Source organism: Bufo gargarizans, chromosome 4 (genome assembly GCF_014858855.1).
Source record: "Bufo gargarizans isolate SCDJY-AF-19 chromosome 4, ASM1485885v1, whole genome shotgun sequence".
NCBI lineage: Eukaryota > Metazoa > Chordata > Amphibia > Anura > Bufonidae > Bufo > Bufo gargarizans.
In genome coordinates this window covers 124904680-124976768 of record NC_058083.1, presented here as the reverse complement: position 1 = coordinate 124976768, position 72089 = coordinate 124904680, and the positions used below count along the sequence as shown (strand labels likewise).

The window sequence follows — 72089 nt, the reverse complement described above, 5'->3', positions numbered from 1 at the left end:
ATACCACAGTATGTAAAGGGATCTGAAACTTCTATGCGTTCTTCGGGGAGCTCTGACATACGCTGCTCCTCTGTGGGACGCCGGAGCTTTCGACACTGTACACATTTATATATTAACTTGGCAACTGACTTGCTTCCACCAAGCACCCAAAATCCATTTGCTCTGAGTTCTGTTAGAGTTTGGCTGCGGCCCTGGTGATGAATGGCTGCATGATAGTGGGACAGGATTAATTGGGTAATGTGCCCTTCTTTTGGGAGGATGACTGGGTGCTTTGTTTCTTGACTAAGAGTTGATCTTGACAGCCTTCCACCAACACGAAGAAGTCCTTGAACCAGAATGGGGTCAAGGCAGCTAAGAGGGCTTGAACTTGGGAGACTATCTCCTCTTTGAAGGAGTTTTAGCTCTTGGGGGAAAACTTGCTGTTGAACTAGACCTATCACTACCTCCCCGGCCTCCTTACGTTCCTCCACAGACACAAGATTGCTGCAGTGATACGTCTTCGTTTTTATTCTCCTGATTCTTGCAATCACCTTAATGAGCATTGACCAACTGGAGAACCTGCTCAGACGATTTAGAGTATCAGTTTGTTCATTGGCTTGTGATGCAAGGGTTGTAACAGGTTTGACTTCAGGGTCGCCTACAATTAGTTCTGCTGAAGAGCTTGAAGATGCGTGCACTTCAGATCTCCAAAGGAAACTAGGCCCAGATAACCAACTTGAGGTGGAGATATCCGCTACATGTAGACCCCTGGATGCATGGTCGGCTGGGTTTTGTGTCGTATCCACATAATGCCACTGGGTTGGATCTGTAATCTCTCTTATGAGTTGAACACGATTGGCTACAAACACGTGAAACCTTCTTGCTTCGTTATTGATATAGGCTAAGACTACTTGGGAGTCTGTCCAGAAGAACTCTTTGTCAACTTCTATTTCAAGTTCTGCCTTCAACATGACACTCAACCTTGCTGCAGTGACGGCAGCTGAGAGTTCAAGCCTTGGGATGCTCACAATCTTTGTTGGTGCAACTCTTGCCTTGGCCATTACGAAGCTGCAATGGACTTGATCTCTGTCATTTTTGTACCTAAGGTACGAACAGGCACCATATCCTATGTTGCTGGCATCGGAAAAGTGGTGTAGTTCCACTTTCATTCTGTTACCAAAGTCTGGGGGATGGTAACATCTGGGTATCTTGATTTCCCTTAAAGCTTGCAGACTACTCTTCCAAGCCTCCCACCGTGGACATAAGATCTTAGGAAGTGCTTCATCCCAACTGATGCCTCTGCGGCAAAGCTCTTGGAGAACGCACTTGCCACTCAGTATGAAGGGGGCTATGAAGCCTAGAGGATCATAAAGGGAGGCTACGACTGACAGGATACCACGACGAGTTGAGGGTTGATGCTTTATGTCAGCACTGAAACTGAAGGTGTCGTTTTCAATTGACCACTGAATGCCAAGTACTTGTCCTTCTGTTGTTGAGTCTGGGCTAAGTTTGACAGGTACACTAGTTGTTGCTCTTTCTGACGGAGCAATACAGGACAGGACGTCCCTTTTATTAGAGTTGAACTTATGCAGTCGTAGGCCGGCATTTTTACATAATCCTTGAGTTTCGAGGATTAGATTCGAAGCTTCGCTGACTGTTGGAACGCTAGTTAGGCCGTCGTCGACATAAAAGTTCTTCTCGATGAAGGCTGATGCTGAGGGATGTTCTGACTTGTGTTGTCGTGCAAGATACTTAAGGCCGAAATTGGCACATCCTGGAGAGGAGCTGGCACCGAAAAGGTGAACTGCCATTCTGTATTCTTTCGGTTCTGTTTCCAACTGACCGTTCTCCCACCAAAGGAACCTTAAGTAATTGCGCATTTCTGAGGGGATATAGAACTGATGGAACATCTTTTCAATGTCGCATGTCACAGCAACTGCTTCCTTCCTGAAGCGACAGAGGACTCCCACTAGAGAGTTTATCAGGTCGGGACCTGTCAGCAAGGTATCGTTTAGGGAGATGCCTTTGAACTTTGCCGAACAATCAAAGACAACTCTTAACTTGTCTGGCTTCTTGGGGTGATAAACCCCGTGATGTGGGATGTACCACACTGTCTCTTCCTCTGATAATGAAGGGGCTAGTTCTGCATCACCTTTTCTGATTGTTTCTTCCATGAATGCAGTGTAGTGTTCATGGTACTGTCTATTTCCCTTTAATCTTTTCTTTAGATGATGAAGTCGAATAAGGGCCAGCCTCTTATTGTTTGGTAGTGCCAGTTGACTGTTGTCTTTGAAGGGTAACAGCATCTCGTAGTGTCCATCTTTCCTTTTCATTATAGTTTCCGAGAGAAACTGCACGAAGCGAACATCATCTTGAGACACGTACTTATCTTCATAATTTCTTTCAATGAAGTCCATTTCTAAAGCCTTTAACACATCAGCGACCGGCGGCATTGGCATTTCCTTCACTGCGACTCTGTGTACGAAGCTCTGGCTACCCTGTCTATCAAGATGTGGATTTGCTGATCCTACAATGCTCCAGCCGAGCATAGTTTTTTGAGCGAAGGGTTCATTTTCGGAGCCGATAACAACCTCCAAGGGAGCCAGTGCTGATGGGCAGTCATAACCGATCAGTAGTCCTACTTCGCAATCTTGAAGTGGCTGTAACTTGTTTGCCAAGTGTTTGAGGTGTGACCACTGGAGTGCAGTCTCCTTAGTGGGGATGTGAGACTTATCTACTGGAATGAAATCTCTTGTATAGGCTTGACGGAGTTGGACTTCAACTTCGGAGTTGAAGCCACGCACTTGCAGACCATGAGCAATTTGACTTGAAATAACTGTGTCAACCGCTGTCATTGTGCTGAGCCTTAGCTGTAATGGCTTGGTGCTCACACTTAACTTCGATACCAGGTCTGCCAGAATAAAGGTTGAATCACTCTGTGTGTCAAGTAAGGCATAAGTGAGGATTTCCTTCTGAGGCTCCGTAGTAGCTGACAACAGAACTGGAACAATGCAGGATGTGGCAGACGTATGTCTTGTCAAAGTATGGGACATAACTTTGGGAACGTTGTCGTTTGCCTTATTTCTCATGCCTACTGAATCATCGTTTGATGCCTTGACAGGCTCAGTGTCTCTCTGTATGTGCAAACAGGTTGGATGACGTCGACTGCATATGCTACACGTGTGTCTTCCCTTGCAGTCTTTTGTAGTGTGGCCCTTTCTTAAGCAACCAAAACAGAGATGGTTTTCGTGAATAAAAGCCTTCTTTTCATCGATGGTCTTTACCGCAAAAATCGGACATTTAGCGACACCGTGTGTTTCATCTTTGCAGACTAGGCAAGGTGGTTTCGGTCTTGAAGCTGAGATATTTGGAACGTTGAAGGTAGAGGGCTTCATTTGAGTGCTTGTGTTGAGGGCCTTGGCTCTCTTGGGAATTCTCTCATCTGTCGTCTTGGTACTGAGGAGAAAAGGAGAGGCAATGGGGTTGCATGCAATCTTAGCTTCCCTTTGCAGGAACTCTGTGAAACGAGCGAAGGTTGGGTATTCTTGGGACTTGTCCAGCTCGTCCACCGCGATGCGACTCCATCTGCGCACGATCCATTCAGGCAGTTTCTTGAGAAGCTTGTGGTTTTCTTCACAATCATTTAGAATAGCCAGGCCTTTAACATGAGGAATGGCCTCCACACAACCTTGAAGGAAATCTGCAAACTCTCTTAATGCTACAGGGTCATTTGCTGATATCTTTGGCCATTTAGCCAACCTTTCTCTGAAGGCTCTTTGCACTATGAATGGACCTCCATACCTGTCCTGTAGGATTCCCCAAGCACCTAGATAGGCATCTTCTGAATTTCGGTAGAAGAACCCTTCCACTGCCTTACGAGCTTCACCACCGAGATACCTCTTCAAGTACAGCATTTTTTCGCACACAGGGAGTGGTTTCTGATCAATCAGCGCCATAAAGGATATCTTCCAATCTATGAACTTCAAAGGATCACCTGTGAATACAGTTGGTTCAGGTATAGGGAGACGGTTGGAGATAAGCAGACTTGCAAGTCCTGGGGTTAGACTAACTTCTTCATTTGGTCTTGACACCCCAAGTGGTGTATTTGAAGGTTGAAATGGCACAGCCTTTGGATTCAATGAGTTTCGTGGTTCATTATTTTGGCAGAGGTATTGCACATTGTGGTCTGTCTCCTGTTCGTAAATTTCGAGACTATCATAAGCGTTGTAGGCTTTCACTCTTGCTGCAGCTACCTTGACTTCATTTTCTGCTTGTAGCTGTTGTAGTCTTGTCTTTTCCTCGTCCAACTTCAGTTTAATTTCTGCCTCTAGTTTGTTCAGCTTAGCTTGCTCCTCGCGCATCTGTTGCGTCGCCTTTGCCTGTTCTATTTTGGCTGCAAGATCTGCTTCTGCGTCAGCGCGTTTGCTAGATCTGGAAGTAGCTCTTGAGCTTGCGTTGGAGTCTGGTGATGGCTCTGAGAGGACAGTTTCTGTTTCTGAGTTTCCAAAGACTGACTCATGCTCTTCTTTATTAAGCACCATCCTCACCCTTTCCTTCTCAAGTTGATCGTTAAAGATTTCATCTACATTCTCTAGCCGCTTGCTGATGAGGTTGCAGATTTCAGCCGTTAACGCGGTGCATGCATCCATTTTCTTAACAACGTACGGGGTAGTGGAATTATTTCGGCACATGGACTCATACTGTTGGTGCACTAACGCTTCTTTGGCTTTAATCTCTTTCAATCTTGTATTAAGGTCTTCGGTTGAGCAGAAACCTTTTAACTTTGTCCTACATTCCTTTGCTAGCTCCTTCCAAGAGTTGCACACCTTGTTGAATGCCTTTTCATTTTTCTTAACTGTTTCTTCGTGCATTTCTTTGCCCTTTTCTGTTAGGCTTCGCTCTCTAGAGCTGGATCGTACCTGTTGTGACTCTGTGGGTTTGTCTGTTTCTTCAGCAGGTGACAACATTTTGTTCTAGTGTGCCTTTGCCTTTCAAGTGTGAGTGTGCCTGAAACCTAACTTGAATGAGTGTTGGCTCAAACTTGCTACTAAGGGCTACGACAGATAACAGGTGTTCACACTTGTAACTAAAGATTAGCAAACAATGCATACAGTACTACAAAATGTTTTAAACGAATATACTGCTGACACTTTCTAACCAGACAATTAACCCTTTCTGTAAATAACTGCAGTTTAGTGGATTAGGAACTTGGAAGATAGCGTTGCTTTAAATCTGACACTAGGCCTCTAAACACGAATATAATAACTTGATCACTGGTTTAGCAAAATATTAACTATTTGGCTCGCATAGTAGTTAAGGGCGGCTTCCGGATCACATATAAAGAACCCGCTATATTTAAAAGTCCACGTGACACGTTTACTGTTTTAGCCAAGTCTCTGTTGCCAAGATGGCGTCCGCACGCGTCTTGCGAGGCGTTGGGAAGCCTTTACTCACAGTTCGATGAAGACAGCGACGCAGCTGGTGATGTCGAGTCTCCACCGCAGCGACGAGTTTTCACTGTTACGGCCCCTTTGGCATCGAATAAATAACAAGAGGAGAGATTCTGACGGGTGCAGTAGTTTTATTCTTTCGGAACAAAGGTGCGCAGCAGGGTTGAATATTATTTTCTTTATTTCCTTGAGCACCGTAAACATGAATATCGTAAGCACCATAGTACCATAGCACCGTGAAAACTGTAAATGACATACAACACACTTATTTACGGTTGTCACCAAAAAGGGGGTTACAGGGTTAATTACAGTTGTCTGCACACACATCTAATTACATTGAACATTCAAAGAAACATGGTTACATGCAAAGTGCCTTGGATTATACAGTATAGCGTATTTAAAACCAAACAGCATGAACAGGGTTTATCTCTAGAACATATACACCTTTTATAACAATGCACACTTTTCTGCATACCTCGATCCACTTGCCAAGAGGGGTACAAACTTTAAGCTTTAGGGATTTTCTGCGGACATCTTCCATGAAATCCTATGCAGACAGCTAACATGTGGCATCTGAGATACAGGAAAAGGCTTTTCTTTTAAGACAGGAAGAAGGAGAGGTCTTGTAATCCTGCTGATCAAAACATTCCCCAGGGAACCAAAGGGAGGCAGAAAGGTTCCACCCAGCAGTAAGTGCTGAACAAGATCCACAATGATAAGCGGACAGTTACAGTTTGTGTCATGTGACCACAGAGTGGGAGTGAAGCTCTTGCTATTACTTACTGCTCCGTGGTCACCTGCAATGTCCTTTGACTGCTTGTGCACTCCAATCATGGCAGGGTCTCCCTCTCGCCTTCAAATGCAATGTTCAGTACCAGAGAGCAGGCAGTTACACGGACACCTAGGCTGTAGTGCCCACAGTGCAGGCAGTGCGCGTGACACCTCAGGCTCACAGCAAGGACCCAGCGATAGAAATTGGAAACTGCATCTCAGAGCCAGTCTATCAGGCCCGGCTCCGGGTCCGCATTTCCGTTCCTGAAAAAAATAGAACATGTCCTGTTCTATTAGTGCCAGCGATGTGCGGTCCGCAAAATGCGGAACGCACATTGCCGGTGTCTGTGTTTTGCGGATCCGTGGATCTGCAAAACATGCTACGGACGTGTGAATGGGGCCTTAAGAATAAATGCCTCCAGGTGACTACCACGTTCATATACGACAATGTGAATGGGATGTTGCTGTTCATGGCTGGTAAGGTCTGGTTTTAATGTACCAGCGGGGCTACTAGGCTGGCATGTATGTGTAGGGAAGGAAGGTGGCACCATCCTGTAGAGGAGACTGGTGCTCAGGCTGAGAGCCATGGTGTCTGGACCTATGCGTTCTGCTTGCAAGTCACAGGCTGCTAAGCCGGTCTTCTGGAGATGACAAGCAATATGGCGACCTGTGTATATGACAAGTACAGCCTTGCATGTGGTACTCTTCACTCAGTGTTTTCCAAGCTCACTAAAATTCCCCACTGGCATAGATAGCGCTGTCCTTAGTGCCCTATTGTTTCTGGTCAGTAGTTATAGAGGTGCCCAGAATTATGGTGTACCAGCTAGATGTGCCCTACCTGAGGGCAGCAGAATCTAGTGACCCTGTACCTCAATCTAAATCTCTGTTAGCAGCACACTGTCTGCTGTCCACATCCATAGTTCCGTTAGACGGCCCCTCCAAAAACATAGAGCATGCCCTATTCTTGTTTGCAATTGCGGACAAGAATAGGCGTTTCTATCATAGGACTGACCATGTGCGTTCCGCAAAATGCAGAACAGACACGGCCGGTATACCTGTTTGCGGACCTGTTTTGGTCTTGTGAATGTACTGGTATACTGAAGGCACTGGGGGATAGTGGAGCTGATGGCACTGGGTGAAACTGATGCACTTAGGTGGATCACACAAGGGGGAACGAAGGGTGTTGGGATCTGATGGCAGGGGGTCTGATGAGTTTTTATAAAGTAAAAGTCTATTAATTCATTTTTTTCTTATTAGAGTACTCGATTAATCGTAAAAAATAATCAATAGAATACTCGATTTCTAAAATAATCGTTTACTGCAGCTCTAATAACAACCACCCGCAATGTCATGGATAGTTCCTGGTAGAGCCGGAGTTGTCTCCCTTCCATAAAAACTAAAACCTTGGTCAGAAGCTCAGTTCCTCACACCATTGATCAATTCATGTCTGAAACTGACTTATATTTACAGGTTTTTTTTTTTTTTATATATATATTTTATTTATAGTGCAAAAAAACATATCCACATAACATTTATAATATTATAAAGTCTAAGATCATCCCCGGCCCACCCCATCTATTCCCCCCCCCCCCCTCCCAACCTTGCAGGAGGAAAAAAAAAAAAAAAAAAAAAAAGGTACATATGCATGCATACACATATACACACACATACATACGTGCATATACATATATACACATGCACATACACATACATATACACACATAAAAAAAAAAAAAAAAAAAAAAAAAATTATATATATAAAAAAAAAAAAAAAAAAAAAAAAAAATAAATGAAATCCAAATTAATTAACCATATCCCAGTCTTCCCACAGTTTACCCCATTTTAAATAGGATCCTCTTTGTTTATACAGAATCCTCTCATAGCTTTTCACTTTCTCTACCAAGGCCAGCCAATTGCTGCAATCTGGAGCGGAGGAACTAAACCATAACCTGGAAACAAGAAGCCTGGCCAAGAACATAACCTTAATCAATAATTTACGTTTTATGGGCTGATAATTAACCTCCGATAAGTCTCCCAAGACCCATATCCTGGGAGACAGAGGAACAGCAATGTTGAGTTTACGAGCCAGAGTGGTCTGGACCGATCTCCAATAGCTGCCCACCATTGGGCAGTCCCAAAACAGGTGTAAGTGGTCTGCCTCGGAGTCGCCACAGCGTGGGCAATCGGAGGAGGCTCTAAGTCCTCTTCTATATAACCACATAGGTGTCACATATATTTTGTGCAAAATGTTAAATTGTACAACAGTGTGATTAAAATTGTGTGAAACATATTTTAAACTTTCCCCTATGTTCTCCCAATCTGGGGGACCCACCTCTAAAAGTAACGAAGACCAGGACTTCTGTCCTGGTGAAAGAAGACCCAAAAAAAAATGTTTCATTAAGTGTCTATAGCAATGTGATATTTTAATTTTCGTGGCGGGTTTCTTAATAATTAAATCGTGTAAAAATTCAGGAGTATCTATAAGAAAAAGGTGACTATTCAAAGTACTAGAAAGTGCAGACCTCAATTGAAAATATGCGTACCAGGCCACCTCACTCAGATTAGCCCTTTGCCCCAATTCCATCGAGGACAGAATTTGTCCACCACTAACCACCTGATGTAAGTACTCAACATTCCTAGTCCTCCAATACTAGCAGCAATTCAAGTCCCTTAAATTCAAAAGCTTTGGATTATGCCATAGTGGGGTACATATAAGTGATGCCTTAACTCCACACCAGCTCCTAATAACCCGCCAGGTCTTTATAGCCATTCTGCAGAAAAGTGTATGCCCGGTCTGTATATTTGATAAATAGTCGGACTCCAATACAGTAAGGAAATCCGTAAAACCTGAGTCTTTCACCACTTTACTGCAAAAGCTGCTATTTTCCCAGTCCTTAAAAAGGCAGAGTTGAGAGGCCATAAAGTAACCCCTAAAATAGGGGAGATTAAGGCCTCCCTGGTTATAAGGCATGGAGAAATAAAGCGCCTTCAATCTAACACGCTTCCTCCCCCATAATAGATCGTTAAGCATCCGCTCTATCAATCTAAAATACTTATCTGCGATCCATACAGGTGAGTTGCGCAGGACATAAAGAACCTGGGGAAGTACTACCATTTTTATTAGAGAAATTCTATCAGCTCTTGTATGCAGAATTTTTTGCCATATCTTGATTTTAGCCCTCAACTTTATCAGCAGGGGAATCAAGTTAAGTTGTAGATATTCCTGAGGTTTGGCAGAAACTAAAATCCCCAGGTACTTTATTGATTCAGAGACTGTTAACTGGTTATCCCAATCGCCTCGCAGCTCGTCTATAGGGAGGAGAACAGTCTTCTCCCAATTGATCTCCAGGCCAGACGGAGCAGAGAAAGAACCAACCAAATTCATTATACGAGGGAGAGTGGTTTCTGTTTGATGAAGAAAAACCAAGATATCATCTGCGTAAAGAGATACACGGTCATACTTCCCCATTATACCGAAGCCGGCCACCTGCAGATCCTGCCTTATACTGGCTGCTAAAGGTTCAATATAAATATTGAACAAAAGAGGGGAGAGAGGACATCCTTGACGGGTGCCTCTTCCTAAGGTGAAGCTCTCTGTAATCGTGTCGTTAATCCTGATCCTAGCAGCTGGGGAGCTATATAATAACTGAACCATCGCCATAAAACTGACTTATATTTACAGGTTTGTTAGTTGTTGTTTTTTTTATTGTGAGCTGAAAAGTTCTTTAAATGTGTCCCTGGGGTTAATTCTAACTACTGTTCATTCAATAAAGCCACCATAACACAACTCAATTACACAATCTGTGATAATATTCCTACAATTTTAGCCAAATTATTACAATTATTAAAATACATCCACACTGGTGCTGTGGCATGATACAAAGGTTATAATAATAAACTAAAATATGGTTTGAATTGGTCCACATAACCCACCATGGCGCATTAGTGTCCTCATGTGCTCTGCCAGGACCTTTGTAAAGATATTGTTAGCTAAGCTGAGATGTGGATTTCATGCTGTGGATTACTGTGCTCTTGGATTCTGGCCTGAGGAGAAGGGTCAAAGGCTTTGTATTTGTGTGTCAGTCGCTCACGGAGCAAGGAATTACGAAGGCACCCAAATAACAAGGTTGAGGCAAGGGACAAGTATGTCACACTATATAAGAGGAATTAGCCCTGATGCCTGCATGTTATCATTACACTGTGTCAGAAAGGAACATGTCCACTAAATCAAGAACATAAAAAAATAGGGAGGCCCATTCAATGAACTGAGACCAGTTTCCCTCTTCACTTCTTTGTGTAGACACTTGCACATCTATCCACTCAATTATTGGTGCTGATCTGTAGTTAAGCTGGGGGTAAATCTAGACTTTCTGTAGCAATTCTGGTTTATTTTCGAGTCTATCCGGTGACAGCTGCTGTGCACAAGATTTAGTTCTTTGGACTACAAGTGTCAAACTCAAGTCTACGTGTAGCCCGAGCTTTAGGCCTCTTACATGCATCTGTGCTGTCCATGGTCTTCACACAAGCCCATTGACTTTAACCACTTCAGCCCCGCTAGCTGAAACCCCCTTCATGACCAGAGCACTTTTTACACTTCTGCACTACACTACTTTCACCGTTTATCGCTCGGTCATGCAACTTACCACCCAAATGAATTTTACCTCCTTTTCTTCTCACTAATAGAGCTTTCATTTGGTGGTATTTTATTGCTGCTGACATTTTTCACTTTCAGCTGTAAAATTTTGCAAAAAAAACGACATCCATATATAAATTTTTCGCTAAATTTATAGTTCTACATGTCTTTGATAAAAAAAAAATGTTTGGGCAAAAAAAAAAAAATGGTTTGGGTAAAAGTTATAGCGTTTACAAACTATGGTACAAAAATGTGAATTTCCGCTTTTTGAAGCAGCTCTAACTTTCTGAGCACCTGTCATGATTCCTGAGGTTCTACAATGCCCAAACAGTAGAAAAACCCCACAAATGACCCCATTTCGGAAAGTAGACACCCTAAGGTATTCGCTGATGGGCATAGTGAGTTCATAGAACTTTTTATTTTTTGTCACAAGTTAGCGGAAAATGATGATGATTTTTTATTTTTATTTTTTTCTTACAAAGTCTCATATTCCACTAACTTGCGACAAAAATTAAAAAATTCTAGGAACTCGCCATGCCCCTCACGGAATACCTTGGGGTGTCTTCTTTCCAAAATGGGGTCACTTGTGGGGTAGTTATGCTGCCCTGGCAATTTAGGAGCCCAAATGTGTGAGAAGTACTTTGCAATCAAAATGTGTAAAAAATGGCCTGCAAAATCCGAAAGGTGCACTTTGGAATATGTGCCCCTTTGCCCACCTTGGCAGCAAAAAAGTGTCACACATCTGGTATCGCCGTACTCAGGAGAAGTTGGGGAATGTGTTTTGGGGTGTCATTTTACATATACCCATGCTGGGTGAGAGAAATATCTTGGCAAAAGACAACTTTTCCCATTTTTTTATACAAAGTTGGCATTTGACCAAGATATTTCTCTCACCCAGCATGGGTATATGTAAAATGACACCCCAAAACACATTCCCCAACTTCTCCTGAGTACGGCGATACCAGATGTGTGACACTTTTTTGCAGCCAAGGTGGGCAAAGGGGCACATATTCCAAAGTGCACCTTTCGGATTTCGCAGGCCATTTTTTACACATTTTGATTGCAAAGTACTTCTCACACATTTGGGCCCCTAAATTGCCAGGGCAGTATAACTACGCCACAAGTGACCCCATTTTGGAAAGAAGACACCCCAAGGTATTCCGTGAGGGGCATGGCGAGTTCCTAGAATTTTTAATTTTTTGTCACAAGTTAGCGGAAAATGATGATTTTTTTTTATTTATTTTTTTCCTTACAAAGTCTCATATTCCACTAACTTGCGACAAAAAATAAAAAATTCTAGGAACTCGCCATGCCCCTCACGGAATACCTTGGGGTGTCTTCTTTCCAAAATGGGGTCACTTATGGCGTAGTTATACTGCCCTGGCAATTTAGGGGCCCATATGTGTGAGAAGTACTTTGCAATCAAAATGTGTAAAAAATGGCCTGCGAAATCCTAAGGGTGCTCTTTGGAATGTGTGCCCCTTTGCCCACCTTGGCTGCAAAAAAGTGTCACACATCTGGTATCGCCGTACTCAGGAGAAGTTGGGGAATGTGTTTTGGGGTGTCATTTTACATATACCCATGCTGGGTAAGAGAAATATCTTGGCAAAAGACAACTTTTCCCATTTTTTTATACAAAGTTGGCATTTGACCAAGATATTTTTCTCACCCAGCATGGGTATATGTAAAATGACACCCCAAAACACATTCCCCAACTTCTCCTGAGTACGGCGATACCACATGTGTGACACTTTTTTGCAGCCTAGATGCGCAAAGGTGCCCAAATTCCTTTTAGGAGGGCATTTTTAGACATTTGGATCCCAGACTTCTTCTCACGCTTTCGGGCCCCTAACATGCCAGGGCAGTATAAATACCCCACATGTGACCCCACTTTGGAAAGAAGACACCCCAAGGTATTCCGTGAGGGGCATGGCGAGTTCCTAGAATTTTTTTTTTTTGGCACAAGTTAGCGGAAATTGTTTTTTTTTTGTATTTTCTCACAAAGTCTCCCTTTCCGCTAACTTGGGACAAAAATTTCAATCTTTCATGGACTCAATATGCCCCTCAGCAAATACCTTGGGGTGTCTTCTTTCCGAAATGGGGTCACATGTGGGGTATTTACACTGCCCTGGCATTTTAGGGCCCTAAAGCGTGAGAAGAAGTCTGGAATATAAATGTCTAAAAAATTTTACGCATTTGGATTCCGTGAGGGGTATGGTGAGTTCATGTGAGATTTTATTTTTTGACACAAGTTAGTGGAATATGAGACTTAGTAAGAAAAAACAAAAACAAACAAAAAATTTCCGCTAACTTGGGCCAAAAAGATGTCTGAATGGAGCCTTACAGGGGGTGATCAATGACAGGGGGTGATCAATGACAGGGGGGTGATCAGGGAGTCTATATGGGGTGATAACCCCCTGTCATTGATCACCCCCCTGTCATTGATCACCCCCCTGTAATGCTCCATTCAGACGTCCGTATGATTTTTTACGGATCCACTGATACATGGATCGGATCCGCAAAACACATGCGGACCTCATGGAGCCTTACAGGGGGGGTGATCAATGACAGAGGGGTGATCACCCATATAGACTCCCTGATCACCCCCCTGTAAGGCTCCATTCAGACGTCCGTATGATTTTTACGGATCCACTGATACATGGATCGGATCCGCAAAACACATGCGGACCTCTGAATGGAGCCTTACAGGGGGGGTGATCAATGACAGAGGGGTGATCACCCATATAGACTCCCTGATCACCCCCCTGTAAGGCTCCATTCAGACGTCCGTATGATTTTTTACGGATCCACTGATACATGGATCGGATCCGCAAAACACATGCGGACCTCTGAATGGAGCCTTACAGGGGGGGTGATCAATGACAGAGGGGTGATCACCCATATAGACTCCCTGATCACCCCCCTGTAAGGCTCCATTCAGACGTCCGTATGATTTTTACGGATCCACTGATACATGGATCGGATCCGCAAAACACATGCGGACCTCTGAATGGAGCCTTACAGGGGGGTGATCAATGACAAGGGGGTGATCAATGACAGGGAAGTGATCAGGAAGTCTATATGCGTGATCACCCCCTTGTCATTGATCACCCCCCTGTAAGGCTGCGTTCAGAGGTCCGCATGTGTTTTGCGGATCCGATCCATGTATCAGTGGATCCGTAAAAATCATACGGACCTCTGAATGGAGCCTTACAGGGGGGTGATCAATGACAGGGGGTGATCAATGACAGGGAAGTGATCAGGAAGTCTATATGCGTGATCACCCCCTTGTCATTGATCACCCCCCTGTAAGGCTCCATTCAGACGTCCGCATGTGTTTTGCGGATCCGATCCATGTATCAGTGGATCCGTAAAAATCATACGGACCTCTGAATGGAGCCTTACAGGGGGGTGATCAATGACAGGGGGGTGATCAGGGAGTCTATATGGGGTGATCAGGGGTGATCAGTGGTTCATAAAGGGTTAATAAGTGACGGGGGGTGTAGTGTAGTGTAGTGTTTTGTGGTACTTTACAGAGCTGCCTGTGTCCTCTGGTGGTCGATCCAAACAAAAGGGACCACCAGAGGACCAGGTAGCAGGTATATTAGACGCTGTTATCAAAACAGCATCTAATATACCTGTTAGGGGTTAAAAAAATCAGATCTCCAGCCTGCCAGCGAGCGATCGCCGCTGGCAGGCTGGAGATCCACTCGCTTACCTTCCGTTCCTGTGAGCGTGCGCGCCTGTGTGCGCGCGTTCACAGGAAATCTCGCTTCTCGCGAGATGACGCGTATATGCGTCCAGGAGGGGTAAAGCAACCACCTCCCGGACGCATATGTGCGTACAGCGGTCGGGAGGTGGTTAAAGTGTGCATTCACACATCAGTGGTTTTCCACGTCACAGTGCAAGTGATCTTTATTTTTTTATTGTTTATTTTTAAAATGGGGAACAGGGAGGGGAGGTGTGATATGAATTTTTATATTTTTTATAAACTTTTTTTTTCACATTTTTAAAGCCCCCTAGGTGGCTTGAACATGCAATCATCAGATAACTTTTTCTACAGACTGAATTAATTACCACTGAAATCTATAGAAGATTCACTATGTCACAAGAACTATTGCTGTGGTAGCCTCGAATCCTTCATACGGACTGAGGCTACCACAAAGAACGAATGGCTCCCACAATTACGGGGAAAAGCCTTTCAGATGCCATGGTCACAACTGACCACGGCATCCGAGGGGTTGAATGTCTGCAGTCTGCATTCTTGCTGATCGTAGACATTGACTCCAGGTGTCTGCTGTGTAAAGCAACAGGCAACATGTGGCTACAGGGCCTGCTCAGCTCCTGAATGGGCACAATATCTGTATATAGTCATACGGTAGTAAGGAAGTGGTTAAAAACTGGAAAAAAAAATGATCAAAGCCTGAAGGTGTACTGGCACCCTCAGAGATTATCTTATTTTATTTTTTTATAGAACTGTCTCTTGATTCAATCAGAGGACGCACAATAGTGAATGCAGACACTCGGTGACTTTTGTATCTTTGCTTGAATGCTTGGAATGAACATAAGACGACTGTGCCAATCAAAAGCACACTCATATCAGTCTTAAATAAATAACCACTCCTGGTAAACCGGGGAAGACATGTAGATAGCAGTCAGAAGATGTGACAAATTTATCTTGCACGTGCTGTTTGAGGGATTTGGCGCACACAGCACCACTCACTTTCCTTCTTTATACCACCATTTAGACCAGTATAGTGTGCCAAAAATGTAATAAATCTGCCACATCCAACAATGCAAAACAATCACATGCGCTTTACTAGACACAGTGTCCAGCAAGGAGAAAACATCTGTTCTTTTGGGGATAATTAACTGTAAATTGATTGCACCAAATTTATGGCTGGAATTCTGGGGTACCCACAATGGCAAGTCTGCCCCACTGTGTTGTGCCCGGTACAGAGCTTGACGGATGATGCATGATCCATGGATCTCCTTGGCATGCCACCCCCTCAAGCCTTGCAATAGGTATAACACGTTCAATAAGTATTAGTAGCATTTTATCAATAACATAGGTTACCTGACTAGAGCCATTGTCCATGCATCCTAGCAATGCTCCTCTGCCTGGGGCACAAGTTCGGCAGTATTGACATAGGAGCTTCTATATTATTGTCTATATGATTATTTTTTTGGGGAGGCGGGGGTTAAAAACCTCTCTGATATTATTTGGGGCCAACCTCCGTTATATTGACCAAGACAAATAATGATAATTAATTATCTCTGCTGGAAGATTTGGTGGCACTGACAAAGTAAATTCTTCCTGGTCATCAAGTGAATTATTAAGACATCATTGTTTTGAGGTTTCGGATGTTGAGAATCTGAATGGCTGCTGCTATGAATAGTCTCTGGCACTGGCACTAGAAGCTGGCACGCCAATAACATCCCCCTCCGTACTGCACGCTATAACACTACAGAACTAGATAAAGGAGATTCCTCTTCTTCAGCTATCATTAGCATGCTTGTGTTATCTTGTGTGAGCTCTGTTAATGGCATTCCCCAGACGTGGACTGACCCACAGCAGGGGAATAGGTGAATCTCCCATTGGGACCCTGAAGCTGGAGTGAGCCCCAAGCCCCCACATAAGTGACGCATGGGCCAGTACACCTGCTGCACTCAGGAGAGGATTTAGCAATTGTGGGCCCCCAAGTAAATTTCTATTTTGAGGGCCCCTGTTGCACCACAAAACTCCACCTGTAGCACTGCTAAGCTCCACCCCATCACACCGCTAATATGGATACCCTTATGTGCCCCCCACACAGTATGATGCCCTTTTATGTGCCCCCATTGAGTATAATGCCCCCTGATATGTACCCACAGAGGTCATTCACGTAGCCTATGTTCCCAAGACAAATGAAGTATCTCTCTGACTGCAGATCTGCTCTGGCCTCCCGTATGTCTGGTGGATAGGTGCAGCTGCATTGCGCCTTCCTGCAGAAAACCACTGGTTGTAGAATAAATGGTGGAGCAGGGAGATGACGGTTCCATGTATCACCACTGTGTACAATTGTGTCTGTGTCATGAGGACACAGATGCAGTTCATATAGATGCCGCTGCCAGGGGGGGCCAGCTTCCAGGGAAAGCAAAAGGCTTCCAAAATCCTGGGTCTCCATGCAGCTGGTTTACGTAGTGGCCAAAACTGCCACTGGCTCTACTGCCAGCAGATAGGCAGCATATGGCCTTATAATAAACTGGGTACCCAAGCTGACCAGTAACCACCCTCAACAGCAGGCATGGCCAACCTGAGGCTCTCCAGCTGTTGCAAAACTACAACTCCCAGCATGCTCAGACTGCCTACAGCTATCAGCCTGCAGCAGGGCATGGTGGGAGTTGTAGTTTTACAACAGCTGGAGAGCCACAGGTTGGCCATGCCTGCTCTACTGGCTGCACCTGCCGAGAGTTGTTGTTTTCCCCACAGGCTGTAATTCCATAAGGAACCTTCTTAAGGGTGAGATCACATGCAGCAGCCACAGTACAAATGCAATGCATCTGAAAACTGTGCTGACAGGTGCTTTATTGCAAATCACCATTGTTTTCATATTGGCTCAATACCTGCATAATCGCACAGCCAGAAATGTGAAAAGTTGCCCATGTTGCACCAAAACTGCTTGTCGATGCAATGATTGCTATGTTTTGGCCACTACTGGTGATCTCATCCTTTACAGGGTATGCCATAAATGACCTCTCTGGATACGGACCTATCTGCTGAATAAGAGTCCAGCAGATACCATCTACTGCTTTCTTCACAAAGTTCAGTGGAGATGTGACCGCATACAAAAGCAGCTACTTTTTCATTTGTTTGGACAATGAGGTTGCCAGATATTTTTGAATGGTGGTCAAGTAACATTTGCATGAAGATGTATAGTGGACCCCCAGAATGTATTTTGCTGGTGGCTTCTAGAAACCCCTCCAGTGCCATCTTTATCAGCAAGGACCATTTATGGGAATCCAAGAATTATGATACTGGTAAGCTGGCCACACACATTAATATTGGCCTACACTGGTGGTTTTGGTGGGAATGTCTGACCATCCAATGTGTAAGGGGTCTTTTGGAACGTATACATGCTCAGCCAAGTATGTACAGTGGCAATCAAAATTAGAGAACACACAATTTCCAAAATGTCAAGGTCACAGTGTAGTCCTATGTGAATATATCCTAATATGAGTAAAATAGCAGTATTTTAAGATTATTTCATAAATTGTATTTATTCTAAAGCACAGAATAAAAATGTAAATGAGATCATTGAAAAAGAACACTGATCAAAATTAGAGAACACTTTCAGATACCTGCAAGTTATTGGTGTTAATCTGGCAACTGATGCTAATTTCCTTAATGATCTGACAAACCCTATTTAACTGGCAGCCTAACTTTCCAGTTTTCACTGACTTTGCCAAAATGATGTGCCGTTCCAAATTGACTGAAGCAGCAGGTTGTCCAGATGAAGACCAAAGGGGTGACCCTATCAGCCATAGCAAGAGAAGTTGGTCTTTACAAGTCTGTGATTTCGAGAATATTGCATCTTTACAACATCACAAACTCATTCAAGTCCCCCAAGAAGGCTGGTCGCCCTCGAAAGACAAATGCAAGAGAGGACAGGATAATGCGGAGAATCTCCTTGGGTAATCGTTTCAACACTGCAGCTGGAATTGCTCGCCAGTTTAGCACTGAACAGGGTAAGGACCTGTCTCGTCATACAGTGTCTCGATGTTTAAGAGCAGGGATGTCAAACTCGTGGCCCTCCAGCTGTTGCAAAACTACAACTCCCATCATGCCTGGGCATACTACAGCTATCAGGGAATGATGGGAGTTGTAGTTTTGCAACATCTGGAGGGCCATGAGTTTGACATCCATGTTTAAGAGCATTTGGACTGAAAGTCCAAACCTCTTATCATTAGCAGAAAGAATCAAAAGGCTAGACTCATCTTTGCTGAGGAGCATGTTGTGTGGACAGAGAAGTGGTCCAGAGTTCATTTTAGTGATGAAAGCAAGTTTAATTTATTTGGGTCTGATGGGAAACATTATGTTCGTCGACAAACTGGGGAAAGACTGTACCTCTGGAAAATCTTTGGTGACATAGTTATGGTCAAGAAACCCACAACAGTCACAGAACTGTTAAAGAGACTGGAAGAAGAGTGGACCAAAATCACATCAAAGCAGTGTGAGAGACTAGTGATGCCCTGTGGCCACAGATCTGCTGAAGTCATTCAAAGCAAGGGCCTGTACACCTCTACTGATTGAAGACTGGTGTAACCTTTAGAAAATTTTGTTAAAATCTTTCTCTGTGCTACAGCCATTGCTGTTCTCTAATTATGATCATCAGGTTTTCTGAAAAATAAAGGTTTTATGTTGATATACTTTGGTTATTTTGGAAAACACTGTTCTAATGGCATGGTGTACCCCTTAGAAAAAAATCCTTCAAATGATGATCAATGTAGATGACATTTTTTCTGAAAAAATCAAGTGTTCATAAATTGTTCTCTAATTTTGATCGCCAGTGGTATGTGCTATAACAGCGGCTGCTGTGTGCCGCTGTTCCCCTGCTTACTGCCGTGGTCCCAGGCGCCATGTTCAGCGGCCGATGCTTCCCATTCACCTCTGCAGTTCTGGGGTCTGTCTGTGTGGGTGCTGTTGTTCTAGGGATCCGCTCCACAGTTTGCTCTCAGCCCTGGCCACAGCATGTTTGCTGCTTGTTTCCAGCAGCACTTCCTTAAGAGCTGGCGTGTGTCACTTCCTGGGCTTTATGGGTTAGGTCATGTGACCTCGCTGACTTATCCCAGCCCTCCTGCGCATATATAAGTGTCTGAGCCCCCTTCCCAGATGCCTCAGTGTCCGCTAGTGTTCCTGACTCGTATCTGTATTCCTGGACTCTGCTACCTGTTAGATCCCAATCTGCCTGTTGCAGACCCGGATTGCCTGACCTGTACCTGTGTCGCCTGCTCTGACCTTTTGCCTGTCTGACTACGCCTCTGCCTCATCCTTCGGTCATGCACCTCTGGTACCTTTCTCAGGTACCTCCTAGTTCGCCTGGACCAGCTGCCTCGTGTGCCTATCCTCATCAAGATGTAGCGACCTGGTGTTCCCCTCAGGAAAGTCTATCCCCACCATCAGGGGTACTGTGAAGATCCAAGGGTTCACTTAGACAACGCCCTTAGAGGAAGTAGGACACGTGGCACAGTGGGTTCACACCCGCTGGTTTGTGACATGTGCATTAGTGGCAGGGGGAGTCATTTGGCTGACAACTGTCTATGGCCAGATTTGTACAAATCAGAACAGATAGCAGATATGGTCTATTTCAATGGAACCTGTCAGAAAGATTATCCCCTCCAAACCACCCAATCCAACTTGATTGATGTCACTAAGGTCAGGGATTGTCCTGTTGGATATCACGTGCATATGCGGTTGTGTACATATAAGCATATGCCCAGCCTCCGACACATGCGCAGTGTGCCAATAAGTAAGAAAACACAATGGAATATTGGAAATGGCCAGCATGACTCTGATTTGGAGCGTCTCCACCGCTATGACTCCAGCCAAGGTAACTAGCATAGTGGACTTGCAGCAATTAAGGAGCGCATTTGCCAAAACCCACTTCACACTTTTCAACCTTTAGAAAGCGTCTTGACTAATCCAACTGCTGATGGTGGCAGAGGGATAATCCTTCTGACAGGCCCCCTTTAATATATGGTCAAATCATATGTATACTTGCAGGGGTGTACACAGAAACAATTGGGTGCTACAGCAAAGATGAGCAGTAGGCCCCCTCCATATGGCTATATATATACACACTACTTGAGAATGAAAAAAGAACACATAGAAGGAGATAAGATAAAATACCTATTTCTCAATATGGAAATGCTGGAGGGTGTTACATCTCGTGACCAAAGTTCAAACATTGTTACTTCCCATACAGATGTTTCAAAGACTTTTTTGTGTGGCATCACTTTTGTTGTTTTTTCTGACAGCACTATTTTTGTCTTTTTATTTTACAGAACTGTTGATTAGGTTTTATTTAATTGTTCACCATGTCTGCTAGACAAAGACATCCACCATTTCCCCAATTAACAGACTTTGAAAAGGGTCAAATAGTGAGACTTTGAGAAGCCGGGTGGTCCATCCGTCAATTCTCAAAGAGTTGGATGAGAAGTTTCTGTAGTGCATCAGTGGTGTCGGCGGTGGTCAGAGGAGGGCACTCACATACATAGAGAGGGTTCTGGATGGTCAAGACAGACAAATGTATGTCAAGATCACTATATAAGAATTGCTGCTGTATCTCCAAGAACAGCCATAGCATGAGAAATTGGTTCTGCAGTAGCCCCTGCAGTGAACACCCGACCCATGAGAAATCATGTATTTCTATTTATGGACTCCACTGCCACTGACTCTCATCATCGCCAACTGTGACTGCACTGGTGCCATGACAGAGCATCTACTGCCACCATACATAGAGTGGAGACACACAGGACCAACACCAAGTGTCATGGTTTGGGGCACCATTAGCTACCATGGTCATTCCCATCTGGTATTTGTTGAGGGATCATAGACCTGCCTTGTTATGTCCAGGACATCGTGGAACCAGTCGTACAGAATTTTTTCGGCTCAGGACATGTGGTTTTCCAACAAGATTTCAGCCCACATACTGTCTGGGCTACACAATGTGCTCTTCAGGGTATCCAGCAGCTCCTGTGGCCAGCTCAATCTCCAAATCTCTCCCCATTAAGAATCTGTGGATTTGGATGGGACGACAGACCTCATACCGCAGTAGGATTTCCAGCATCTGTATGACCATTACCATGCCAGTAATTGCATGCCAGAGTGGCAGCAAGAGGAGATGCGACCCTGCCTCAACTTATACCCTACTGCAGAACCCAAAATAAAAGGTGCACCAACTTGTTTGTGTGATCATTGACCAAGTACTACTAACAATTTATACTTTCTCAGCTCAATTGCATAAAGGTTTCGAGCTGTTCTTTGTCTGCTAATGTGTGTGTGTGTGTGTAGTATATATATATATATATATATGTAATATATATATATATATATATATAATATATATATATATATATATATATATATAGACTTCTCAAAAAAATAAAGGAAACACTAAAATACCACAACCTAGATCCCAATGAATGAAATATTCCAGTTGCAAATCTTTACTCATTACATATTGGAATGCGTTGAGAACATAAAAATGATCAATGTAAATCAAAATTAATATCCCATGGAGGTCTGGATTTCGAATGATACTCAAAATCAAAGTGGAAAATCAAATTTCAGGCTGATCCAACTTCAGTGGAAATGTCCCAAGCCAAGGAAATGGGGCTCAGTAGTGTGTGTGGCCTTCACGTACCTGTATGATCTCCCTACAACGCCTGGGCATGCTCCGGATCAGGCAGCAGATGTTCTCCTGAGGGATCTCCTCCCAGACCTGGATTAAAGCATCAGTCAACTCCTGGACAGTGTGGTGCAACGTGGCATTGGTGGATGGAATGAAACATGATGTGCTCAATTGCATTCAGGTATGGGGAACAGGCAGGCCAGTCCATCGCATCAATGCTTTCATCATGCACAAACTGCTGTCACACTTCAGCCACATGAGGCCTAGCATTGTCATGCATCAGAAGGAACCCAGGTCTCACAATGGGTCTGAGGATCTCATTCCGGTACCTAATTGCAGTCAGGATACCTCTGGCTAGCACATGGAGGGCTGTGCTGCACTCCAAAGAAATGCCTCCCCACACCATTACTGACCCACTGCCAAACCAGTCATGCTGGAGGATGTTGCAGGCAGCAGAACGTTCTCCACGGTGTCTCCAGACTCTGTCACATGTGCTCAATGCAAACCTGCTCTCATCCTTAAAGAGTACAGGGCACCAGTGTCGAATCTAACAATCTTGGTGTTCTCTGGCACAACACCTACTTGTGGACGTTGGGGCCTCATACCTCCCTCATTGAGTCTGTTTCTGACAGTTTGAGCAGACAGACTGATATTAGTGGCCTGCTGGAGGTCATTTTGCAGGGCTCTGGCACTGCTCTTCCTGTTCCTCATTGCACAAAGGAAGAGGTAGTGGTCCTGCTGCTGGGTTGTTGCACTACTACGGCCCCCTCCACGTCTCCTGGTATCAGCTCCATGGACACAGCTAACCTTCTTGCCATCCTGGATTAGCTGCACTACCCGAGAAACTTCTGTGGGTTGTAGACACCGCCTCATGCTACCTCTAGGGGTGAGAGCAATGACAAAATGCAAAAGTGACCAAAACAGACATATATATATATATATATATATATATATATACAGTCGTGGCCAAAAGTTTTGAGAATTACATAAATATTGGAAATTGGAAAAGTTTCTGCTTAAGTTTTTATAATAGCAATTTGCATATACTCCAGAATGTTATGAAGAGTGAGCAGATGAATTGCATAGTCCTTCTTTGCCATGGAAATTAACTTAATCCCCAAAAAACCTTTCCACTGCATTTCATTGCTGTCATTAAAGGACCTGCTGAGATCACTTCAGTGATCGTCTTGTTAACTCAGGTGAGAATGTTGACGAGCACAAGGCTGGAGATCATTATGTCAGGCTGATTGGGCTAAAATGGCAGACTTGACCTGTTAAAAGGAGGGTGATGCTTGAAATCATTGTTCTTTCATTGTTAACCATGGTGACCTGCAAAGAAACGCGTGCAGCCATCATTGCGTTGCATAAAAATGGCTTCACAGGCAAAGATATTGTGGCTACTAAGATTGCACCTCAATCAACAATTTATAGGATCATCAAGAACTTCAAGGAAAGAGGTCCAATTCTTGTTAAGAAGGCTTCAGGGCGTCCAAGAAAGTCCAGCAAGCGCCAGGATCGTCTCCTAAAGAGGATTCAGATGCGGGATCGGAGTGCCACCAGTGCAGAGCTTGCTCAGGAATGGCAGCAGGCAGGTGTGAGCGCATCTGCATGCACAGTGAGGCGAAGACTTTTGGAAGATGGCCTGGTGTCAAGAAGGGCAGCAAAGAAGCCACTTCTCTCCAAAAAAAACATCAGGGACAGATTGATCTTCTGCAGAAAATATGGTGAATGGACTGCTGAGGACTGGAGCAAAGTCATATTCTCTGATGAAGCCTCTTTCCGATTGTTTGGGGCATCAGGAAAAAGGCTTGTCCGGAGAAGAAAAAGTGAGCGCTACCATCAGCCTGTGTCATGCCAACAGTAAAGCATCCTGAGACCATTCATGTGTGGGGTTGCTTCTCATCCAAGGGAGTGGGCTCACTCACAATTTTGCCCAAAAACACAGCCATGAATAAAGAATGGTACCAAAACACCCTTCAACAGCAACTTCTTCCAACAATCCAACAACAGTTTGGTGAAGAACAATGTATTTTCCAGCACGATGGAGCACCGTGCCATAAGGCAAAAGTGATAACTAAGTGGCTCGGGGACCAAAACGTTGACATTTTGGGTCCATGGCCTGGAAACTCCCCAGATCTTAATCCCATTGAGAACTTGTGGTCAATCATCAAGAGGCGGGTGGACAAACAAAAACCCAATAATTCTGACAAACTCCAAGAAGTGATTATGAAAGAATGGGTTTGCTATCAGTCAGGAATTGGCCCAGAAGTTGATTGAGAGCATGCCCAGTCAAATTGCAGAGGTCCTGAAAAAGAAGGGCCAACACTGCAAATACTGACTCTTTGCATAAATGTCATGTAATTGTCGATAAAAGCCTTTGAAACGTATGAAGTGCGTGTAATTATATTTCACTACATCACAGAAACAACTGAAACAAAGATCTAAAAGCAGTTTAGCAGCAAACTTTGTGAAAACTAATATTTGTGTCATTCTTAAAACTTTCGGCCACAACTGTATATACACTGAACAAAAATATAAACGCAACACTTTTTTGCTCCCATTTTGAATGAGCTGAACTCAAAGATCTGAAACATTTTCTACATACACAAAAGACCCATTACTCTCAAATATTTCACAAATCTGTCTAAATCTGTGTTAGTAAGCACTTCTCCTTTGCCAAGATAAACCATCCCACCTCACAGGTGTGGCATATCAAGGTGCTGATTAGACAGCATGAATATTGCACAGGTGTGCCTTAGACTGCCCACAATAAAAGACCACTCTAAAATGTGCTGTTTGATCACACAGCACAATGCCTGCAGGAATGTCTATCAGCGCTGTTGCCCGTGCAATGAATGTTCATTTCTCTACCATAAGCCGTCTCCAAAGGCGTTTCAAAGAATTTGGCAGTACATCCAACCAGCCTCACAACTGCAGACCACGTGTAACCACACCAGCCCAGGACTTCCACATCAGCATGTTCACCTCCATGATCGTTTGAGACCAGCCACCTGCAGCAACAATTGGTTTAACCAAAGAATTTCGGCACAAACTGTCAGAAATGTCTCAGGGAAGCTCATCTGCATGCTTGTCGTCCTCATCGGGGTCTGGACCTGACTGCAGTTTGTCACTGTATAACCGACTTGAATGGGCAAATGCTCACATTCTATGGCGTCTGGCACGTTGGAGAAGCATTCTGTTCACGGATGAGTCCCGACTTTCACTTTCAGGGCAGATGGCAGACAGCGTGTGTGGCGTCGTGTGGGTGAACGGTTTGCTAACGTCAACGTTGTGGATCGAGTGGCCCATAGTGGCAGTGGGGTTATGGTATGGGCAGGCCTGTGTTATGGACAAAGAACACAGGTGCATTTTATTGATGCATTTTGAATGCACAGAGATACCGTGAAGAGATCCCGAGGTCCATTGTTGTGCCATTTATCCATGAACATCACCTCATGTTGCAGCATGATAATGCACAGCCCCATATTGCAAGGATCTGTACACAATTCCTGGAAGCTGAAAACATCCCAGTTTTTGCATGGCCAGCATACTCACCGGACATGTCACCCATTAAGCATGTTTGGGATGCTCTGGATCGGCGTATACGACAGTGTGTTCCAGTTCCTGCCAATATTCTTCAAATTTGCACAGCTATTGAAGAGGAGTGGACCAACTTTGCACAGGCCACAATCAACAACCTGATCAACTCTATGCGACAGAGATGTGTTGCACTGCGTGAGGCAAATGGTGGCCACACCAGATACTGACTGGTTTTCTGACCAGCCCCCCAGTAAGGCAAAACTGTGCACATTTCAGATTGGCCTTTTATTGTGGGCAGTCTAAGGGTCCAAAGTCTTTGTTGAACTTCTGCACCATTTCTTATATTTCATAAGGTACACACAAGTCTTTTGTGCTGTCCACACAGAGGTCTTGTCCATAAAATGGCTGATGATGAAAGATCATGTGACCAGGCAAACCACCTCCATATCTTCTTCATTTCCACACACTGTACCTGCACTAAACTCCAAACAGAACAAGTGCAGATGACAGGGGCAGTGTATCTGAATGGAGGTGATGTCACATGGAGGGGATTTGCCTGGTCACATGACCCTCCATCAGCGGCCATTTTATGGACAAGACCTCTGTGTGGACAGCACAAAAGACTTTGTGTACCTTATGAAATATAGAAAATGGTGCAGGATTTCAACAAAGGCTATATTAGTAAGTGGCATACTGTAGTCATCTTACATACACACTGGTCAACAATAACCAGAAAGTGGACAACCCCTTTAATCGTGTTTGTGTTCAACTCTCAGATATCCTCATTAACTGCAAGGTCTCACACCTCGAATGACTGCGAGCAGCCCTTATCTGTTTAACAGGATCATCAATGACAGGTTTGGAATCTCTCCAGCCCTAACCCTTGGCATGTATGGAGGAGCTATGTAGAGTGGCCTGAGATTACCCCTGGTCATTTCCAGTGCTAATAGTACAGTGTGCCAGGGGTAATCTTCTGTCAGAATGACATGAGGTGCTGACCACTAACAATTTAGGTACCTTATATTCTTGTATTCCTTTTCATTTAAAGGGAACCTGTCACCTCTACTATGCTACCCTCACTGAGCGTTTCTAAATGTTCATTGTGTTACCCTAAACATATAAATTACACTTTTAATTTCATTTGCAGACGGAATTCAATAAGTATTATGCATTTTTGTACTCCCCACCTTTTATGCAAATTAGCATAAAAGAGTCATATCTTACTTGTGTGACCAGAGAAGAGTCATATTTTCAAGCTCTGACTCATCTCAGGTTAATTTACACAATAAAAGCACACAGAGCTATTGCGGATGTATTAGCGGCCATCTAGCAGCCCATGTCCTCAGCTCTATACCCAAAATCCAGGTGACAGGTTCCCTTTAAGATTTAAAAAAGGCTATTTTTTGGTCAAGTTTCTATATTCTTTACAATTTCATGCCTGGTTTGTGGAATACTCTTAGGGCCATCATACCCATCATTACACAGCAGGCAATGAGCAAGGCCAGAGGTGGTCAGTGGTGCGATCATCATGATACTGGCCCCCAGATGAGTGAGAATTAAAGTATTTTTCGCCCCATAAGATGCACCTAGGTTTTAGAGGAGGAAAATAAGAAAGAGAAATGTTATCAGACCTCAGGTCAGAGTCGCAGTCAGAGCCTCAATGTTAATAAGTCTACTTTCACACTCGCATTTTGGCTTTCCGTTTGTGAGATGTGTTCAGGGCTCTCATAGGCGGTCCAAAACGGATCAGTTTGCATTCTAATGCATTCTGAATGAAAAAGGATCCGCTCAGAATGCATCAGTTTGCATCAGTTCAGTCTCCATTCCGCTTTGTCCATCTGATGAAACAGAGCCAAACGGACACAATCTGGCACAATAGAAAACGGATCCGCCCTCCATTGACTTTCAATGGTGTTCAAGACGGATCCGTCTCGGCTATGTTAAAGATAATACAAACTGATCCATTCTGAAAGGATGCAGACGGTTCATGACGGATCCGCACAAAATGCAAGTGTGGAAGTAGCCTTAGACCCCAAATTAGACCTCATATTAAACCCCCATGTTAATAAGACCCCTATTTAGACGCTCAGATCAGACCCCCAATGTTAAGAGCCGCATTCAGACCTCAGATTAGAAAAAAAAACTATAAATCAACTTACCTCTCCTTCTCCGGATGCCGCCTCCACTCAGGGAATCCAGCTCCTGCTCTTCCTGTCGTGCACTGTGTTGTGACATGACACCGCAGGAAGAGCTGTGCGCAGCTGCATTCACCGCTTCCTGGTCCTCCGGTACTAATGAGTGCTTCCATAATGGAAGCGCTCATTAGTATTTGCCCCAAAGACGCACTGACACCCCCCCCCCCCCCAAAAAAGTGTGTCTTATAGGGCAAAAGATTCGGTACTTTCTCATGCTACAGTCAGTAGTTTTGGTTTTGTGGCTCATACAATAAGGGACTTTTCCAGTATGGACCTTGAACTGGTAGAATCAATTTGCTTGACTAATTTGAAAATCTCTACTGTGGTTTTGCGTTTGATGAAATTATGTTCATGTTGGCTGGAATTAAATGTACATGAAATGTAATTGTGTTTTCTAGGACTTCATTTTACAGACTGTCAATGGAGTTCCAAGCAGCACTCAAAGTATAGATTCATTAATGTGCAGCTGGGAATAAATCCACGTGTAGCCATTAGATTTTCCATTCTCAAAAACATATTTGGGTGAGGATATTTTCTTCATAGAATTAGGTAATTACTAGTGTTGGTAAAGCACCAAAGTGCTCGGGTGCTCGAGTAGAACACCTGGGGATGCTGGGGTGCTACCGAGTACCCGAGCACAATGGAAGTCAATGGGAGAACCCGAGCATTAGACCAGGCACCCACTGCTCTGAAGAGGGGAGGGTGTCTGGTTCACATGAAAAGGTCAGAAATTGATGGAAACACCACTGAAATGGTTCGGGAACAGCATGGGGAGGATGTCTGGATGCATCTTGGACTCCCAGGTCGCTGCTGGGAATGATGCTGTCCGAGTACTACGCCAATTTTTACAGACTGACAATAATACGCACAAAACCAAAGATAAAATCGATTTTAGAGGAAAAATTGTTAGGAAACATTCGTTCTGTATATTTACTTGTATATAAAGTGTAAGTACTGCCAAAAATTACAAGAGGCACTCCGATACAACCTGTATATCAGATAAAGGAGGGCCCCATTCACATTGTGGTACAATTGTTCAGGTAGTGGGACTCCTACACTCATAAAGCCTATGCACTAAGTTAAAGGCCTGCCAAAAATTACAAGGAACCGGCACTCCAATACACCCTTTATTACACATAAAGGAAGGGCATCATACACAGTCTTGAAAATTATGATTGATGTCCTGCTGGTGACCCCCAAAAACTATTGGAGCAAGGTCCTGCTAATCTGACCATCTAAAACATTAGGGGCGAGGGTCTGCTGCTTATGTGACTATTTAAAACATTAGGGGTGAGGGTCCGCTGCTGAGCTGACCCTCTAAAAACTTTAGGGGCGAGTGCCGGCTGCTGATCTGAACTTCTAAAACATTAGGGGCGAGGGCCTGCTGCTGATATAACTTCGTTGTTCAGGGCACCGGTAATGTTAAGGGACACATGCTGGTGTAAGGCTAGGACTGCACACTGTGAAAAATATTGGCGGCTGGGGACTGAGTAACGAGTGACAGCCACCGCCGTTCAGGCTGCTGAAAGCCTCAGTGTCCACAAGCCTAAATGGCAACATTTCCAGGGCCAGCAATTTGGAAAGGTGCGCATTTAGTGCTATGGCCTGTGGGTGGGTTTTTGTGCTTTTGTTCAAAGGCCTGGGTTATAGACATCTGTACGCTATGCTGGAACACAGAAGTGGATGTGCTAGCTGATGGTGCTTGCGAAGGTCCAGGTGCATGGTGGGAGGCATCCGGCCTGCACCTTGGACAGGGGATTGGCCAGCACAGTAACACAGAGGAAGAGGAGGCAGTGTGTGACCCGCAGACACTGAATGTGGACCCAGGCGTTCGGCCCACCTATTAGGGTGCTTTGATGCTATGTGGCGGATCATGCTGGTGGTGGCGAGGTTGCTAGTGCTCACGCCCCTGCTCATTTTGGTATGGCACAGGTTGCAAATGACCATTCTTTTATCGTCCGCACTTTCCTCAAAAAAACACCAGACTGCAGAACACCTACCCCTTGGCAAGGGAGATTGTCGTAAGGAAGTGCACCGGGAAACAGTTACGGGCCTGTTGGGGTTGCCGACCTTCTCCTTTTTGCTACTCCACTGCCTCTTCCAGCCTGTTGCAGTGCTGCGGATCCCTCCCCCTCTGTACTGCTGTCCTCGCTCGGCTTGCCACCTTCCCAGGTTGGGTCAGTGACTTCATCATCCACCACCTCCTCACTCTGGTTATTCTCCTTACTTGTTGACCTAACAACAATCTCAGTTATTGACAACTGTGTCTCATCCTCAACCTTTTGAGACACTAATTGCGGTTGACTTATTGGCAACTGTGTCTCATCATCATCCACCTCGTGAAACACTAATTGCCGTTTCCCACCGTCATCTTCTTGTGACTGTGGATGCTCCAGAGTTTGGGAATCAGGGCACAAAATCTCCTCATGTCCCTCTTCAAGCGGCCTTGGCGAGAGGGCCAAATCAAGGAATGGCGCTGAAAAGAGCTCCTCGGAATATCCGAGTGTGGGATCACTTGTTTTCAAAGACTGTCCATGGTGGGAGGAGGATCGGGGTGAGGATTCTGCCGACCAGACTCTTGGCTACTGAGATTGGACTTTGTGGAAGACAAAGTGGTGCTTAAAGGGGTTGTCTGGGTTCAGAGCTGAACCCGGACATACCCATATTTTCACCCAGGCAGCCCCCCTGATGTTAGCATCGGAGCATCTCATGCTCTGATGCTCTCTTTTGGCCTGTGCTGGATAGCGCAGGGAAAAGGCTCTTTTGCTTATAGTAACACACTGCCGGAAGGAAGCTTCCACCCGGCAGTGTGTTTGGTGACGTCACCGGCTCTGATGGGCATGCTTTAGCGCTGCCCTAGCCGTTTTAATGGCTAGGGCAGCGCTAAAGCTCGCCCATCATTATCGATGATATAACCAGGCTTCCTGGAAGCCCCATGGAGAGCCCGGTTTGTCACCGGAACTCCTGATTATGCCTTTGCCCTGCGCAATTTAGCACAGGGCAAAGGAGAGCATCGGAGCATGAACTGCTCCGATGCTCAAGTCAGGGGCTGCCTGGGTGGAAATGGAGGTATGTTCGGGTTCAGCTTTAAACCTGGACAACCCCTTTAACCAACTGGAAGCATTATCCAACTGACCACCTGGTCGCACTGGTCTGACTTCGAGATGGTGGTGTCCTGTGCCGCCCTACAAACTGGGACATGAAGCGAGGTATCGTGGATGAGTGTGTTTCTTGTGCTCTGGCAGCAGGCAGTTTCACCGTGCCCAGGGCCACGGCCTCTGCATGCACCATCAGCAGCACGGCCACTTCCCCGTCCCTTACTGCTCGCCTTGGCATAATAAATGGTATATATGCTTGCAAGTATGTCACACGTACAGTAGCGCAGGTTTTGTATGTGTATGCGCAAATAAAGTACACAGAATGTCACGATATTTTTAGGATGCGCACACGTTATACAGGAGGTATAGTGCAAGTAATGTCGCTGTCACCACCGGCTTATAAAAAATTACACTGAATTTTATAACAAGACACGGAGGCTCGTATTGCATCACTCTTTCTTTACTGAAAATCCACAGCAGCAAAGAATTAACATAAAACCTTAAAGGGCCAACCCCCAGGTAACCCCTCCCATAAACCAGTCCATAAATAGGTCCTCTCTAGACAACTCTTCCTCTTTCTTTGCTGCTGCCCACAGCAGATAAGTGCCTATATTATTGTCTTGTACATCGTGCCTTTTTGTATTATATTGTGATTAACCTTATTATAACGTTCCTGGGGTTATAATATTGTGATTAACCTTATTATAACGTTCCTGGGGTTATACTTGCCTGCTAGGGGTTAACCTGTTGCTTTATACCCCCCGTTTTGCCCTTCCTTTAGTGGTCGCTGAGAACCCTTATTGTCTAACCCCTTTATCCTTTAGGGAGTCTGTGTCTTTATCTTGCGGCAAGGTGAACTCCTGTTTTGCCTTCACATCTCCGCTCCCTGTTGCGGTTCGCCGTTCCCCCCCCCCCCCCGTTACTTACTGTTCGGGCGCCATTTCTTCTTCCCCTTCCTTAGTTCGCGCCTTGCCGTCTGATGTCTCGCGATTGCGAGACTTCGACGTTCGCTTGCCTGGGGTGGGAGGAACGCCGGGCCCGAGATTCTCGGGCGCCATCTTGGGACTCCCTTACCTACCACACGGCGGCCGGTTCAGCGTTGCGGCCGCCATCTTGCTCCTCCTGGATGCCTGGGGGGCGTTTCCTTTTTCCCCTCCTTCCGCCCTCTTCCGTTTCCGGTTGATTCCGCCGCACACATCGCTAGTACCTGCACTCGCCGGCTCTGTTACAGCACCTTCTGGTATTTTCTCTCAGGAGTGACTAACTCCCTGCTTCATGTCTTTCCCCAGCGATATATCTCCCCTGCCCTCTCTAATGGACGCCTCCACTAGCTCGGTTGCCCCCCCTGCTGGTACAATTCCTGCCCAAGCAGAATCACATGGGATGGATTTACAACAATCCATTTCAGCTGCTATTGCAAATGCTATGGGGAATATGTCATCTGTGATTTCGCAGTCTATATCCCAAGCGCTTAGAGCGCAGAACCCTGCCCCTACTCCGGCTGTTACACCTACCCCTGTAACCTCCAGAAATGATTGTACAGATGGCTTAGCTCCATCAACAGACGACGTGCGTAGGTCACGTAAGAGAGCCTGCCCGCGCCAGGCGGAAAAAACGCGCGCGTGGAAGTCCGCTCGGGCCCGCCCCGAACGCAGTTCTGACTCAGAGTTGGAGTCCGATGAGGAGGTTTTAGATGAGGATTACTATGTCTCTGACATGGACCTGGCCGGGGTCCGCGTAGCTGATGATTTTGAGGGGTTCTCTCCTTCTTCGGCGGGTCCAGAGGCGAACACCCCGGGCCCTGACTCTGTCATTGATCCGCAGGGTGAACCCCTATTCGACCCGGACAGCCTGCACCATCCTAGGTCGGCTGAATGGTTACCGTTACCTCACGTGGCTCATTATTTGGAGAATAGGGTCAGGAAACCACTCTCCAAGGAGACCCGTAACAAATTAAAGGCTGAATGCCCCCGTCCCGTGGTACCGAATAAGGTATGTGAGACACCAAACGTGGATCCAAAGATGATCCAATTCCTTTCGAAATCGGGTTTTAACCCCCGCAAGGGCCTGGATTCAGCCCTTAGGGCTTGTCAGGACAAGCTCTTAGACAGTCTAGGACCCCTGACAAAAAATTTTGAGATGGCTGAGACTGCCAGAACGGAGGGTACGGCCATAGACCCAGAAATCCTCAGTGGCTGGGCGCAGCGCGCCATTTGTTTGGTAGGGAATGTCAATTCCTCCCTCTCTATTGAGCGTAGGAAGGCTCCTTCTTATGAAAATTGAGCCAAAACTGTCCAATATGGCGCTTACCGAGACAGGTAAGGAGGCTCAAGGTCTTCTCTTTGGAGACAGTTTCATTAAGGACCTGGGCAAATTTGTGGGGGCCTTTACTGCCCTTGATAAAGCGCAGAGCTCCATGCGCAGAGTGTTCCACGGGCGTGTCTCTAACAGGGCCGGCAGCTTCAGGGGCCGTCTGTCCGGCCGTGTCCAGTTCCAGACGCGTGGAAACGCTCGAGGTCCCTACAACCAACGATCGGCAGCCCAGGACCAGAGGCCACAGTCCTCCTTCTTCCCATCCAGGGGCCAGTCGTTCCGCTCCAGAGGTTTCAGAGGCGGTGCTGGAGATCAAGACGCCCTCTCGGTAAGTCCACAACACCGTTGGTTTTCTTCCAGCCACTGTATCGGGGGCAGACTCTGACATTTTTTGCCCGCTTGGAGCCAGGTCACCTCCGACCCATGGGTACTGTCCACAATCCAAGGGTTTCAGATAGATCTCACGGTTTATCATTTGTCTCTGCCGGACCCTCCTCCGCTGGTCTTGCCAGAACCAGCTCGAGCTTGCATGGACCAAGAGCTTCATGCCCTGGTGGTCAAAGGAGCGATAGAGGGCTCCTCCCCAGTCTGTCGGGGTTGTCAGCAATATCTTTCTGGTAGAAAAGAAAGGGGGTCAATTCCGACCAGTGATAAATTTAAGGAGTCTGAACAGATTTGTGTGCTACCGCCATTTCAAAATGGAGGGGATCCATTTACTCAGAGACCTTTTGCTCCCGGGAGACTGGATGGGGAAGTTAGACCTGAAGGACGCCTACCTGACGGTTCCCGTCTCTCCCCTGTCCAGGTTGCTCCCCCAGTTTCGTTGGCACAACCTCCTCTGGCAGTTCACGTGCCTACCGTTTGGTCTCTCATCAGCCTCTTGGTGCTTTACCAAGTTGATGAGACCGGTGGTAGCTTGGCTCCGCAGTCAGGGTATTCGTCTGGTGATTTATCTGGACGATATCCTGTTCATGGCTCAATCTCCATCGGAGCTCCTGATTCACCTGCATTCTGCGATGTCCCTTCTTACGGGTCTTGGGTTTGTCATCAACACCGAGAAATCTTGTCTCCAGCCCTCCAGGTCGATAGAATTTCTGGGTTTTGTGGTGAATTCCAACGAACTAACTTTATACCTCCCAGGTACCAAGGTCAGGTCCATACGCAAGGAATTGCGTCACTCGTTGAGACTTCCGGAGTTGTCACTCCGTCATCTGGCGCGCATCATCGGGCTTCTCTCCTCCTCTATCCAAGCAATCTTCCCGGCTCCTCTGCACTATCGTGCTTTGCAGCGACTCAAGATCGCCCATCTTCAAGCGGGAGCGTCTTATGCGGATGTAGTGACCCTGGATCGCGAGACGAGGGACGAGCTCAGGTGGTGGATATCCAACCTGGATGCTTGGAATGGCAAAGCCATTGTGGGACCTCAGCCCGATCTCATCGTGGAATCAGACGCCAGTCTCTCCGGCTGGGGTGCGTACTGCAATGGGGTCTCCACCGGAGGTCCCTGGTCAGGCGACGAGTCTCACCTTCACATAAACGCTCTGGAGCTGCTAGCGGGATCCTTTGCCATTCGCAGCTTCACCAGGGACAGGATGTCAGCATGCATCAGACTCAGGATGGACAATGTGTCAGCCGTGCGTTATGTCAACGCCATGGGGGGCACTCATTCTTCGATCCTGACGCACCTGGCGAAGGAATTTTGGAACTTTTGCCTCGACAACGGGTTCACAGTGGTCGCGGAATATATCCCAGGGCTTCGCAATACTTTCGCGGACTGGAGCTCTCGCCATTCTTCGGACTTCAGCGATTGGAGATTAGATCCGGCGGTATTCTCCTCCATCATGTCGATTTGGGGACCTCTCTCTATGGACCTTTTTGCCTCACGTTGGAACGCCCAGTTACCACGTTTCTACAGTTGGAGGCCGGACCCTCTGTCGGAGGCTGTAGACGCCCTGCTGCAAGATTGGTCGGGTCTCCGAGCTTATGCCTTTCCACCGTTTGCGCTCATCCCGCGAGTGCTGTCACAGGTACGACAGCAGCTAGCGGACTTGGTGTTGATAGTTCCCTTTTGGCAAGCCCAGTCGTGGTTCCCTCAACTCCTGGAGCTGTTGGTGGAGAATCCCCTTCTCCTTCCCTCGTTTCCGGATCTCCTTCGTGGACCCCTGGACCAGCGTCATCCGCTAGTGGCAGACGGCTCTCTCCGTCTTCTAGCATGCAGAGTTTCGGGGAGCAGTGGACGGTCCCAGGCTTATCGTCAACGACTCGTATCCTCTTGGAGAGCGCATGGGCCCCCGGCACCCGACGCGCCTATCAGTCAGCCTGGAAACGCTGGTCTGACTGGTGCGTGGGGCGGGGTCTGGATCCCTTGGCAGCACCTGTGACGGATTTGCTCGAGTTTCTATCGTCTCTCTTTGAGGAAGGTAAGGCCTATAGGTCCATTAACCTCTTTCGTTCGGCCATTTCGTCTCGACATAACGGATTTGCGGGCTGTCCAGCTGGTCAACATCCTTTGGTGTGCCGGCTTCTCAAAGGGTCTCGTTTGTCTCGCCCACCTAGGCCTCGCTTCACTGGTTCCTGGGATGTAACGCTGGTCTTGCGTTTTCTCTCTGCTTGGCCCATCAATTCAGCCTTACTCTCCGCCAAATTTCGGCGAAGCTAGTCACTCTGTTTTGCTTGGTTTCTTGCAAGAGGGTTTCAGATGTGCGGGCCTTGGATTTCGATGCTTTATCTTTCACTCCAAGTGGTGTTTCTTTCAACATCTCTCGACGCACAAAGACTAGTATTCGGTCGGTGTCCTATCCGGCCTTCCCAGATAACTCGTCCCTCTGCCCGGTGCTCTGTTTACAGGAGTATTTGAGCCGCACGTCTTCTCTGCGGGATCCTGCGGCCCCGCAGTTGTTTGTTTCCTTCCGCAGGCCTTTTCTTCCGGTTTCCAGTGTCACCCTGTCCCGTTGGGTTAAGTGGATTTTGTCCCAAGCCGGAGTGGATACTTCTATTTTCACAGCTCATTCGGTTAGGGGAGCTTCGGCTACCTCCATGACAGTGGCTGGGGCCCGCCTGGAAGACGTGTTACGGGTGGCAGATTGGTCTAGGGCTTCTACGTTTCGGGAGTTTTATTTCAGGCCGCCTCCTCACGTTTTTTTCCTCTGTAATATCGTCGCTTTAAACTTGCAATACGAGCCTCCGTGTCTTGTTATAAAATTGCATGATTTTCCTATCTTATGACGTAAAGTCATGATTTTATTAAAGACACGGAGGCGAGTATTGCCCCGCCCTTATACTGCCCTCCCTTCTGATATGTTTTTTTTTGTCATATGATTGTTTGATTATGTGCATGAATGATATGTTAAAATGTGTGATGTTTATACGCCTTATGATTGGACCGGTCTTTCATGTTCCGGGATTACCTGTGTTTGTTCTGTTTGTCTCCGTAGGTTGATTCCTGGTGGGTCCCTGTGCGGTTTTCAAGGAGTTCTTAGTTCCAGTTGACCTCTGTTCCAGTTCCGCCCTAGTTGCGCTTCCTGTTACATGTTCCCGGTTGGAGTTCGGTTGGAGAGTCCTCGGTCCGGTTTTCTCAAGTGGTTCGGCTTGTTGCATCAAAGAAAGAGGAAGAGTTGTCTAGAGAGGACCTATTTATGGACTGGTTTATGGGAGGGGTTACCTGGGGGTTGGCCCTTTAAGGTTTTATGTTAATTCTTTGCTGCTGTGGATTTTCAGTAAAGAAAGAGTGATGCAATACTCGCCTCCGTGTCTTTAATAAAATCATGACTTTACGTCATAAGATAGGAAAATCATGCAATTAATGTCACTGATATTTAGGACGGGCAAACGTTATACAGGAGATGTAGTGCAGGTAATGTAACTGTCCGCAGCGGACAACATCTACAGAAAAAGGACACTGGATGTCACAGATTTTTTAGGCTGTGCACACGTTACAGAGGAGATATAGCGCAGATAATGTCGCTGTCACCAGTGGCGAAAAGAATTACACTAAATGTCACTGATATTTCAGATGCGCTAACGTTATATTGGCGATATAGCGCAGGTAATGTCGCTGCCGCCAGAAGCAAAAGAATTAGACTGAATGTCACTGATATTTCGGATACGCAAACGTTATATGGGAGATGTAGCGCAGGTAATGTAACTGTCCGCAGCAGACACCATCTACGGAAAAAGTACACTGGATGTCACAGATATTTTTAGGCTGCGCACACTTTACACAGGAGATGTAGCGCAGATAATGTCGCTGTCTGCAGCGGCCAAACAATTGCAAGCTATTTAGTGCAGGTTGTGCTAAAAATCCAGAATGTCTTACTGGTAATTCAGTTTCCATAAGATCACCACGATGGAACACAAGGAGATTGAGGGGCAGGAACAGAGGAAGGTTTAAATCACCCCCTCCCACCACCACCACTGTTTCCAAAATTACTAAGAGCAAAAGCTGGTGGTTAACACATAGTGAGACAAGGGATAATATAACCTATAGAAGGTATTACATCATACCCACCAGAAAGCTCTCCCGAAAAAAACTAAAACAAAACTGGGAGGGAATAATGTGCCATTGTGGTAATCTCATGGAAACTGAATTACTGCTAAGACTAATTCCGGATTTCCATATCATCACCATGCCGGCATACAAAGAGATATACAAAATTATTATATCAAGGGGGGGGCGACTGCCTGAAGGACTTTACGTCCAAATGACAAGTCTGGCGTTTTGGAAAAATCTAGTCTATAGTTCTCAATGAATGTATGTAAACTAGAGTAGACCATGTAGCAGCCCTGCAAATGTCTTCTAAGGATGCTCCCGCTTTCTCAGCCTGAGAAGAGGACATGGCCCTGGTTGAATGAGCTTATAAATTGTCAGGACAGGGGAGGTCCTGAATCTCCAAGCAAAGGGAAATAGTGTTCCTAATCCACCTGGCTAAGGAAGAATTCAAATTTTTCTTTAGCCTTGTTTCTCCCTGAGAATTGAACTAGAAGGCTATCGGACTTTCTGAAACCTTTGGTAGCCTCAATATAATTCAAAACTGTACGTCTGACGTCCAGGGTCTGAAAAATGGATTCTTCGCTGTTTGAAGGGTTATTACAAAAAGATGGTAAAATGATCTCCTGGTCCCGATGGAAATTTGACACTAACTTTGGGAGGAACCCTGGATCTAATCTGAGTATTATTCTATCCTCCATAACTCTCAGGTAAGGCTCTCTAATGGAAAAGGCCTTTATCTCACCCAGTCTCCGGGCTGACGTAATCGTGATTAAGAATGCTATCTTAAAAGATAATAGTTTGCTAGAACAATCATCTAATGGCTCAAAGGGAGATAGTGTTAGGCCAGTAAGAACAATATTAAGATCCCAGGAGGGGACACGAGATTTTAGAGTCGGTCTAAGCCTGGAAGCTGCTCTCATGAATCTTTTTATCCATCCTTGCATAAGTTCCACAGAGGTCAGGACACTACACAAAATGTTGACCGCACATGACCAGTATCCGTGTTTTGCGCGATTTTAAAACCGCACCAACAGTTGTGTGCACGAGCCCTTATACTGCTATACACGACCTACAAAACCCATGAGCCACAACGTACCAAAGTAATACAAAAAATCTCAAAACCTTTATTAGACAAATCACATATTAAAAAAGTCAATAGTAAAAAAGGAAGTGTGCAGCAAACAAAGGCATTGTTCACTCTTCCTTTTTTATTGATTGACATTTTTAATATGTGATTTTCAGATTTTTTATTACTTTGGTACGTTGTGGCTCATAGGTTTTGTAGGTGGTGTATGATAGTTTTGGAACCCTACCTGTTACTAGAGTGGCACTCCAATATAGTTATGCAACGTGGATTCAATGGATAGTCTATGAGAGCCTTTACTGTACCGTTCATTTTTCCTATACTGCTATACTACCATGTTGTGGAAAATAAGGCTATCACACAATGGGGTCATTTATGAACAGTTTTATGCACTACCCCTGTTTTGCGACTTTTAAAAGCTGCGTTCGACACATAGGAGTGCCACGGGAGTGGCAGGGGGCATGTGGGGACCCGGCAAATGTACTTATTTTAGGCCAGGAAAAATGTGGAAAAGCTGATGAAAAACTACACCAGCCAGGGGCACAAGGCCAATAAAAGATGTCAAATATGCCCCATCATAAATTTTCCGTCAGTAAAGCCGGCTTAAAACGATATTGTTAGACAGCCTAAGCCCCATATTAGACCGCCTGATTGAGCGCCAACTGACCATAACACATTGGCGGAGATTTATTAAAACTAGTGTAAAGTAGAACTGGCTTAGCTGCCCATAGCAACCAATTAGATTCCACCTTTCATTTTCATTAGGAGTTCTGAAAAATAAAAGGTGGAGGCTGATTGGTTGCTATGGGCAAATAAGCCAATTCTATTTTACACCAGTTTTGATCAATCTCCCCCATTGATCAGTGTTGGTTTGCAAACATTGAGATGTAAAATAATTGGGAAAGGAACAGGAATCTGCACTTGCACTGTTGGGAGTTTAGTGCAGGTGAATGGAGGTGATTTGCCTGGTCACATGACCCTCCATCAGCGGCCATCTTATGGACAGCACAAAAGACTCTGTGAACAAGGGACATACAGTTAGGTCATATATATTTGGACAGAGACATTTTTCTCCTGTACATTACCACAATGGATTTTGAACAAAACAATCCAGATGCAGTTGAAGTTCAGACTTTCAGCTTTAATTCTGTGGCTTGAACAAAATAATTGCATAAAAATATGAGGAACTAAAGCTTTTTTTAAACTCAATCCCTTCAATTCAGGTAATTGGACAAATTAAATCATTGTGAATAAACTGTTAATTTCTAATACTTGGCTGAAAACCCTTTGTTGGCAATGACTGCCTGAAGTCTTGACCTCATGGACATCACCAGACGCCGTATTTCCTCCTATTTAATGGTCTGCCAGGCCTTTCCTGCAGCGGTTTTCAGTTGCTGTTTGTTTGTGGGCCTTTCTGTCTAAAGTTTAGTCTTTAACAAGTGAAATGCATGGTCTATGGGTTCAGATCAGGTGACCGGCTGCTTCTGTCCTGTGTCACATCATCAATAAACACTAGGGACCCAGTGCCCACTGGCAGCCATGCATGCCCGAGCCGTCACACTGCCTCCACCAGGTTTTACAGATGATGTGGCATGCTTTGGATTATGAGCTGGTAGAGGTTGTCTTGGTTTCATCTGTCCAAAGAATGTTCTTCCAGAAGTGTGCCGGTTTTTTAAGATGTTTTTTTTTTAGTAAAGTCCAATCCAACCTTCTTATTGTTGAGGCCTGTGAGTGGCTTGCACAGTGCAGTGAACCCTCTGTATTTACATTCATGCAGTCTTCACTTTATGGTAGATTTGGATATTGATACGCCTATATCCTGGAGAGTGTTGTCCATTTGGTTGGCTGTTGTGAAGGGGCTTCTCTTCACCATGGTAATTATTCTGCAATCATCCACCACTGTTGTCTTCTGTGGGCTTCCAGGTCTTTTTGCATTGTTGAGGTCACCAGTGCTTTCTTTCTTTCTCAGGATGTACCGAACTGTAGATTTTGCCACTCCTAATAGTGTAGAAATTTCTCTGATTTTTTTTTTCTGTTTTCACAGATGATGGATGGCTTGTTTCACCTGCATGGAGAGCACCTTTGATCGCATGTTCACTTCTCAGCAAAATCTTCAAAATGCAAGCACCACACATCAAATCAACTCCAGGCCTTTTATGTGCTTAATTGAGAATGAAATAATGAAGGAATTTCCCACCTGCCCATGAAACAAACAGCCTTTGAGTCAATTGTTCAATTACTTTTGGTCCCTTTAAAAAAAAAAGAAGGGTGCCACATGTAAAGGAGCTGGAACTCCTAAACCCTTCATCCAATTTTTATGTGGATACCCCCAAATGAAAGCTAAAAGTCTGGACTTTATGTCCATTTCTATTATATAACTATAACTCTAATATGTTTTAGTAAACATTCAACGAAGGCTATATTAGTAAGTGCCATATAGTCATCTTACAAACACATTGGTCAGCAATAACCAGAAAATGGACAACCCCTTTAAGAAAACACTGAGAGAATCACAGCCTCTTCCAACAGCTGATTGGGAGGGGAGAGAAGGCAGACCCCCGTCACTCTGATATTGATGACTTATCCTGAGGGCAGGCCATCAATATCAAATTCCCAGAGAACCTCTGTAACCCTTTCTCTACCAGCGCCGTACATGTAGCAGGTGTCATGGCCTGCGGGTCTCTGCTGTTTCAAACAGCAGAGCCCCGCGGCTAATTACCAAGACCAGCAATAATGCCGATCTCGGAAATTAAAGACTTTAGATCAGGCATCTCAAACTGCGGCCCTCCAGCTGTTGCAAAACTACAACTCCCAGCATGTCCGGACAGCCTACAGGTATAAGCCTACAGCAGAGCATTGTGGGAGTTGTAGTTTTACAACAGCTGGAGAGCCGCAGTTTGAGATGCCTGCTTTAGATGCTGTGATCAAGTGAGATCACGGCATCTAAAAGGTGAAAAACCAGGAAGCACAAGCATCTTACCGGCATCCTCTGTGGCCAATGAGGATGCCGGTAATTGATTTCAATACACTTAGCCTCGCTGAAGAGGCCCAGAGTATTAAAGGGAATTGAAGCTGCCAACATAAGAAATGAGCAATCCTGAGCAATAACTGTATTTTAAAAATCCATGATTGTTTAGAATAAAAAAAACAACGATTTTTCTATGTTCAAATACGACCTTCAAAATCATTACAAAAAGTAAAAAAATAAACTGTTAAAAAATATATGAAAAATAACAAAAATATAAAAGTTTAAATCACCCCCCTTTCCATATAATAAATAAATACATAAAGAAGAAAAAATATCACCGCGACTGAAAACACCATACTATTAAAATGTTAAAATATTTTTCCAATATGGTGAATGGCGTAATGGAAAAAATGTGAAAATGGCCAATTTGCCATTTTTTCATTGCTTCTCTTACCAATTTTTTTTAAATAAAATGTGATTTAAAAAAACTACACACACTCCAAAATGGTATCAATAAAAAAATTAGAATATGGTAATGTGAAAAAGAATGAAGGGCATGGGTCAGTTTTGCCGCAGTGGGAACAAAACTCGTAAAACTGTGGCGGAATTGAGTTTTCCCCCCATTTTTTTTACCGATTCCCACTACATTGTATGCCATAATAAATGGTGGCATTAGAGAGTACAACTTGTCTCGCAAAGAATAAGCCCTCATACAGATATGTGAACTGAAAAATAAAAAAGTTATGGCTCAAGGAAGATAGGGAAGGAAAATAAAAACAAAACAAAAAACCTCAGGTATCCTAAGGGTTAAAGCTCTGTTGACCTTGGCTGCAGCACTACCTTATGACATGTTCACACCTAGCAGCAGCTGCAGGTTTTCTGTCCACATTATCACAGTATCAGCAGTGTGTCTATATAGAAGTCCTCCACTCTGGAATGAAGTGATGGTTGGAGATCCCACACTCAGTACGTTCCCCTTTAAGTAAATGAACCCCCTCTTTGCCTTGCTTCTATGTAATAATTCTTCACCCTCCAGATAGTGACTGTGTTCACACTGCACACCCCATTACCGCATCGCAGTCGGCTCCTCTCACCCAGCCCCGGCGTCGTGCGTTACCTAGCGCTCACTGCTCGTGGTTCGCACCCCACCCCCCCAGCCTGGGCTGGGGGCGGGGCCTGGTCACATGGTCACCGCGTATAAGAGGGAGGTCACTAGGAGGCTGCATGACCGGCAGCATCTGTACAGCTGGGTCAGGGAGGAGGTGACTGCAGCTCAGGAACCGCGCAGCAATAGACTGACAGCAAGCAGGCGCAGATATGGCAGGTAAGTGCCCGCTGGGGGGGATATGGACGTGCAGGGGTAACGTGCGCAGCATGGAGGTCCTGTCAGCGTGGGAGGGGTAGCCGGGATCCAGGGGGGCTGTAATACCGGGGGAAGGAGCCGGGACACTCCATGCTGCTCAATTACGTGTACTCCTGGGCTGCCTCCAGCGTGCGGCTGCTCCGCAGTCCGTGCACCTTCCGTCTTGTGCACCTGTGTTCGGTGCGGTGTCCCCAGTCCTAGAGGTGACACAGGAGGTCTGTATCCTCCTCTGTACAGTGTGGGGGTCCCCAGCCCTAGAGGTGACACAGGAGGTCTGTATCCTCCTCTGTACAGTATGGGGTCCCCAGCCCTAGAGGTGACACTGGAGGTCTGTATCCCCCTCTGTACAGTGTGGGGGTCCCCAGCCCTAGAGGTGACACAGGAGGTCTGTATCCTCCTCTGTACAGTGTGGGGGTCCCCAGCCCTAGAGGTGACACAGGAGGTCTGCATCCCCCCCCCCCTCTGTACAGTGTGGGGGTCCCCAGCCCTAGAGGTGACACAGGAGGTCTGCATCCCCCTCTGTACAGTGTGGGTGTCCCCAGTCCTAGAGGTGACACAGGAGGTCTGCATCCTCCTCTGTACAGTGTGGGGGTCCCCAGCCCTAGAGGTAACACAGGAGGTCTGTATCCCCCTCTGTACAGTGTGGGGTCCCCAGCCCTAGAAGTGACACAGGAGGTCTGTATCCTCCTCTGTACAGTGCGGTGTCCCCAGCCCTAGAGGTGACACAGGAGGTCTGTATCCTCCTCTGTGCAGTGTGGGGTCCCCAGCCCTAGAGGTGACACTTGTGGTCTCTAGCTGGAGCACAACAACTCCCAGCATGCAGTGCTTTGTGTTTTGTATGATTAATAAATAAAAATGTACACTTGTATTAGGAGTTCAATGCTTTATCAAATTCCTAGCCCTTCCTGAGGATGGAGCAGGTGCGCTGTATGTGGTTAGGAATCGGACTCGTGCCCCTGGATCTGACTTATTAAAGCGCTGTTCTGGGCATAGTCTTTTTTTTTTTTTTTTTTTTTTTTTTTTTTTTTTTTCCCCTCCCAGAGTGGACATGCAACACACATGAAGTCTTTTCTGTTTTATGGCCCCATTCATTTGAATGGTTTTATGTACAGGCCGCAAAAAAGGAATGGACAGACAAAATGTGTGCAAGAGCACTAATCTAACCAGGGCTGTGTCCTTTCACTAACTGGCTGCTCCTTTCTGCTGTCTTGAGCTACTTTCACACGTGATCCGTTAAGGATCCGCACCAATGCATCTGTTCAGATAATACAGCCATCTGCATCCGTTCAGAACCGTTTGTATTATCTTTAACATGGCCAAAACGGATCCGTCTTGTCCACCATTGAAAGTCCATAGAGGATGGATCCATTTTCTATTGTGCACACCCCACGTGATTATTTTTATTACTGTATTGTGGCAGCATTCTAGAATTCCTTGAGTTCACCTGGGTGTTACCAGTCTGTCTCTATCTGATCAGTGCTGCTAGTGTCACTGTAGGGACACCCCCCAACTGGTAACATCCACCTGGACCTTTATTGCAGAATGTGCTGGGAATTCAACTGAACTTTTAGCAGGAATAATGGAGGGATGGCACAGTATAGGGGTATACCAGTGCTCCTGGATTGTATTAATGGGAATCAAAATGAATCTTAAAACCAGACATCAGGAGAGGTGAGAGGTCCAAACCTTTCATGTTGTTCATGAAGCTCTTCCTCCACCAGCATGCCCAGATTATTCCACCTCCACAGGAGGAGCTTTTATTTGCAGTAAATTCCTTTTTAGACGATTCTTTCCTCATCTAGTTCTTGCTATCCATAGAGATACCGTGTCGTTGGCGGGTCTTGTGCTGTCATCCAGTTAGGACACTTCATCCAGGAGCTCAATGGAGATTTGTAAATGACAGCCTGTAGGCAGGAAACGTAACCCAAGCCCATCTACTACTGATGAGTACTAGACGCTTGACGTGTCCTTGACTGTGCTCCATGGAGGGGCTTGCCGCTGGTCAGGTGGTACAGGCCTGCAGTGCCGGCTTGTGTTTCCTTCCAAGAATTTAACACTTGCTTGTCTGGCTTTAAAATTGGCGCCTTTTACATGTAAGGGTGCATTCACATGACCGTTTTGCTTTCCGCTCAGAAGAACAGGAATAAAAATGATATACTTTATAATCCCCCCCCCCCCCCACCCCCACCACACACAAGTTTAGTTTGCGTCCTTATCAGCTCTGTTATTTTAGACAGGAGAAGGTCTTCTTGCAGGACTGTTTGCGGATCTGCTATACACCTGGTCGGCACCCCCATAGAACTGACTATGGTCCGCAAATTATTTCTTTCCCGGAGCCGCATCCCGGAAGTTCGGGGCTGCGCTCTGGAAATGCAGAGAGCACATAGTGTGCTCTCCACATCCCATTCTGCCCCATTTGAGAATGAATGGGTCCGTTCCCGATATTGCGGACCCATTTGCGGATGTCTGAATGGAGCCTAAAGCCTCGTTTACATCTCCGTTAATGAGATCCGACACACATGCTGACGGCTGGGAAAATTGTTGTATGCAACAGTTTCTGTCCTGCCAAAACCCAGCAATTATGCCAGAAAGCGTCTGATCACTGCCGGACCTCACTTGGTCAATAGGGATACGGCAGCGGCTTGCTGGGTCCTTCAAGATGAGCAGGCTGCTCTGCCAGAACAGTTTGCTGGATCTCCATAGTGACTGATCAGTAAAGGGCAGTAATCGCTGTATATTAGGGAAGACCCCTTCCGGCCGGTGCTCCCCATCGCCAGCTGTTGGATTACGGGCGCTGCCTCGGCTCTATATTTAGCTGCTCCTCCGGGCGGTCACACTAAGCCTGGTTCTCAAGTCAACAATATTTCCACATTACATATGCAGGTCTTTCGAGGACTAAGGCCACTGCTACGCGGCAATGTGACAAAAAAGGGTACAACTACACTTGTGACTTTTTTTATTGTCAATGGTGATGCACTGCAACACAACAATTGCTTTTTATTTTTGTTCCCCACCCTGGGACTGTTTCAGTACATTACTGTGCAGCAACATTGACTATCATAAAAAAAGTTGCATGACTTTCCTGTAACACATGAAGCCTAAGGCCTCTTTCACACTTGCGTTGTCCGGATCCGGCGTGTACTCCACTTGCCGGAATTACATGCCGGATCCGGAAAAACGCAAGTGAACTGAAAGCATTTGAAGACGGATCCGTCTTTAAAATGCTTTCAGTGTTACTATGGCAGCCAGGACGCTATTAATGTCCTGGTTGCCATAGTAGTAGTGAGAAGAAGTATACTTACAGTCCGTGCGGCTCCCGGGGCGCTCCAGAATGATGTCAGAGCGCCCCATGCGCATGGATGACGTGCCATGTGATCACGTCATCCATGCGCCTGGGGCGCCCTGACGTCACTCTGAAGCTCCCCGGGAGCCACACGGACGGTAAGTATGCTGCTCCCCCGCTCCCTGCTACACTTTACCATGGCTTTCAGGACTTTAGCATCCCGGCAACCATGGTAACCATTCAGAAAAAGCGAAACGTCGGATCCGGCAATGCATCGAAACGACATTTAGCTTGAGGCCAGATCCGGATTAATGCCTTTCAATGGGCATTAATTCTGGATCCTGCCTTGCGGCAAGTCTTCAGGATTTTTGGCCGGAGCAAAAAGCGCAGCATGCTGCGGTATTTTCTCCGGCCAAAAAACGTTCCAGTCCTGAACTGAAGACATCCTGATGCATCCTGAACGGATTTCTCTCCATTCAGGATTCTTCCGGCATAGAGCCCCGACGACGGAACTCTATGCCGGAAGAAAAGAACGCAGGTGTGAAAGTGCCCTTACTTTCTGATGCGGGCTCCTGTTGGAACTCTAGGGTGCCAGCTTGTGCCTCTCCTGACACTGCTAAATAACAAAGTAAGTTGTGGTTCCAGCTCACCTTATGCATGGAAGGACCAGGGAGTCCAAGACATAATGATGAGAAACAAATCTGGCACAATGGATGCTTTGCAGTAAAATCTGCCGTTTTTATTTCAGCAACATAACTCCACGTGCGGACACAAGCGGTAAGCCAGTTGATGCATTTCAGACAGTCCTTAGCTGACTAACTATGACTAAGGACTCTGTCTGAAACACGTGAACTGGCATACCGCTTGTGTCTGTATGTGGAGTTATGTTGCTGAAATAAAAAGGGCAGATTTTACTGCAAAGCATCCATTGTGCCGGATTTGGTTTTTCCTCACTACTAAATATTACCCATGGGATTCTGGAGCCTCTTCTGATGTAATTTTGTTCCTCTGTTATTGCTACTAGAAGTTTCAAGAGAACAGGGGCCATGGATCAGTCTGGCATGTGAGTGGCTGCTCCCTTTATTTCTATGGTTTTGGAGGTAGCAGAGGATTGTACTGTTTAGAGAACTCAGGAATGTATGGAGTAGCTGAGTACATGCCTGACTCGCTGCTTCATTCATTTTTGGGGCTGCATGGGGTCACTGTTGTGATCGGTGTTAAGTCCCAGCAGTAGGACCCCCACTGATCACAGAATGGGGGCTAACTTTACTGGAATACCCCTTTAACTCTGTATGGTACATCATATAGTGCCACTTGGCAAATGCACTATCCTTTCTGTGGAATGGAACTGTGACTGATACCGTACCCTGTCTGATGTCAACTACATAGAGCCAGCGAGATGCGGTATGGTCACTGGTTGCCAAGGCGTGACGTTACGACGTCCCTGAGCAGCAGGTAAGGTCAGCTTGGTAGTGTTCAGACTCCTGCTGTCCACACGGGCACAGAGGCAACAAGCTGAGAGCCTTTTCACTGCCCCACTGAAACAGCTCGTTCTCAGCCCATGTACACTGCCACCAGTTTCTTGTTTGATATAAGCCTGGTCCACTAACAGGATTATATAGGGTAAGGGTATTTTCACTCTAGCGTTATTCTTTTCCGGCACAGAGTTCTGTCATAGGGGCTCAATACTGGAAAATAACTGATCAGTTTTATACCCATGCATCCTGAAGGGAGAGAAATATGTGAAAAAGGTGTAACTGATCCATTTCTTTGGATGACATCCAGAAACAGATCCATTCTTGCAATGCATTTGTAAGATGGATCGTCTACAAATGCTGTCCGTTTGCATGCAGATTGCTGGTTCCAGCAGGCAGTTCCGGAGACAGAACTGCTTGCTGGATCACTCTGCAGCAAGTGAAAGTAGCCTTATAAACCAACCAGCGGTAGTGTATTACTAGGCTGAAACACTGATGTGGGGATTTGTGATCGAGATGAAAGACAGCACAAGATTGAATTATATATTTAATCACCTTAAGAGCTCACTAGAAAAAACACTACACAGAATATATACAGTCGTCTGAGGTTACAAATACAGATAGTGTGGTACAAACGGGGTTAGGTAGAACAAGTCAGTTTACCAGGTATAGGAGTCCTTTGGGTTGTGATGAGTTCTTGGCTGTCCACCTGGGTTTCTGTGGTGAGATGTGCATCTCCCCTCCAGGGCATCCCACCACCAAACCATGACCACGGGCCTGTTCATCGTGGCCACAGGGACACAAATATGCATCTGGTTTGTCTGTGGTGAAGATCCATAATTTCTTATGAATTGCCAGTTCCATGATGTCTGATAATGTTCACTGAACTGGGGAATGGCCTAGACATCAAAATTTAAAAAAAGCAAGTTAAGTGTCCCAATTCACAAAGTTATAATTAATTACTGAATTTTTCGCCCTTTAAGACGCACCTAGGTTTTTGAGGAGGAAAATAAGAAAAAAAAATATTTTGAACCAAAAGGTGTGCTTTTGGTGGTCTGTGGGTGGCACTGTTATGGGGGCATCATTGTGGGGGAATCTGTGGATGACACATCTATAGCATCTTATCTTGTCATCCGCAGATTCCCCCCCCCCCCCCCCCTATAACAGTGTCCCTGTGTAGTGAATGGGGGGCCGGCATCTGTTTCTGTAATGGCAACGGGGCCCGGTGCCTCCTTCATTCATAAAGTGGGCGGAGCAGGCGCTTGACATAGTGAGCTATGCTACAAGCGCCCGCCCGGCCTCCTGACTGCCAAGAAGTTTAAGATGATTACTTTACTTTAACAATACCCACAAGTTAGATATGATTACTGTATACTACAGTGAGCAGGGCCCAGTGTAGTAGAATACAGTGACTGCACCAGGTGCTGCTGCCATTACAGAAACAGATGCCGGCCCCCAACCCCTCCTCCCTCTCAGCCTATTCACCGGACAGTCATGGCATTCGCCTCATAAGACGCACTGCTATTTTCCCCCACTTTTGCGAAAAATACAGTACATCTCTACTGTAAGAATAAAGGCCAATGCCTGCAGTGTGTCACGTTACTGCAAAACGAACACGTTAAGTGACCATGAAGAAGCATGCTTTTCATATGTTTCACTATATGGCACGCAATGCACAGTTAAGGAGCGGCAATACTTATACTTTCCATTGGTTAACCTAGCCTCTTACTGATAACTAAGTAAATGTTTTTTGCAGGACTAGACACTTGTATAAGTGAAGGGAATGGATAGTCAATAGCTCAAAACTGAAGCTGTAAACCATTTGAAAAACTGCTGTCATTCAGCTAAGACTATAAAAACTTGTAGACTCGATTATTAGCTTAAACATGACTATGGGATTCTACTAGGGAAATCATGTTTTACAATAAATGCCCCTTCTTGGATCCCCCCCACTGCCATTTTCAGGAGAAGGCAGCAGCTTCCTAGCCAGTCATTCTGTGGTAATGACATTCGCATATTAAATACAAAGGAGTCGGACCATTTATCTACCAACTCCACAGCCCTGATCTCCTGCACTCTCGACAATCTGCTGATGATTGGCAGTTCACTCCTAGAGAGAAAGGGAGAGAACTGTTGGTCATCAGCAGGTGAACAGGAATTCATGAATAACCAGGACTCTTCTCAGGTGGCCATGACTCTTTTACAAGCCCAGTCTGCAATGATTGTGATGTTGGTTCTCAGCAACAACTTTTAACTTTCTAAATGACATCGCTGAAATCAACTCGCCTGTGGCTACTTATGCTGTCGTCAGTATAGGCAGCATGAAGTTGATGACGGGTTCCCTTTAAGGTGGTTTTACAAGGACAGCTAATCAGGCTGATTATTGAAGTGTTTGTAGAAATGGTGGTTTCTGATTGACCCCTGTAGGACTACACTTTTTTTTTTAGCTTTTTGTGAATTTACCCTAAAAGTTGCTAGCTTGTTAATCTGGTTATACTTTCACTTTGCTGGCACCAAAAATCACTGCTGTGTAGCAGATCATGCTGTCTGAACAGGGATCTGCTGCCCAGGAGCAATGATTTTCTATGGTGACAAGCAATTGCTCACCCCCCCCCCCCCCCCCCATACAGTGGGTATGTAAATGCAGCCAATTATCGGGAAAGTTGAGTTTATTCCTGAAAGTGGTCCATGTAAAAGGACCAATGGTCTGATATGCTCTGGTATTTTCTAAGAGCCTTGAAGGCAAATCTGCCATGCCTCTCCCCTGGCCTGCACTAGGTATGGGTACTTTCACACTTGCAGCAAAGGAATCCAGCAGGCAGTTCCATCGCCGGAACTGCCTGCCGGATCAGTAAGTGTATGCCAACTGAATGCATTTGAAGACTGATCAGGATCCTGATCCGTCTTGCAAATGCATTGAAATGCCAGATTCGTCTTTCTGATGTCATCCGGAAAGACGGATCTGGCATTGCGGTATTTTGAATGCTGGCTCTAGCAGGAATACATTCCGATGTTAAAAAAAAAAAAAGTGCTGGAACCGGCAAGTGTTCAGTTTTTATTTGGCTGGCGATAAAACCATAGCATGCTGTGGTATTATCTCCGTTCTGAACAGTCAAAGACATCCTGATGCATCTGGAACAGATTGATCTCCATTCAGAATGCATGCAGATAAAACTGATCAGTTCTTTTGTGGTATAGAGCCCCTAGGACAGAACTCTTTGCTGGAAAAGAAACGCAAGTGTGAAGGTACCAATGACACTGCTTGGTGTTGGCTGGGTTGCTCCTTCAGATCACAAAGATGGCAGTGTATCTTGTATGTATTGACCTATGGATTTTGCTGCTTTTCCATGCCAGAAGCTGCATGTTGTAAATGTAGCATGTTTGCTGTGGACATCTCTGTAAGGTATGGGTGGATGGAGATGTTCTCTCTCCTGGTCAGTAGAGGAGAACTGATCTGAAGCCCATATGCCCTAATGGGGATCATAGACTGGGGTTGTCCTGGTCAGACCATCACTTTATACAAAAGAACTATTTGACATAAGTCTTCTGTATGAGGACATAGTAGTTGGTGTAGTCTGCATAGATGGCAGGGATGACTGATAAGATTGCCTACGTTCTGCGAGTCTTGACACTTGGACAACTACTGACTTGGAAGAGATGGTGTTTTTTATTGCTGTTTGGCAACATCAGGTCCTCTGTGCTGCCAGGAGATGCCAGGCTCTGGACAGCCGCCAGGTTTTGAGCAGTGTCTACTATCAGATGTATTGGTCTGGGTTCATGTGCGTCCATGTGTTTGGTGTGAGATTGGAAATCAAATTCCATCCCTCACTTCCACCCTGCCCCTAATGGGGTTGTCTCAATTCAGCAAGTGACATTTATCATGTAGAGTTAATACAAGCCACTTACTAATGTATTGTGATTGTCCATATTGTCTCCTTTGCTGGTTGGATTCATTTTTCCATCACATTATACACTGCTCGTTTTCATGGTTAGACCACCATGCAATCTCAGTGGTGGCCGTGCTTGCACAATACAGGAAAAGGCACCAGCCTGTGTGCTCCCATGGTCCTGGCCACCAGAGGCTGACTTTGGTGGTTGTGCTTACACACTATAGACAAATGATGGAATTCAGGTTGTTCTGTAACCATGGAAACGCGTGGTGGGGAAAATAAATCAAGGAAGCAATATGTAGAATACATTAGTACAGGGCTTGACAAATTTGCTTGGAATCTAGGAGCCAGCTAAAAAAGTTAGGAGCCAGGCGGAGCCGCGTCATAAAGCCCCCAGTAGATTCCCCCATAGTGCTCCCCCCCCCCCACTTCTCCATAGAGCCCCCCCAATAATACTGTATACCATGTTACATATATGCAGTGTACATGTGCTGTATAGTATGGTATATGCAGTATACAGGACCATGATATATGTACAGTATGACTGACATTCAGTGTACGTGCTGTATACTATGTTACATACGCAGTATACAGGACCATGATATATGTACAGTATATGACTATGGCATACAGTGTACATGTGCTGACACCTCAGGCTCCTGCCTCACTTGGATGAGAGTAGTAGTAATTTGCACTGGAGGCGTGTAAGTTACCTGCAGGTGAACCTGAGAGCCACGAGGAGGGCGCAGGTCAGCGCTATGGCCCCCGCACAGCAGGTCAGGCCTCCGGTCCATCAGACACAGCAGCTGCTTAACGTGCTGCCAGGCCAGACTCTGCATTCCGCTTATAGAGCACATGGGTGGCCCGAGCCCGCTGGGGGCAGGGCGGCGCTTCTCCTCATCACGTCTGTCACAGTGGACTTCCGCGGCGTACGCTCAGCCATGGGCAGGGAGCGTGTCCAAAGAGCAGCCGGGTATAGGGAACCTAAGGCACCGTCACACAGCTCTCCGCTCATCTCCACTCCTGTGCTGCCTCCGGACAGAACGGCGCTCCGCACCCATTGCCCAGGCACCTTTGAAAACGGGCTGACAAATACCCAAGCGCCAGGACTAAATTCCTGATCGCCATGGCGACCTGGCGCCTGGGATTTGTCGAGCCCTGCATTAGTAAGTGCCTTGTATTAAAGGGGTGTTCCCATCTCAGACAATGAGGGCATATCACTAGGGGAGTGCTGTGGCTGGAGGACCCCAGATTTCATGAGGGTCCATCCACCACCAAGCACTGCTCCCATAGAAGTGAATGGGAGCGCGGCCCATGCTCCCATTTATTTCTATGGGGCAGACAGCAATAGCTGAGCCAGTGCTTGTCTATTTTCAGCGGCCCCATAGAAATGAATGGAGGGCGGCTGCGCATGCGCAGTGCACCATTCATTTCCTGGCTCCGTTCTTATTGTAGGTGCAGGTCCATTATGCCCCATTTGTCCATTATATGCCCCATTGTCTGTCTGAGATGGGGAAACCCCCTTTAACTTGCTCTACATGATAAAGCCCACTATTGCAGATTGGATGCAGACCCATTCATTTCAGTCTGTATTCATCTATGTCCTGCTGCCCCTCAAAGTCTTGTCCATTTTGTGGACAAGAACAGGCATTTGAAACATAGTGCAAGACCAGTGGAAGGGAAAACGCAGGATGCACATGAACGGTGTCCGTTTTGTAGATCCATGATTTGTAGACCACAAAAACTGGTGCAGCAGTGTGCATGAGGCCTAATTCTTCTGCTCACTGTCTGCACATCAGTAGGAAGTCCACTATAATGGTGTTCAGTAGACTGGTCTCTCTTTTGGCTGCCATTCACACAGCCTTTCAAGTGAGCAGGTAAGCCTGTTACTCTAAATAAATAATGGTCTGTTCCAGGAAAATGTGCACTACTCTGTGAAGGAATGCAGGTCATAACTGCAAGCTTCTGAGGGCTTTATAGTCTTACTAAAAACTATTTACAGACTGGTATTTTTGTGACTGAGCAGGAGATTAGTCTAAACAAGCTGTAATGCCACCCCTGCCAGTGTGACTTGTACAGGGTACTGCTCTGCTGAGTCGGTGCTGTAGCACCCTCTACTGGCCTACAGTAATCGCTTAGTTTAATAATGTCCTATCACTTTGGCAAGAAAAATACAGGTAAGAGTATTCCCATCTCAAAGTTGGGAAGAGGCAAAACATGGACCAAACCAGGGCCATGGAGTTGGTTGAAATGTACTGACTCCAGCTTGAAGGGAATCTGTTTCTCAACTGTCTGACCTGTTACATGTGTGCTTGGCAGCTGAAAGCATCTGTTGGTCCCATGTTCATACGTGATATAAATATGGGATTGACTTTTACGTTGCCTGGCCTATCATCTGTGTGCTGTCCACATTTTTGTGGCACTCGTTGGGGCAAAAACACCAATGCCGGATGAGTGGTGGACTCTGAATTAGAAGTTATAAATATCCATAGAGGAAAAACCAACACGGGCATAGAGCGGTTTCCAAGAGTTTCTAAACTTTAACCTCTGCTTTCTTTAATAATACAGCCATTTTCTGGATCATTTCCAACTGAAGACGTAGTCAAATATTTGTCATTAACTCATTAAACACAATCTGAAATGAGCATCTTGTCTATACGCCTAGAACGTCTCCTTAATCTTAACTGTGGGTGCCAGCCACAGGCCAGTACTTAGTGCTTGTTAAGATTGCTTTCTAACAAGTGTTGGTGGGGGCAAGGAATGACCTTGAAGTTACTGAACTTTCCACAAGAAGCTCACAGTTCATTACACACAAAAATGTCAGTATGAAATACAAACATGGAGGCTGAGGGCACAACATGGAGTCTTAACCCTCACACACCATAGAAAGGAATGGGTCCAAGTTCACTCTGCAAAAACATATTGGACACAGACCAAAAAATGCGATCGTCTAAAGGTCTTATCTAGGAATAAGTCACTTTTCACAGGTGCCCACAGCCTTGGGCCTCTTTCACACTTGCGTTGTCCGGATCCGGCGTGTACTCCACTTGCCGGATCCGGAAAAACGCAAGTGTACTGAAAGCATTTGAAGACGGATCTGTCTTCAAAATGCTTTCAGTGTTACTATGGCAGCCAGGGTGCTATTTAAGTCTTGCTTGCCATAGTAGTAGGAAGCAGGGGAGCGGTATACTTACAGTCCGTGCGGCTCCTGGGGCGCTCCAGAGTGACGTCAGAGCGCCCCATGCGCATGGATGATGTGCCATTCGATCACGTCATCAATGTGCCTGGGGCGCCCTGACGTCATTCTGGAGCGCCCCGAGAGCCACACTGACGGTAAGTATACTGCTCCCCCGCTCCCCACTACACTTTACCATGGCTGCCAAGACTTTAGCATCCCGGCAGCCATGGTAACCATTGAGAAAAAGCTAAACGTCGGATCCGGCAATGTGCCGAAATGACGTTTAGCTTAAGGCCGGATCCAGATCAATGCCTTTCAATGGGCATTAATTCCGGATCCGGCCTTGCGGCAAGTGTTCAGGATTTTTGGCCAGAGCAAAAAGCACAGCATGCTGCGGTATTTTCTCCGGCCAAAAAAACGTTCCGGAACTGAAGACATCCTGAACGGATTTCACTCCATTCAGAATGCATTAGGATAAAACTGATCAGGATTCTTCCGGCATAGAGCCCCGACGATGGAACTCTATCCCGGAAGAAAAGAACGCAGGTGTGAAAGAGCCCTTACACTCCTATGAAATGAATCATACTTCCCTATGCCCCACCCCTCTGGTCATGTCTCTATCTTCTGGTCTGCAGCTTGTTTACTTCCTTTCTGGCATGGTCACTTCCGCTGAATTTGGTTATTGGCTGCAGTGGAGATTCTTCCACAAGAAACCTGACAGCTGATACCAGTTGCAGCGGAGATGACTATGCCAGAAAGGAAGTAAACAAGTTGTGGCCCAGAAGATGCACACGGGAGTCAGTGTGTAGGACCGGAGGGGTGGTGAGCAAGTATGATTCTTTCCATAGCTGAGGAAGGCTGTGGGCACCTGTGAAATTACTTATTCCCAGACAACTTTCACAGCAAGCACTGAATATAGCAGCTACACTTCTATAAATGTTTCATTTCCATTTAGGCATGCACAGGACTTCCTGCATTTCCAGGACATGCCTTGCCATACTGTGTTTTTCGCTCCATAAGACGCATCCAGGGTAGAGGAAGAAAATAAACGTTTATCAGAAACTGACCCCAAGCTTCATCAGATATAAATAAATGAACTTTCATCTCCTGCTTCAAACCACATGCTCTTCCCATAATCTCTGCTCCCTGGTTTTAATCTGACCTGTGCTGCATTGTGAACCACCCTCACACATCAGGTCATAGTGTGTGCCTACATGTAACGTGTCCTGATGCTGTACGCAGTCAGAACATGTGTGATACCAGGAAGGGTGAGTACAGCTGACTCGGCATTTCACGCACTGCTCCCTTGCATAATGACTGCCTCTAAGCGGCCATTAACATTTGCACCATAATACACTTCCATTCTCACCTGCTTTGGGGGAAAAGTGTATTATAAAGTGAGGGTATATATCTTTTCAAACTTTCTGAGAACATGCCTAGATTTCTTAAAATGATGGCATAGTGCATTAAATACAGGCTTATAGAACATTTAAAAAATTGTATTCCAATAAATATGGTTTAAAGGGCTTCTGTCACCCCACTAAAGTCTGTTTTTTTTTGTGGCTAGTTTAATTCCTTATACTACAATATATGAAAATATAATGTTACTTTCCTTCAGCACTTTCTGATAAAAACAAACTTTTATAATATGTAAATTAGGTCTCTACCAGCAAGTAGGGCGTCTACTTGCTGGTAGCCACTGCAAAAAACCACCCCCTCGTCGTGTTGAGTGACAGGGACAGCTGCAATCTCCTCCGGCCCTGTCAGCATTTCAAAAATCACGTGCCTGTGTTCATTCTCGCCTCCTCAGCACTCCCTCAGTGCACCTGCGCCGATGACATCTTCTTTCGGTGATGCAGGCGCACTGAGGGAGTTCTGAGGAGGTGACCCTCCTCATCTCAGAGTGCCTGCGCCAAATGAACACAGGTGTGCAATTTTTGAAATGCTGACAGGGCTGGAGGAGGAGATCGCGGCTGGCCCTGTCAATCAAAACAACAAGGGGGGCGTTTTTTTACGGCGGCTACCAGCAAGTAGACGCCCTACTTGCTGGTAGAGACCTAATTTACATATTCTAAAAGTTTGTTTTAATCAGACTGCTGAAGGAAAGTAACACTATTATATTTTCATATATCGCAGTATAAGGAATTTAACTAGCCCAAAAAAAACTTCAGTGGGGGTGACAGAAGCCCTTTAAGTTCTACCTTGGTAGCCTGATTACTGACAGTGGTAAGAAAAAGCCCAATGTTACAATTTTCTACAGGAAATGTATGTATAATATAGGTAGGGATGAGCGAATTGACTTTGCCGCTTCATCCGAAGTCGCTTCACATAAAACTTCATCGTAAAACTGTATGGGGCGGGATCTCTGTACAGTATTAGAATATAGGGGTCCGATGAGCTGAAGTTATTACTTTGTAAAGTCTCAAGACTGTGTAATAACTTCATGAATTACTGTTAAACTTGAAACTGAACTCTGGTTCAGTCCCAAGTGGTACCTTGGAACCAAACCTTAGTTTGGTAGAAAGTTTTTTTGTTTTTACAGTAATTCATGAAGTTATTATGCAAAGTCTCAAGACTTCACAAAGTAATAACTTCAGCTCAGAGCTAATACATTCTTATACTGTATGGGGTGAGGTTTTATGCAAATTGACTTCGGAAGCAGCCGAAGTCAATTCGCTCATCCCTCAATGGTTATTGGATAAACTGTCCGGAGGTGGTGCCTTCGTTTATATTAATAGTTGAAATCCACAGAAGAAAAAAAACTAGCTGAAAACAGGTCCTTTGTGGTGGCAGATCTGTTATTTGGTGGCTTTGGAGTTTTTATAAGCATTCAGACTTGCAGGCATCTCAAACTCGTGGCCCTCCAGCTGTTGTAAAACAACTCCCACAATGCCCTGCTCTAGGCTGATACCTGTAGGCTGCCTGGGCATGCTGGGAGTTGTAGTTTTGCAACAGCTGGAGGGCTGCTAGTTTGAGATGCCTGATTTAGAGGTTGTGGGGGAAACCGAAATTTGAATGAGTTGAGGGGCACAAAACAGGCTGAACCAGTGGCATGTTGACAGTGTGAACATCTACTGAGACATTTGTGCAAAGTTGGCTCTGATCCAGAAATGGATGAAGGTGGTGGCATCAAGCACAGATAGCCCTTTCATTAAGGTCCCAGATTGTGTCTAGAATGTTATGGGTCTTTTGGGAGGACCAGCCTTTTTGAAAGTTGAGAAGTGTCACTACACCCGGACAGAGGCAGAAAGGGTGCTGCCAAAGGGGAAAATCTAATTGATGAAAAATATTTTATTGCATATACATTACCTGAAAAACTTAATGCTATTGAGGTGTAACTGACAAAGTAAAAACTGCTAGTGGTGCTTGGTTACTGATCATACAGCCAAGTGGTGCACCCTTTATTTGGGGTTCTTCAAGGTATGTTCAGGCAGGGTTCAGGCAGGGTCGCATTAATAGTGGTTGGCATCTTCCCTTGTTGTGATACAGGCTTCCACCCTAGCATAGTAGTGGCCATACAGATGCTGGTTATCCTCCTGTGGTATGTCATTCCAAGCTCTTTCAACTTGGCCTTGTAGGGTTGCCAGGTTGGTTGATGGTTTATGTACATGGGAGATCAGTTGCCCCATCCAGCCCAGAGATTCTCAAAGGGGGAGAGATGTTAAGTGAGTAGGGCAGAGGAGCTGCTAGATACCCCGAAGAGCACCTTGAGTGACTTTTGGATGCCATGTCTCCTGGATAAAAAGCTGTAGGACTGGTAATGCTTTTCATGGGATAACTCCTTTAAAAAATAAATGTTTTTAAGCCCTGATGTAAACCAGCACCACAATTGCAGCCTTTCCATAAGCCAATGTGGCTTGGATTTTGATGGCTTTAGACAAGTTCATGAGTGTTAGAATCTGAACTGTTTTGGTTCTTAAAGGATTCTTACTCTGGTAGGCATTCAAGCACAAGTCTCCTAATAAACTGTTGAATTCTTGGCAGAAGTGAGCCTAAAGAATGTTGGTGAACCCAAGTGTCCACAGTGTGCCTTTTGTCTTCTCGTGTGTGCTTTACTTCATGTTCTTGTGCAGGTTAAGTAATGGCCAGCATGCTTGTATCCTACTAAGATAGGAACGATCTTGTTCCTAGATGAATTGGGTACTATTACATTTGGCTGAATCTGTAAATGCCTGTTCTCCATGAACTCATGCCTGAATAAGCTGTTGGCCTATTTGATGAACACAGTATCGCCTGCTGTCTGTATCCCTCAAGGAATATGGACTGACGTATGTTAGGGTAACAAGCCCTTCTGTTCAGTGGTCTGACATTTGAGGTTATAAGCTGAGCAATGAATTGCCTGCTTCTACAGCAATTGAATAAAACTTATCAAGTCTTGGGGCTGGTTCACATTAGTGCTCTGCACCCTTTTCTATTACAGTATAGTGACTGCACCAGAATGACCAGTGGATGATAGTTTAACTTTAATCAGTTGTCTAAAGTGGGATGGGTTTAAAACTTAGTCCACCATAGTTGGACTATCACACTACTGCGCTTGGTCCCAGAAACAAAGGCTGTGTCAGCCACAGCTCCCCTGAACTGGCTGCATCACTGATTTGATAGTTCCTATCTGATTGTGGATCTATTGCACTGTATTAAACAGGGTACAGTACACAATCTGCAATCAGATAGGAACTATCAAACTACAATGATGAGGTTATGGGAGATGCTGCTGACACAGCCTGAGTGGTCGTGTGAATCAGCCCTTAACCTGATGGTCCAACATGGCTAGAGTGCCAAACCCACCTTCCTTCATCAGACAGCTGATGAAAGTTGACTTTCCACAAGTATGTCCTGTAGAGGACATCACTGTGTGCTGGAAAAGAGAAGCTAGTATTTGCTGACCATGTTTGTTCATTATCTCAAATTCCCTGTATTTGGGGATGACTAGTAGATAACCTAAATCTAATACCTTGGGCACATTGACTAGCTGCCATGCTTGATGCATGGTGATCAGATATTGGTCAATCTACAACTGTCCCTGGTAATAGCAGCACCAGCTTCTGGTTGACCAGGATCTATGGTAGCCTCACAGTATATTACCTGCCAAGTGTCCTTACAATGAGTCACTGGAAAACGCATTTGCAGATGCTCTTATATAATTCAGGACATGGCAATGCTGTCTGGCAGTTGGCAAGGTCTCTGCAAAAAAAAAAAAAAATTGGCCACCCGAGTGTCTAGTGTAGGTTTTAAAGAAATGAAGCTTCAAGGTGACTGGAGTGTTCGTAACTGATCCTAAATCTGTGCTGCTACAAGCTTTCTTTTTTGATCATTTTCATAAAGGGCAAATGTACCGTGTAAATGAACGAGGGGGCACACTCAAGAGGGAAACACTGACTGGATGTATCAAGTTATTTAATGTATTAAAAATGTATTAGAAACAAACCCTTAAAATACACATAAAACATACATCAAATGATAAAATACGTGATATGCAGCATTAGCAATATAGAAACAATATCTCCTTTGTGGTCAATATAGCAGCCGACGCACTGCTGTATGTGTAGGTGGACAAACACAATAGTAACAGCAGTGTCCAAATTCCAATTGAGATAAATGTAGCAATTCTATATTAGATAATGTTCCAATTCTATATATAGATAGTATTCCAATTAGAAAATATGGTGTGGACGTCAGAATCGACAGCTCAAATGTCCCGTACCTTTCAACAAATGCGGCACTATACCACTTGGGGTAATGATTCCGCGAGGGCAAATGCAGTGTGGGTGACAATCCCAGGTATTGCATTTACAGACCTAACTGGCAGTGTGTACAGATGGATTTAGTAGACAATGGGCACAAATGTTCTCTGGGCCCCAGTGCAGTAGAATAGGGCCTCCCACCTACAGTGTGGCAGAAGCCTTTGGAACAGTCCTAGGCTCCATGGCCCAGATGTGACTCCCTATACACCTTCTGGCATGACAGGAATGTAGGGCTGCAAAAATTTGTATACGATAATTCATGTGTATTATGTAGTGTTACTTTTTGTGGTGTGAATCCATACAAACTCTTCCCACATGCACAAACTGCTCATCCATTACTGTAATGTTCCAATATTTTCTTTCGAACAGGGAGTTGGTTATGCTGCATTGACATATTGATGCTATTTTGATACTCTACATGATTATCAGCTTAGGCTACTTTCACACTTGCGTTCAGAGCGGATCCGTCTGGGGTCTGTCCAGATGGATCCGCTCATATAATACAGACAATGGGATCCGTTCAGAACAGATCTGTCTGCATTATATTGTAGAAAAAAAAATCTAAGTGTGAAAGTAGCCGCAGACGGATCCATCCAGACTTTACATTGAAAGTCCATAGGGGACGGATCAGTTTGAAAATTGAGCCATATAGTGTCAAATTCAAACGGATCCGCCCTTCCATTGTAAGTCTGGACGGATCAGTTTGCCTCCGCACGGCCAGGCGGACACCTGAACGCTGCAAGCAGCGTTCGGGTGTTCGCCAGCGGAGCGGAGGCCAAACGCCGCCAGACTGATGCATTCTGAGCAGATCCGCATCCACTTAGAATGCGTTAGGGCTGGACGGATGCGTTCGGGGCCGCTTGTGAGAGCCTTTGAACAGCACTCACAAGCGGAGCCCCGAACACTAGTGTGAAAGTAGCCTTACTTTTAGACTTTTTTTTAATTTTTATTAAATATAATGCAGACTGATCCGTTCTGAACACATACCATTGTTTGTGTTATAGGAGCGGATCAGTCTGTGCAGACACCAGATGGATCTGCTCCGAACGCAAGTGTGAAAGTGGCCTTAGCTGGTCAGGCTCTATAGAACACTGCCAGGCACTGCAAGCGCCATGTTATCGGTAACCAATCACTGCTCTTTAGTACTGCCATGCTGACTGCTTCACAAGAGGGAAGCCCCAATGTTGCTGTGGGAGAAAAAATATTGGTCACTCACCATTAATGGGTGTTAAACAGATTGGCCACTTTTTACCATTTAGAAGCCAATCTCGGGATGGCAAGGAAGAAAAAAAACACTATGCAACAGCACTCTGCAAACACCTAGTACAATAATGCTGTAATTGAAAATATTCGGGTGCAAATGCTACACTTATTGTAAGTTTCAGATTCTTGGCAAATACATTTTGTACTAAATTTGGGCCCGCCTGCCAGTATCAAGGCGATCTCTAAGACTGGAACATAACACTAAGGGCTGTTTCAGACGAGCGGATGCCGTGTGACATCCGCTGCGTGAATGAGAGCAAAGACCCGCTGCGGACAGAAGCACAGAGCATTAACATGATTGCATATGCTCTGTGCCTCTATGATCTCTTTACTACAAAATCACAGATAAAGTTGTCACCGTGATTTTGTAGTAAAGAGATCAGAGGCACAGAGCATTATCAATCATGTTAATGCTCCATGCTCCTTCTGTCCTCAGCGGGTCTTGGCTCTCATTCACGCAGCGCTTGTCACTCACTGCATCCGCTCATGTGAAATAGCCCTAAATCCTACCTGTTCTGTGCCATAATGGCCACCATAAAATTCAGGGAGTGCAGGTTCCACATGCATGCTGGGTCCACTCTGCTTTTTACTATTTTTGGTGCCATCCTCAGGATAGGTCATCAGTATCGGATTGGTGGGCATCTAATACTCAGCACCCCCACCGAGCAGCTGTTTGAAGAGAAAGCGGCACTTGTACAAGTGCTGCCTTTTTTGTTTACCTGTTGCAACTGCAGCATCAAGCAGTGTAACTATAGCTGTGGCATCCACCCCCCCCCCCCCCCCCCCCCCATTGCTTCTATGGGATGGCTCTGTCCTAGGCACTTGAACATACAGAGCTGTCCCATAGAATTGAATGGGGACACCATAGTTGTAATTACACCTGCTCACCACTGCAATTGTTGTGGCCAGCAGGTAAATGGGGGGGAGAAGGAAGTGCTTGTACAAATGCTTTCTCATCAAACAGCTGACCGGCAGGGGATACCAGGTGTCAGACCCCCACCATTCTGATTACCTATCCTAAGGTAAAAAGCAGACGGCCCCTTTAATACTTTGTGCCTCATGTTAAAGGTAACCCCATGGGTCACTCCCCACTCGTCCATTGGTCATTGTAAATGGTTGTGCAGGTTTGAGTCCGGGATGCTACACTTGGCACTGGTATCGCATTCTTAGTTCTGGCATCATGTCAGGCACGTGTAAGGACATGTTAATTAACAGTCAAAGCTGAATTGACTTATTGCATTTTCTGTTTTACCTCTAGATCATGCTTTTGTCACTCTTGCCACAAATGACTCTTATGCGAAAGGAGCGTTGGTACTGGGGTCATCTCTTCAGAAAAATACTTCAAAGAAGTTGGTTGTGCTCATAACCCCTCAGGTCTCAGACTCCATGAGGTGCGTTGTCCTGTTGCCTTCACTGAGTGATGGGTAGGACTGTGCCAACATCTTGCTTATTTCCATTTTCTCCACAGAAAAGTACTAGAAAAAGTTTACGATGTTGTTCGTGTTGTGGATGTCCTGGACAGTGAGGATTCTGCTCATCTGGCTTTAATGGAGAGACCAGAGCTTGGCGTCACATTAACAAAACTCCATTGCTGGGCATTGATAGAATACACCAAATGTGTATTTCTGGATGCCGATACAATGGTGAGGCTAATCTGATCTACTTGTTGGGACTTTGGTGAAAACTGTAGATGCTCATCTTAAGCTGCTTTAATTATTTTTTGGACCATTTTTAAGGTTTTACAAAATATTGATGACCTGTTTGAACGAGAAGAACTGTCTGCAGCCCCAGACCCAGGCTGGCCTGATTGCTTTAATTCTGGAGTGTTTGTATACCGGCCATCTATTGAGACCTACAACCAGCTATTACAGATGGCCACAGAAAAAGGCAGCTTTGATGGTAAGCAGAACAGATGGTAAATGCAGTGATGCTCCACATACAGTAGTCAAGGACTTGGCTGCCTAGCTTTACAGAAACCTAAACTGCCCCTCTGACTTCCCCCCTGGCATTTCTTTTCCTATAGTGGAAAGATGTAAGACACCAGGGCTACAGCATGGAATGGTCCGGTAGACAGATGGCACCTAACTAACAAATGCCTGTAGCAGAGGCTTGTATGTCCTGTTTCATACTTGGCTGAAGGTCTAACCTTTTTAGAGCTGGCACTTTTTTAATGCAAACAAGCCAAGACTTTTGTGAAGGCACCCTAAAGTAGACATGCCTGAATAAAATGAGGCCCCGTTAGGAGCAGAGCTGCAGTAACCCAGCATGACAACTACACTTTGAATGGCACTTCCAACACCGGAGGCTGCAGATTGATGGGGGTGCTGGACCCCCACAGCCTAATATATTGATGATCCATCCTGCAGCGCTACTAGCTGTAATGCCACAATCTGACACTTATTCCCACTCACATCAGGTCTAAATAAGTGGGCATGGCATAGGCTGGGAAGGGGGACTGCAGGCTGTCTCTTTTACTACTTTGTATGCTTGTTTCAGGCATAGAAAAAGGTATAAATGGAAGATTGCTAGGAAGCTGTCTTACATTTAAAACTGGCAGAGGATCTGTCAAGTTGTGAAGAAGCCAGCTTCAGGGTTTATTAAGACGGGCGTCTAAAACGCTGGTCTCAATAAATATGCCCCATAGTCTTTTGTAGAATGGCTGGCTGATTGCAGAAAGTGCACAGATCTGTGTCCTATGCTTGTCTGCAAATTACAGATCCATTGAAGTCAATGGGTCGGCAAAAAAATGAGCAAACAACGCAGCAGCCGTATTTTGCAGATTCTCTATTTGCAGACTGCAAAACCGATATGGTTGTGTGCATGAGGCCTAATGTATGGGAGCTTTTACTTGCTGCCTTCTAACTCTGTCCAGTGACATCCTAAATGTCAAGTCTTACAGAAAAAGGGATACAACTACAGATGCAGATTAGTACATTATTTATTACTGCATCAATATTGAAATTTTTTCACAGCTCAGACTGATTCTGATTGATGGACCTCTCCTCACTGACGATGCCCCAATTTTCCACTGTTGCTGTCTATTCCTCTGACTAACTACCATCATATTTTGCATGGCTGCTGCATGCTGAGGCCTGCATCATGCCACTAATGACTCTCAATCATCAGTTTACATGTATTGTATGCAATCAAGCTAAGATATCCGGGAAATGTCTAACTATACAGAATTTTTATTTATATTTTTTGCAATATTTTGGTGTTTATTTCAAAGTGGTCTGTTAAGTGCTAAAAGTGAGATTACACCTGGTTTTATGGCACTTTTGCTGAAGTCGGAGCCTATGCCAGGCAACCCCCCGGCGTACTTTAACACATAAGGGTAAACTGCATAGCTATCACACCAAACGTATTAAGGTGCATCATTTTCAGTTTTTTCAGGCACACAAAGCAAAGACAGACTTAACCCATTCGCTACTAGCACTGTACATGTACAGCACTGGAGCAATGTGAAAACATGGCACCCACTCACACATGCAGCGGACGCTATGGCCGGCAGATCTCTGCGGTTTCAAACAGCAGAGACCTGCAGCTAATTACGTCACTGGCAATGCTGATTGCGGTAATTAAATGCTTTAGATGCCGTGGCAGTGAGATCGCAGCATCTAAATGCGCAAAGTGTGGCCAATTCGGGCATTGGTAGTTGAGCTGAACACTTTTAGCCTCTCTGACAAGGCTGAAAAGTATTCATGCTATAATTCTTATTTTGGCCAGGATAAGATATATGAGCAAAATTGAGTTTAAATAACATTTTAAAAATCCCTGGTGGGGGGGGAATAAAAAAAAATTTAAGAACATAATTTATAGGCTCATAAGTTACAAAATCATCACAATTTTTTTAATTATATATAAAAAAAAATCTGCTTCCCACTAATTATGCCATAATTAATGGTGGCATTACAAAGTACAACCTGTCCCACAAAAAAATAACCCCTCATACAGCTATGTTACCGGAAATATAAGTTATGGCTCAAGGAAAATGGGGAAGAAAAATTAAGCAAAAAAGCTCTGGTAGCCTAAGGGTTAAAACTGACAAACTGCTGCAAATGATAAATGTCTATGGTTTTTAGCCCCTGTGGTGCAGACAGGAAAGTTCTAAGCTTCTCTGGTTATTTGCAGCATTTTAGTCATTAATTAATACTTGTGTTGCCTGATCAGAAGAATGTGAACCTCGACATAACTTGGCTGTGAACTGCACATAACGGGTGTTTCCTCTATAAATTATGTCGCCTGACTTGTCAACAAAAGGTGATTGAAATCTGTTTCGACAGGAGACAATACCAGCAAAAAGGTCTAGACTGTTAGATTTGGACGACTAGTAATGGGAAAGGATTGAACTTCTGGTACAGTGTAAAGCTGGAGTCATTGGGCCTCTTAGCAGCTCTCTTCTAAGGGTACTTTCACACTAGCGTTATTCTCTTCTGGCAGAGTTCCATCCTAGGGGTTTGCATGTCCCGGCGACAGAACTGCCTGCCAGAATCCTGCCACAGGTGTGAAAGTACCCTTAGAAGTGAATACTATCTCCTACCACAGATTTCTTGATTCTTAGTTTACATACACTTGCAGGAAAGTATAATATGCAGTTAGCTGAGTGATTGGTGCTGGTAAATGGGAGCCACTGCAGCTTAAAAGCCAAATTAATATTACTACATGGCCAGAACCATTCAAATAAATACTCCTGTTCCACAGGGTCTCAATTAAGCCTCAGCCGCAGTGATAGTTGCCGGAAGGGTTGTAACTGGTATCAAACGGATACCGGGATTTGCCATTTTACAATATTGGACTGCACAGCCTAGTGCCAGTTAGGGAAAATGGCACACCGCCCTCGATGCATACCATGTTCTCCTCAGCTGGCACAGTGAAGGGGAAGGAAGGGCTGTGAAGCTGCCACTAATGCATATAATTAACCCTTAAATACAAATGTAGGCACCCAGCCTTTGACAGGGTGCAGCGATCAGCCAAACATCAATTAACCCCTCAGGTGAAGCACCTGAGGGGTTAATTGACAGGGATCACTGCGCTATGTCATTGAGGCCAGGTATGTGATCTGCCTACACTTGTATTTAAGGGTTAATCATATGCATTGGTGGCACAGTGACCTTCTCAGTATTATAATGCTAACTATCTTCATTGGTGGCACAGTGCGCTCCCAGACCAGTATTATCATTGCCAGTGGCCATGCCCCCTTCACTGGATCTCCAGCAGTGCTGAAGCCTTCTATGGCTGCCATGGTAAGTTCCCTGCTGCTGTGTGCACAGGGCAACAGGGACAGTGTAAAATCATATTCCAAAACTAGTCTGAAATATTAAAACTCCTATGCGGTGAACACTAACAGAAAATAAAAGGAAATACAAAAACACATGGTTTTGTCTTGGTATCCTGAAAACCCTACTTGCTGGCTGCAGATCAAAATGCCACCGAGGACGAGTCTTGCCTCTGGCTGCTCTCAATTCCAGCTGGAGCCAAACAAATGGAGAACTGTCTAGTACAGTGCTTGTTTGAAGAGAATTGGCGCTCGGTATGGAACTACAAACCAGTGTGGTGGACTACTGACATCTCTACCTGGCAACTAGGGATCTTGCTCACTAGGTTTCTGACAGATAATGTATATCTTGGTAAAGGCATTATCTTGCAGGATAAAGGTTTATCATGTATGGTGTTTGTGGCTACATTGATCTCTGCTGCTTCATGATTTAATTGTGCCATATTCCTTTTTTAGGTGGTGACCAAGGTTTACTGAACACCTTTTTTAACACCTGGGCAACAAAAGATATCCACAAGCATCTACCCTTTCTTTATAACTTGAGCAGTATCTCCATATATTCCTATCTCCCGGCATTTAAAGCGTAAGTGCATGTCTGATTACGGAATGTCTCATTGTGCAGGTTCACCGGTGGGGGAGTGAAGACTTGGTTACCCTGTATCAATGACAAAACATCACATGCAAATTCCTTCCCCACGCATGGACATCAGGTTACATTGACTCCTTACAACTGCTAACATAAGCATGACTAAACTTGGCTTCTAATCATGTGGTTTTATCAGGATATCAGTAGCTGTGCATGAATGAGCCCTTCAAAACCAGATTACTGAAGGAATATGTACTTGTTTGGCTGGGACATCATCTCTCCTACACCCTGTTTCTAAGGCTACTTTTTCCTCAGTAAGGGCCTTGTTCCCGATAGACATATATTTGCAGAGTTATCAAAACTTGAAGGAAAACTGTCACCTGTTATAACTAGTTAGATTCCACTTCATTTTTCAGAGCTCCTTTTGGGGGAAAAAGGTGGAATCTTGCTGCAATGGGCAATTAAGCCAGTTTTCCTTTTATACCAGTTTTGATGAATGTCCCCCATAGCTATAGAACTTTGATGCAAATAAACTTCATGAAGCCCTAAAGCCTGAACACCACTTGCATAGAGAAGCTGAGTAAGCATAGTCTTTGCACAATAAATATATCCATACCCTGGAAACGTTAGTGTTTGTTTTTAAATAGAACTGCATTTGCTGATATTTGACCTGCAATATTTTGCCTTTTTAGGTTTGGTGGCAACGCAAAGGTGGTGCATTTTCTTGGTAAAGTGAAGCCATGGAACTATACCTATGACAATAAAACACAGACTGTGAAAGGAGATATACATGACCAAACTCTCATTCATCCAGAGTTCCTCAACCTCTGGTGGGACATCTACACATCCAAAATCCTGACACTCTTAACAGAACACGGAGTAGTTAAAGATGTCTCAACTGGCTTGAAAGCGGTAGGTCTTCCTGTGACTGTGCTCTTTCTGAATCCTAGGTGACCCAATGCAAAGTCAATATCTATGGAGATCTTGACTGCAGAGCACAATTGCTCCATTACAGTTCTAATGACAAATCGTGCTTAATTGTAAAGACTAGAATTTCATAGTTGGGATCCAATGTTTTAATTTAGTTCTGATGATACAGCGGTGTCTGACAACTAGGTTTCAGCTAGTGTTTTGCAGAGAAGGGGCTGGAAACCACGTTAGAAGCATAGTTCTAATTCACAAAGCCTGTAATGTGTATTCACCAGCTTTTGCTTTCTTCAGTAGTTGGTTTTCCCTCAAACTAAAAATCTTTCCTTTTGGCAAGACACATGAACAAATTAAGCATGAAGTCTGTGCTTTAAATTAAATGGGCATAAAAGATTCAATATCCCCTCCCCTGCTATTACAATGTGACTCCAGCCCCTGCTGCTCCTCCACTTCATGGTCCAGTCCCAACACGCTGGAAACTCCTGCTCAGCCAGTCACTGGCAGTGGTTTTTTTTTTTTTTTTTTTTTTTTTTTTTTTCCTCAGGACCATGAATTTGAGAACACTTTAATTTCATGACTTTAATGGGAGCTGCACTGTAGTAGCTAGCACCCTGCACTATGTTGATGCTGTGTAGTTCCAGCACCAACTGCTGGCAATGGAGCTACACTGAACAGCTGATCGGAGGTGATGTGTTGGACACCTGGTGATTGCTTTTCCATGCGATTGCATACTAATGGATGGACAGCCTCTTTAAATCGCAAACAAAAATAGAAAATTGGTACTTTCCTACTAATCAGTAAATCTGTGTATTTGCTTGATTTGGGACACTGCATGAGGGAGTCGCTGAATACCTTTTTATGTACTTATTGTGCGTATTACACATGGGATTTTCAAAGTCGGTTATCTACAGTGAAACGCTTCAACATGGCTAACTGCACCCACTTTTCAAAACTGAAATGTATGGAGAAAAAAATGCAGATGGTGTCTAAATTTTGCTCAAATCATTTTAAAGTTGCAAAAGCCTAGTTTCTCTTTTGCCAGTTTTGAAGACAGAATTCTGGAGTGCCGGGCTTGATAAATTCCCCTTAAAAGTTGACTTGTAGCACTTGTCAACTAGACATCTGTAGGAATCTAGCATCTAGATAAAACTGACAGTAAGATGGTGCAGTAGATTGTAGCCTTCTGTATAGGCTACTTTCACTCTCTCGTTTTGTGCAGATCCGTTCAGATAAAACGGATCCGTTTGTATTCTCTTACGTGACCAAGACAGATCAGTCTTCAACACCATTGATGATCAATGGAGGATGGATCTGTTGTCTATTGATCCCTCTGGCTCCCTTTATCAGACACCAATGCTGCAAGCAGCATTTTGGTGTCCACCTCCAATGGAGACTGAACTGATGCATTCGGAGCGGATCCTTTTCCATTCAGAATGCAAACTGATCCCTTTTGGACCAGTTGTGAAAGCCCTGAACGGATCTCAAATGGAAAGCCAAAATGTAAGTGTGAAAGTAGACTAAGACTGACAGGAACTGCATGCTTTATTTGCATGGGCTGTATTTGACGCAGAGGGTTCCTCCTTAATGGGGTATGAATTCTTCAACCTTTCCACTTTTCTATAACTATTCACAGCTGTCGGGCTTGGTCTGCTCACTGGCTTTCTCTTGTCGCTTCTGTAAAGAGGTATGAAGAACTTAAAATGTTGTCAAGCTGCTCTGTACAATTTGCAGACGTCATGCAGTTCATATTTTAATTTTTATCAACTGTCGTTAATTTTGAAGTTCTTGCCAGTTTTCTTTAGTTCTGCTTTGCCTGGCTCTTTGCATGGAAGCTATCCATTGGTTTCCTCATTTTAGTTTTTGTTCTTGCTTTGATTCACATCTGGTAAAGATGCTTTATGTATTCTGTTTTAACCAGGAGGAGGTAACGGAAGCAGTGTCACAGATGTCCATAGCAGCGGCAGCACCTCCACCCCCACCATCTAGATCTTCTGAAGAACGCAGGGAAATGTGGGAACAGGGCCAGGTTGACTACATGGGAGCAGATTCATATGAAAACATCAGGAAGAAGCTGGACACTTACCTCCAATAGGATTGTAATGTCTTCCACAAGCACACAATGAACTTCAACAATCTAGGACTGTCTACCACAATGTTTACTAAACCTCAGTTGGTGGGTTCTTCCACCCTTGTAAGTGGGATATGTAAATTGAGCATCCTTTTTGTTACATGCCCAGTAATGTGCAACTTGTCCAGATTAGCAAAATGGTTTCACTGGTTTTAGGGGTATTGGTTACCAAATCTGCTCACACCAAAACTGTAAGTAGCACTTAACTGGTTAATATGCCTTCCCATCCAAAACATTTTTCAAAATGTTTGAACCATTGATGCTCCTGTTCCCACAGATTCATTGTCTTGAGCGGTCAAGGATGTGTGACTCTTCTGTCTGCCTTTTTAGAGATCCGAACTGTTCAGGTTCCTTCTATGTACAGATGTTTGAATGCTCAAGCCAGTTCTGCTCACATACTTTACCAGGCAGTGCGAGCTAGGAGCACTGTGAAACCTTGGAACTGCTTCCTTTTCTGTACCTCAGAGGGTTAATGTAATGCTTCTTTCAAACAAACTGTAACATGGCACTTCAAAGAAATAAACTGGCTTTGGTCAGTAGCTTGTGTATATATTTTTTTTAATCTCATAACCCCGAGTGCAAAGAGGTGGTGAATAATGGACCACACTTACATATGATTGTGCAAGACACAGACTTGGTCCATCTAGTTGAAGACTTATGACTCAAATGCAACAAATGAAAATCCACTGCACCTATCATGCTAAGGAGTTGTATTTTAGCAGGGAAAGGGCATAGTAAAAAATTTGCTAAAGTGGACAGGTAGACTTAAAAAGCTACACCATGCCTAAGTTCACTGTCTACATTACACTGGATTAGATGTGCCCCACTGTATTACACTTTCACATTGGACAGCTCAATAGTCCTGTACAAGCACAGCAGAATGAAACTGCACACACATACTGGCAGGTTGCTTTACAAAAGAGTCTTACGCCTTTCAGTGGATGGGTGGTATGGTTTAGGATTGGGTTATGATTGTGGACATTCTCGCTAAAGAACTTGCTAAGTTATTGTCTACCATTTCAAATGGACTGCTACTTTCTAAGAGTCCCAAGCATGTCAGAGCTGAA

At 45.1% G+C, this 72089-nt stretch overlaps 2 protein-coding genes across 2 annotated transcripts in view; one reads left to right on the top strand and one right to left on the bottom strand.

Annotated features, from left to right (window-relative positions):
- LOC122935269 overlaps positions 1–2272 on the bottom strand; it is a 3052-nt gene extending 780 nt beyond the window's left edge. Inside the window, exon 1 of the mRNA XM_044291029.1 lies at positions 1–2272. This exon is cut by the window's left edge and continues 709 nt beyond it. Within this exon, the coding sequence (XP_044146964.1) occupies positions 1–2153 (2153 nt within the window). The 5' untranslated portion in view covers positions 2154–2272.
- A 40814-nt stretch (positions 2273–43086) lies between these two features.
- On the top strand, positions 43087–71561 carry GYG1 (glycogenin 1). The gene is made up of 7 exons (XM_044289901.1): positions 43087–43237; positions 63365–63497; positions 63575–63749; positions 63843–64005; positions 67838–67964; positions 68660–68879; positions 70813–71561. The coding sequence occupies exons 1-7, from the start codon at positions 43231–43233 to the stop codon at positions 70984–70986; spliced, it is 999 nt and encodes a 332-aa protein (XP_044145836.1). The 5' UTR covers positions 43087–43230; the 3' UTR covers positions 70987–71561.
- Positions 71562–72089: the final 528 nt, after the last annotated feature.

Excerpts from the sequence above, each read along its gene's own strand:
- GYG1 (XM_044289901.1), top strand. Across the intron at positions 63,750-63,842 it reads TTCTGGATGCCGATACAATG|GTTTTACAAAATATTGATGA; the intron begins GTGAGGCTAATC and ends ACCATTTTTAAG. Across the intron at positions 67,965-68,659 it reads TATCTCCCGGCATTTAAAGC|GTTTGGTGGCAACGCAAAGG; the intron begins GTAAGTGCATGT and ends TTGCCTTTTTAG.